The sequence below is a fragment of the Helianthus annuus genome, chromosome 9 (genome assembly GCF_002127325.2).
Source record: "Helianthus annuus cultivar XRQ/B chromosome 9, HanXRQr2.0-SUNRISE, whole genome shotgun sequence".
NCBI classification, from domain to species: Eukaryota; Viridiplantae; Streptophyta; class Magnoliopsida; order Asterales; family Asteraceae; genus Helianthus; species Helianthus annuus.
Genome location: NC_035441.2, coordinates 128,749,674 through 128,821,762, shown reverse-complemented (window position 1 = coordinate 128,821,762; position 72,089 = coordinate 128,749,674). Strand labels below are relative to the sequence as shown.

At 37.5% G+C, this 72,089-nt stretch overlaps 1 protein-coding gene across 4 annotated transcripts; it reads right to left on the bottom strand.

Annotated features, from left to right (window-relative positions):
* Positions 1 to 36,494: 36,494 nt before the first annotated feature.
* Positions 36,495 to 58,699, bottom strand: LOC110937115 (protein ZINC INDUCED FACILITATOR-LIKE 1). 4 transcript variants are annotated; one of them, XM_022179523.2, is made up of 17 exons: positions 58,435 to 58,699; positions 42,793 to 42,833; positions 42,647 to 42,707; positions 40,588 to 40,690; positions 40,390 to 40,492; positions 40,248 to 40,301; positions 40,025 to 40,087; positions 39,857 to 39,906; positions 39,656 to 39,731; positions 39,143 to 39,322; positions 38,795 to 38,882; positions 38,317 to 38,402; positions 37,959 to 38,066; positions 37,409 to 37,453; positions 37,222 to 37,310; positions 37,093 to 37,136; positions 36,495 to 36,780 (listed from the first exon to the last, which is right to left on the bottom strand). In XM_022179523.2, exons 1-17 carry the CDS (start codon positions 58,574 to 58,576, stop codon positions 36,689 to 36,691), a joined length of 1,425 nt encoding a protein of 474 aa, XP_022035215.1. In that variant the 5' UTR covers positions 58,577 to 58,699; the 3' UTR covers positions 36,495 to 36,688. The 4 variants fall into 4 exon arrangements, with proteins under 4 accessions (XP_022035215.1, XP_035833477.1, XP_035833478.1 ...); XM_035977584.1 differs by having other exon boundaries at positions 40,588 to 40,672; XM_035977585.1 differs by having other exon boundaries at positions 42,647 to 42,685; positions 58,435 to 58,590.
* Between the last annotated feature and the right edge of the window lie 13,390 nt (positions 58,700 to 72,089).

Below are 72,089 nucleotides of genomic sequence, written 5' to 3'. Positions count from 1 at the left end.
GTTTAATATTAATAATTATAGATATTATTTTTTTTACCTTACTCCGTTTTTAATGAAACTTAGGTTAAAACGTAGATAAAAATATGCTCGTTCTAAAGACATATTCGTCGTTTTATAAAACGTCATATTTTAAAAGTTATACGAGAAAAACGAGCTCGGATTTCTTGTGGTTTGTGTAAGTGCAATTTTTTTGTTTAAATCCATCTAATGTTTTCGTTTTTTTGGGATGGGTTAAAAGAAAATGATGAATAGATGGGCGAGGTTACGCGGTACTTGGCCTCTCGTTTTTGTAACGGCACTGTAAAAAAATCTATCAGGTTTTGACATTCTTGCAAAGAAAACACATCATTGTAAAATGGGTTTGTTTGTTCTAAATAGTGTAAAAAATTTCGATACGTGTGCTATTGTTTTGTTTAGGGTATTTGTCTAAGTTTTGTGGGGTTGTCCACGTTTACGTTTGGTATATCATATTTTACGTTGTTTGTAAAATGATAGTTTGTGATTTTTTTTGTCTAAGTTTATGTTTGATGTAAATTCCATACTTACACTAGGTTTTAGAGGAAAAGACTGGATGCAAAAATAATTTACGTCAATGTAAAAAATATTTACATTAGTGTAAAAATGGTGTAAAAAATATCTGCACACAAAAATGTTTCTTTACGTACGGTTAGTGTTGTAAGAATCGTTAGGCGCTAGTTGGTCGGTGGGGTACCGACTAACGACTAATCAGGATTAATAGGGATTAAGCGAATCGGGATTTTTAGGTGTAATTTTTAGTTATATATACACACACGCATTTTTATATGTAGTTTTTCTAAGTAGATATGTTTTAACCCCTTGTTGACCCATTTTAAGTAACTGACGATGTGACACCCCGCGAAAACGCTTAACAAAACTAGCTTCCTCAGTGACTGTTTGCTAAATTTCGGGGCGAGATTCCTCTTCAAGTTGGAGATGATGCCACAACTGAGCAGAAACCGCAACAATCCTGATTTCTTACTTCATTTCTCTCACACTTGACGCTTGCCAATTTCGGGACGAAATTTCCTTCAAGTTGGGGATGATGTGACAACCCGAACTTTCAAGGCAAGTAACGCTCCATCTTTTGACCCTTACTCTTTGTTATCTTCCTTAATACGTTAAAACAGTACGCTAATTTAATAACTGAGGTATGACGTAATGGATCGCGCATTAACCTTGGCCCAATATCCTAATAGTGAATGGCAAAGAAAACCGGCCCAACTTGTCCTTATAGGATCATGTGTTTGTAACCGGCCCGACTTGTATATTAACTAAGTCACATATTATCACATAAGTCACATATATACGCTGCTTAATTATATGGTTTACTTGGACTTGAGCCCATAACCGATTAAATAACCCACAACCGGCCCAACATCCTTGTTAACTTGTTAACAGACCCAACACCCTTATTGACTAAGCTAACCGGCCCAACACCCCCATACGTATTATGTTCCAAATAGGATTTGATCTAGTTTAAATCCATAACAAACTCCACCCTTCTCTCTCTCAATATCATACACGGCAGTAGGCTACCCCTTGATATCTCATCCTGTTCGATCAAGACTAACGGTTAGTCAACCCGCATCTATGATAATTATTCCTGTTCTTGCATGATCTCGACTGAATAAACTGTTGGTTGTATTGATTTATATATGTCCGGTATGATCCGTAGGAGGTAATTGGCTGTGTATTGCGAATTCGTTATATGATTACATGTTGTGTGATCTTGCATGATAAACAATGATTAGGGTTCATGCTAGCCTCGATTATGAATGATTGTATAGCAGTAATGCGAGATTAGGGTGCTGGGTAACTTATCAATGAAAAACATGATTGTGGATTGTATTTACTGTTTAGTGGGCCGAGGTTATTGTATAAGAACCGAGGTGTGTCAATAATAAAAAGAAATACATGTTGTGCTGATTGGGCTACAGTCCGAAAACTACTGTGAATTGGATCAGACTTGGCCCAGCATGTTGGTAATGGACTGCTTGCACTGGACCGGGCCATCCTGGTGTGCGCCGGGCCGCATAACAGGCGCTGGTTCATAGTTTTGGGCTCAGGCCCATTCGTGTTCAAAAGGACTAAGTGATTCTGTTATGTGATGATTTTTGTTCATAATAGTCATGTACGTGAAGTTGGTTTTATATGTGCCTGATGATTTAGTTGTTTGATGTAATAATAGTCTCTACGTAATAATGTGCCTGATGATTTAGTTGTTTAATGTAGGGTGTTAATTGGATAATCTTGATTAATTGGTTGACCACAGTGTGTTTATGAAAGCAAGGGATCGAGGTCTTAGTTGTTTTGGGCCGGCCACCAGTATTGGGTAAGGGAGCCCAAGATTTCAATGGGTAAAATCTGGACTCAATTAACACGGGAAGTATATGATTTTGGGCCGTTAATTCGGTTGGGCCGCACCCTAGTGTAATTTTGAATTGATTTAGTTGCAATGAGTGTAATGAACAGGTAATAAACGATGGTCAAATACTTTTGCTGGTACAAATGCATAACAGTATTAAAAGGGGTTGTCGGCCATTAGTCTTTTAATTCAATATTGTTTCGGTAGGTGATATTATTGCTAGATGTGAATGTGTAACCTTACATGACTTACTGTGTGCAAAACATGTGATCTGGATGACTAGGTTATGAGTTATTGTTATGGCATGCATGCGTTACATGTACAGTAAATGTGTTTTGTGTGATCAATGTACACATGAGTTACTCTGAAATGAAAACTGTGGTTCATATGCACGTAAAACTAACTGATATCGTAACCCTTTAGGACGTACTTGATTAGCTGGTAGACTCGTAGATAACCCTACCGAGCAAACCCAAGGTGAGTTCACTGCACTTTTCTCAAGCATGCGTCCCGGTGGTTTGGGACAACTGGTAAACATTTGGAAGGGAAACATTGGGTAAATAACTTAATCGGTTTTGGTTATTGCCTGGAGGGCAATGGGGGTGATTAGTTGATAGCGCTATTAGGTACTAATTATCTGGGTTTCACTATGGTTGTTTAGAGGCACACTCCTCGGTTACGTAAGGGCGGTTCCCCTAGGGTAACTAACTGGACAACATAGTGGGTTGCTAAGAGGCACACTCCTCGGTTACGTAAGGGAGTAGTCCCTAGGGTAACTAACTTGAGCAACATCGTAACGTATCATTGAATCGCATTAACATATAACTGGTAACACAACACGTAAGCAACACTTTGAACTCACCAGCGTAGTCTGACACACTTGTTTGCATGCTTGTAGGTCATTATCGTTTGGAACATGGACTTGCTATCTGGGAGTGCTGGAGTGGTCATGGATCGAGACTCTTGGGTGATTTATAAACGTTACATTGATTTTGAATGTTATCATGAAACTATTACTAAACGAATTAATACATGCTTCCGCTACACAACTTTTGAGAATTGATAACATGTTGACACTTTATAATAGTAGTTAATGTCATGACTTATTTAATATCTATCATTGGTTCAATGTGATTGGTGGCTCGAACTCTGATGCGTAACACGCCTCGCGAGGTTTCCGCAGGTGGAATTTTGGGGGTGTTACAGTTGGTATCAGAGCCACTGGTTATAGTGAACTAGGTTTTAAAACGTTTTGTAAAACCAGACTATAACCGAACAACTTCGAAAATCGATCATGACACTCAGCTCCAGATTGCAAGGTTCGTCTCTCTCTCACTTTATGCATTGCTTGCTTAGTAGTCACACACTCACAGCATACATGAACTGAAACGTTTAACACCATAAGTGACTTGATAGGGTGACACTACTCTTCGACTCATGTAAACCATAGAACTGTGATATCATCTGTTGTGTTGTTTGAACGGGGGAAACTTCGAGCGCAAGCTAAGAGGCACTGAGATAAGCATGCAAATTGCCTTATTATTATGGGTGCACACTTAATAATAACGCGAGGTGCATGCAAGTCCCAGTGAGGCTTAACGAGCGTGGGAAGGGTTCTGCCCTATTGTGTGTAAACTTGGTAGATTGTAGATTTCAATGTGATACTTGACCTGTACCTCATTTCAACTCGTAACCTTTTCCCTCTCACCCCATAGAATCATGAGTGGACGAGGACATGGACGTGGTCACATCGCGATGACCCAAGCTGAGCTGACCAACTTGATCAACACTCGTGTAGCTTCTGTTTTGTTTGACTCTTGTTTCGATTGGAGTTATGTGCCTTAGGGTTCAGTCGTCAGTTAGGACTGACTCCCGCCCCTCTAGTAAAATAAGCATGTAGTAAAATTAGCTGATAGTATATCGATCTTCTCATGTACTTTTTGTTGGTAAGCTTGATCTCATGGGTCAAGTGTTCGACATTGACCCACTTCCCGATATTCTTGTAAGTTTTGACGTAGTCGTTGAGCGAAATTCTCTGTAAAGAGAAAAATCATGCGTATCCCTCTCTCCAGTAGGGAATCCTTATCAGTTTAAGATCACCGTAGTGGTGCCGTTGTTGGCATTGTCACAGTCATGAAAGCCCGGAAGTGTCTATGGAAGGGCTACCCTGCCATACTAGCTCTTGTCACCGATTCGCCACTTTAAGAAAGGAAGATCGAGTGTCTTCCACTTATCCGTGAATTTTCCGACATGCCTTCTGAGAAGTGAGCTGGTTTACTTCCACACCGTTAGGCGGAATTTCAGATTGACCTTATGCAATTTCAGATTAGTTTGAACTTAAACCTAAACGTGTGTTAACCTTATTAAGTATGAACCTTTGTTAAACGTAACTTTTGTTAAACGTTACATGTTAATATATTTGGGGCCACCACACATTAATGATCCAGCCCAGGTTATTTATGCATGCTATCCATTACCCTTCGGCCCACCCATCACCCTTTCATTAGCTTGGCCCAACATTAAACCTTTTTGTATACGTATACTAATTATGTATTGATATTTAATAATCCCTAATTTACCAAAACAAACCCTATCTTTCTCAATCTTGGGCGGTAGCCTTATCTCTCTCGAAACCCCCCCCCCCTGAGGTCGATGACAACATCAAGAGAAGCCAGCCTAGTCGCAACCCTTTCTTGCGTGATTAATGGGTCGCCGTGTGTCGTTTGTCGGGTTAGTGTTCCATCATAGGTAACTACTATTGATTGACGCATGGTATGTGTATTTAATTGTGTTACACATGGTGTATGCGTGATTTGTGTTCTGTTATCGTGTGAGTATGACGCTTGATGAATGAGAACCATAATGTTTAGGGCATAGAACTCAGTAATTATTAAATGTTATTGTGTGACTGGTTTTGGTTAGTAATTCTTGATTCTTGCCTGCAATATTCATCGTTGTATGGTATTGTTCATATGTGATATTGAAGGTGTGATTTTCATATATGATTGATTAATCGTGTGATAATATGTGAATCCTTGTGCATTGATTGAATAGGGTTAGTTGTCGGGGTTAATAATCTGATTTCTTGATCTTGCTTTATATGCATATCATGTTCCGATAACCCTTGCGTGATCTTGTTGTATATGTGCTTTGAAACCACCCACAGCCATGAGGAATTTATAAGATGATCTTATGTGATATGATGACTGATCTAATGTGTCATGCGTATGGAATTGGTGTAACTGGTCTTGTGAGGAACCGGTTAGAATATATGCGAAAGTAAATGGTGATCTTAAGTTTGGTTCGTGAATTATAAGATAGTTGTTTTGATACTGGATGTTATGATCGTATGCTTGGTATAATAAACATAAATCCCTTAGGTTTGCTAAATACTATCACAGCTGCGTCGTAGGATTTTCGAGGGTTTCGCAACTTCAACCTCCTTAGCATAGCGGGGAGCTGTGAATCCCTGAGTAATAAATCGGAAATTACTTCTCGCGCGACCGCAATGTGACGAACCTCCCTGTTGTGCCAGGCCGCCATGCACCACTACTGGAAATTACTTCTAGACAACAAATTTGCTGGCCAAATCCTTCGGATATTTAATGGACCCCTGTTTCGCTCGATTCTTTGTACGAACCTCATTAATTCCCTGTTTCTTTGAGTGGCAACTGATATAACAACACGCTAACCACCATACCGTGATTTCCACTGATCACAAGATTAGCCCCCAGGCGTTGTAAAATATCTATAGATCGAGTTCGTCGGAACTTACTTCAAACCATTGTTTTAGATCAATTTTCGGGACGAAAATTCTTTCAAGTTGGGGATGATGTGACACCCCGCGAAAACGCTTAACAAAACTAGCTTCCTCAGTGACTGTTTGCTAAATTTCGGGGCGAGATTCCTCTTCAAGTTGGAGATGATGCCACAACTGAGCAGAAACCGCAACAATCCTGATTTCTTACTTCATTTCTCTCACACTTGACGCTTGCCAATTTCGGGACGAAATTTCCTTCAAGTTGGGGATGATGTGACAACCCGAACTTTCAAGGCAAGTAACGCTCCATCTTTTGACCCTTACTCTTCGTTATCTTCCTTAATACGTTAAAACAGTACGCTAATTTAATAACTGAGGTATGACGTAATGGATCGCGCATTAACCTTGGCCCAATATCCTAATAGTGAATGGCAAAGAAAACCGGCCCAACTTGTCCTTATAGGATCATGTGTTTGTAACCGGCCCGACTTGTATATTAACTAAGTCACATATTATCACATAAGTCACATATATACGCTGCTTAATTATATGGTTTACTTGGACTTGAGCCCATAACCGATTAAATAACCCACAACCGGCCCAACATCCTTGTTAACTTGTTAACAGACCCAACACCCTTATTGACTAAGCTAACCGGCCCAACACCCCCATACGTATTATGTTCCAAATAGGATTTGATCTAGTTTAAATCCATAACAAACTCCACCCTTCTCTCTCTCAATATCATACACGGCAGTAGGCTACCCCTTGATATCTCATCCTGTTCGATCAAGACTAACGGTTAGTCAACCCGCATCTATGATAATTATTCCTGTTCTTGCATGATCTCGACTGAATAAACTGTTGGTTGTATTGATTTATATATGTCCGGTATGATCCGTAGGAGGTAATTGGCTGTGTATTGCGAATTCGTTATATGATTACATGTTGTGTGATCTTGCATGATAAACAATGATTAGGGTTCATGCTAGCCTCGATTATGAATGATTGTATAGCAGTAATGCGAGATTAGGGTGCTGGGTAACTTATCAATGAAAAACATGATTGTGGATTGTATTTACTGTTTAGTGGGCCGAGGTTATTGTATAAGAACCGAGGTGTGTCAATAATAAAAAGAAATACATGTTGTGCTGATTGGGCTACAGTCCGAAAACTACTGTGAATTGGATCAGACTTGGCCCAGCATGTTGGTAATGGACTGCTTGCACTGGACCGGGCCATCCTGGTGTGCGCCGGGCCGCATAACAGGCGCTGGTTCATAGTTTTGGGCTCAGGCCCATTCGTGTTCAAAAGGACTAAGTGATTCTGTTATGTGATGATTTTTGTTCATAATAGTCATGTACGTGAAGTTGGTTTTATATGTGCCTGATGATTTAGTTGTTTGATGTAATAATAGTCTCTACGTAATAATGTGCCTGATGATTTAGTTGTTTAATGTAGGGTGTTAATTGGATAATCTTGATTAATTGGTTGACCACAGTGTGTTTATGAAAGCAAGGGATCGAGGTCTTAGTTGTTTTGGGCCGGCCACCAGTATTGGGTAAGGGAGCCCAAGATTTCAATGGGTAAAATCTGGACTCAATTAACACGGGAAGTATATGATTTTGGGCCGTTAATTCGGTTGGGCCGCACCCTAGTGTAATTTTGAATTGATTTAGTTGCAATGAGTGTAATGAACAGGTAATAAACGATGGTCAAATACTTTTGCTGGTACAAATGCATAACAGTATTAAAAGGGGTTGTCGGCCATTAGTCTTTTAATTCAATATTGTTTCGGTAGGTGATATTATTGCTAGATGTGAATGTGTAACCTTACATGACTTACTGTGTGCAAAACATGTGATCTGGATGACTAGGTTATGAGTTATTGTTATGGCATGCATGCGTTACATGTACAGTAAATGTGTTTTGTGTGATCAATGTACACATGAGTTACTCTGAAATGAAAACTGTGGTTCATATGCACGTAAAACTAACTGATATCGTAACCCTTTAGGACGTACTTGATTAGCTGGTAGACTCGTAGATAACCCTACCGAGCAAACCCAAGGTGAGTTCACTGCACTTTTCTCAAGCATGCGTCCCGGTGGTTTGGGACAACTGGTAAACATTTGGAAGGGAAACATTGGGTAAATAACTTAATCGGTTTTGGTTATTGCCTGGAGGGCAATGGGGGTGATTAGTTGATAGCGCTATTAGGTACTAATTATCTGGGTTTCACTATGGTTGTTTAGAGGCACACTCCTCGGTTACGTAAGGGCGGTTCCCCTAGGGTAACTAACTGGACAACATAGTGGGTTGCTAAGAGGCACACTCCTCGGTTACGTAAGGGCGTAGTCCCTAGGGTAACTAACTTGAGCAACATCGTAACGTATCATTGAATCGCATTAACATATAACTGGTAACACAACACGTAAGCAACACTTTGAACTCACCAGCGTAGTCTGACACACTTGTTTGCATGCTTGTAGGTCATTATCGTTTGGAACATGGACTTGCTATCTGGGAGTGCTGGAGTGGTCATGGATCGAGACTCTTGGGTGATTTATAAACGTTACATTGATTTTGAATGTTATCATGAAACTATTACTAAACGAATTAATACATGCTTCCGCTACACAACTTTTGAGAATTGATAACATGTTGACACTTTATAATAGTAGTTAATGTCATGACTTATTTAATATCTATCATTGGTTCAATGTGATTGGTGGCTCGAACTCTGATGCGTAACACGCCTCGCGAGGTTTCCGCAGGTGGAATTTTGGGGGTGTTACAGACGAGAATTTATAAGGTTTGGTCGAAATTTGGTCGGGATCTGGCCAAGGCCAGGATAGGACCGCTGTTGACCGCCTAGTGATTACTCGGTGAACCTCCGATTAGTGATTAATCGGCGACTAGTCGGGATTTTTACAACCACGCTTACGGTGAAAAATGTTTTTTACGCTCCGATCGCCGGCCCGAGCTCTTCTAGTTTTACAAACGCTTGTAGAAAATGTTTATTTTACATTTGTAAAATGTTTTTACGTACGGGTGTCGAATGTGAATTTTTTTGCGGATGGTGGAGAATGTAAACGCTTTGTTTTACATACGGTTAAAAGACGTTTTCTTTTAGTTCTTATATATTGTTCAATTTTTAGTTTTTACATATGTGTGAAAAATGTTTTTTTCGTATGTTGTCGAATGTAAAAAATGTTTTTTACGCCCTTGATTGCCGGCCTGAGCTCCTCTAAAAGTCACACATAAATCTATTTTTTACATTCAACACAATGCACCAAAATTTTTCAGACATTCGACACCATCTACAGAAAAAAAATGACATTCAACACCATACGTAAATTTTTTTTTACGTGTGACATTACATTTAGCAGTTAAAAAAACATTCAAATTCAACAATGTGCGTAAAAAAATGTTTGACTAACGATATCGCACGTATTTTTTTTTTACCTTCGACACCATACATAAAAATTGCCTTCGCTTTTAACGTTATTCTTTTACACTTGATGTTTTTATGCCCCGGAAACGGAGTTGTATTCACATTTTTTTACATGGAAGCTTTTTTCGCATTTTTTTACATGCTAATCTGAAATTGTAAAAGTCGAGCTTTCTTAAAACATCACACGTATTACATTCGACCAAATTGTTTCCCCGTAGCCTACTTCCTGATTTATAATGGTGTAAATTTTATTTACATACACGTAAATACAGTTTTGTACACATTTTTCGTTTTGACATTTTTTCTATGTGGAGATTTTTTATTAGTACGTTGGAAATACGAACAAGAATGATGATTAAGAAATGGAGATAAAGTTCGTCGGATTTGTTATTTGTTTTTTGCATCAAAAATTAATTTACACGTATGAAGATATTTTTATAGGGTATGTAAATTTGTAGATTTGAATGATGCTAGTTTTGTTTAATTTGACCCCGATTTCGACAATTTATCGATATTTTGGTCTAATATTTATGATAATTAAATCGAGCCGTTAAAACATCGCAAAAGAGACTTTTTAAAGATTTTTATAATTAAAATACCTATAAATTAATTGTTAGACCATTCGAGACCGTCGGTACTTGAGTTTATTAGTTTTAGGTTTACTTTGTAAGAGTTAGAAAGTTGCAGGGGTTGAAAGTGCAATTATTGTAGATTAGAATAGTGGAGGCGTATTTGTATATCTAGCGTATTTATTAAATACGCTGGACAGTCAGTTTGTATATATATGAAAGTATGAAGCTCTTAGCCTCCAAGTTTCTTTCTTGGACTAAGGCATTTTGTGTTCATCTTGTGTTTGTGCTCTAATTATTGTTCTTGAATCCGAATATCCAGGATCTTTATTGATTACAACATTGTGGGATTACAAATCAACACTAGTTGACTAGATCTTGGTCAAGAATCTTCACCTTCATCTTGTTTTCTTACTTTTTACCATTCAAACACCTAATCAATATGTATTTAGGTGTTGTCAATCACTATCATTGTGATTCGAATCTTGCGACTGACAATTTGGTATCAGAGCCTTTGTGCTCTTGATTGACTGAGTTTTGTTAAGATTTTCAAGTTTTGAAGGTTTTTCAAAGGTTTTTCAAAGTTTTCAAGTTTTTAAAAATTCTTGAACTTAAATGGCTTGATCTGGTGTGTTTAATGATTAGGTTGTTGTTAATCAGCGTTTAGGTAAACATTTGGGTCATTTTGATGCTTGAGAGACAAGTATGACGTTTGGTGTTGTTTAGGTATACATATGACATGCTTATGTTAGCTAGGGTTTGTAGTTCTGCAATGAGTATGATGTTGAACATGATAAATCTGTTATAAACGACTATTAACCTTCCGTGAATCATGTTTTTGTGTCTCGGGTTCACTAGTTAATCGTTTGCGGGATCAGGTAACGAAAACGATAAGCTGTTCAACAGTTACAGCCGGCTTTAATTGGCTGTAACCGGGACATAACATAACGAAAACTGGAATTTCTTGAGTCTAAAGTGTGGCATTTTGAAATACAGTTCTAGTGGCACTGGAATCTTAATTTTTGTACATTGTTTGATATTTTAAATAAATTATTTCGTTTCAGCAATTAAAGCTTCATTTTTCTGTAGATTTTGTGTGTTGTGTTTTACATCATATCTCGCTGAATATTTGGATTTTGAACATGCAATTTTTACAGTAGATAGTCTTAGGTGTCCATACAAATCTCCAATTGGAATCGGGTTAATTGGGTAATTGAGGATTTTTAAATAAATTTTTCTGTAAACTGTAGTCAGTGTAACACCCCGAAAACGGGTTTGGTAATCAAACTCAGTTAATGCTAAAATACGAGTAAAATACCGTTAGCGGTAAAGGTAACCCGGTAAATATTAGGATTTAAAATAAATAAACCTAATATTCAATAAAACGAGAGTAAATGCTTTTAAGGAAATAAAGTTTATAAGAAGCCTGAATTAACGGGACTTAAAATAAACTGAGTCATAATTCCCCGAACCCACTAAGTTAACTAGGAATATTTAACCTAGTTAATAAGTGGGAGTAGTGGTAGAAATAGTTAGATTGTGGCCTACTTAATAACTAACCAAATATGAGGGACCAAACTGAGATATATTGAAAATGGTTTTAATAAAAAAAAAAAGAATAACACAAGAAAGTGTGTGTGTGCGTGCGTAGGATGGCCAGGAGAAAGCTCCCATGGAGCTCTAGCCCTAAATCCAACAAATCTCTCAAATTGAAGCTCAAATCAAACCCAAATCGTCTGCATGTTTACAAATTCGTGATCACCTAGTCATGGGGATTACAAGTGTAAGTGCAGTTCCTACCGGGTAACTGTCGCTTATCAGTTCTGGTAAACCAAAGCAGAAGTCCAAGTTAAAGTCAACCATAACGAAGAATTCAAGACCACATGAAGACCATGTATTGATCAAGGGGGAGTTGTTAATGCACTTTGGGTGAAAAGTGCATGCCTTCCAATTGTTAGGGTCTTTATTGTACATGTCTTGAAAGTTAGTCCAAGGTTTATCCTTGGACAACTTGTCCAAGTTTTAGGAGAACTTTTGTCTGAGTTTTATGTTTAGGGCAAAAGTCAGAGTTTTTGGTGTAGAATTGGTTTGTCCGAGGTTTAGTCCCTAGCCTATATATATGTGTGTATTGTGTAGATTAGGGCAACTCTTGTAGCTGGGTGCACCTCTCCCACTCGTTCATCCTCCTGGTGTGAATTCTAGAGAGAGAGACTATGTGTTAGTGAGAGAAAGCTAGGGTTTAGATCTTTATGATCTAAACCAGCTTCTAGATGATGTATACTCCTTTGGTTTTTGTAATCTGTGATGACTGATTCATCAATAAAGAGATTCATCTTCTACATATTTCTATCTTGTTCTTCATATTTTGTTCTTCATGTCTTGAATCAAGTGCAATGTTTCATGTTCGTCATTGATCCGGTGCTTTCACAGTGGTATCAGAGCATGGTTACCGATTCAGAATGGTCTAACCGCCTTTTGAATCATCATTGCTCTTGATTTGATGTTTGTTTCCGCCAAACATCTTGAAGACTTGAAGATTTTGGAGAAAAGTTGAAGAAAATGAAGTTGTTCGTGGTTGTTTTGTTCTCCAAGTTGTTGCAGATATGAAGTTTGATCCAAAAATTGCTCTGTCCGAGTTTTTCTTAGTGTTAAACTTGTCTGAGTTTTTAAAACTCTGTGTTTGTTGTTTCCGAGGTTTTGGTGAACTAGTGTGAAGTCACACTAGGGAGAAAGTTCGGAGACTGATCTTCCCATGTCCGAGTTTTATACTTTTCTTCTGTCCGAGCCTTGAAGATTTTGTATATGGGTCCGAGTATTGAAGCATAAGTATGTTTCCGAGTTTTACAGTGTGTCTCCGAATTTTGTATAACATTTCCGCGTTTTGGTGATAGTCCTTTTGTTCCTAGTATTATGTCCGACTTTTTTAATCTGTCAAGCAATCTTCCCGAGTTTCATCTTCGGATGAAAGCAAATTTCTTGGTTAGTCCAAGTTCGAACTTTACTTGGTTAGTCCGAGTTTCAAACTCTAAGGCTTTGTCCGACTTTTAATCTTCACTATTTTCGCTGAGTTTAAGTCCTCAGCGATTAATTGTGTCCGAATTTCATTTTATAAAATGTCGAGTTTGCACAGTTTCCACTTATTCCGAGTTTTAAACGAAATATTCAACTCCGAGTTCAAACAGCTTTTCAAAGGTTCCGAGTTTTGGAATTCTCTTTTCAGTTCCGAGTTTTTCAGTTGCTCTATTCTGAGTTTTAAGTTGTTAGTTAGTTCCGAGGTTTTTCGGCTTTAAACAATTCAAGCTTTAATCTTCCGAATTTTAAGTGTGAATAGTGTTCCGAGTTATTCTTTAAGTGAAAGATGTCCGAAACTCGATTGCTAAATTGACTCCGAGTTCCACTGTTCCGAAGATTAAGCAATAAACTGTGATTCCGATCTTTGCAAGAGTTCCGAGTTTTGAAGGTCTGTATATATGTTCTCCGAGTTTTAAAGGTAAACTATAGTTCTGAGTTTTGAACTAGTCCGAGTTTTTCTTTGGAAATTGTATTGTCCGAGTTTTACAGTCGGGGTTGCTCCAAGTTTTTGAAAAGGGTTCAGAGTTTTTGCGTGTCCGAGTTTTGACATACATCAGATATCGAGTCCGAGTTTCATATTTAATTGGTCTGAGCTTCGCAATTACTGTCCGAGTTTTTTAAGAACAGGATACTCTCCGAGTTTTTTAAACAAGATACTCTCCGAGTTTTTTGTTTAATGTTCCTGTTCATCATGTAACTGTTATTATTCCGATGCTTAACATGTAATTGTTTTTTCCGAGTTTTACAGCTGTGAAACTTGTGTACGCGTTTTTAAAAGGCTCCTGTCACTTTGCTTGTCGAAACCGAGTTTTTAATAAGTGAGTTTTTGATCTAGAAGCAGTCATTCCGAGTTTTGTTTGTGGAAACCGAGTTTTTAGTCTGTCCGAGTATTGAATTCAACTGATGTCCGAGTTTTTAAGTATGTGTTTCAGTCCGAGTTTAAAACACTTGATAGTAATCATGAACTGGTTCGAGTTTGTTTCCTTTATTTAATTCCGAGTTTTGTTTCTTTGTTCAGATTCCGACTTTTTATATAGTTTAGTCCGAGTTTGTTAGATATTCAATTGTCCGATATTTAATTAGAAGTTTCCGAGGTTTATCTATTCCGAGGTTTATCTTTTCCGAGGTTTATCTTTTCCGAGGTTTATCTTTTCCGAGGTTTATATTTTAAAAGACTTGCAAAGTCTTTATCTATTCCGAGGTAAACAGCTACAGACGACACAAAATATTCTTCCTCTAGTTTAACGCTCGTGCCCTAGATCAATCTCTACATCTCTGTCGATTCAATTTCACCTACAGTGAGTGTCTATAGTGAGTGTCCAAGGGGCAAACAGTCAAGAATGTTTTTTTTTTAAAGTTTTCGGTTGTTTGTGCTACACGGTGGTTGACGGTTCGGTTTAAAGGCGTTATCTGCCGTTGCGCATAGTGGTGGCCGGACTTGCCTAATCGGCGCGGCTAGCGTAAGTGGCGGATCATGGTGTTCTGTGGTTCAAAACAGAAGGTGGTTGACGAAGATGGTGGCAACAAGTGGATGACAATGGTTGTTCACAGATTGTATGGTGGCGGCTGAGATAAGCATGCATGGGCTAGGGTTTGCTAGTTGCTTAACGATGGGCCTAATGATTGGGTTATCTTTGCTGAGCTGCACACATTGTTATTCCTTGGGCCCCATTTGTTTTATCTATCTTCAGGTATTACCACGTATGATGTCGAATGTGTATGGGACATTGGGTCAGTATGAGGAGGTGTCGGATGTGAGACTTAATATGAGACAACAAAATGTGAAGAAAACACCGGGGTGCAGTTGGATCGAGTTTGGAGACGGGTGCATGTTTTCGGGACGGGTGATCGGGCCCATCCCGATGAAGATTCGATTTATAGGTGAGCTTAATTCATTGTACAAGAGCATGGGTCTATGCCACATGACTTGAGCTAAGCCATTTGATTTCATTAAATTGATGTTTTATGTAACATTATAATTCGCATATGAATTGATTACTCAACATGGTAAGTCCATGTTACGGTTTTGGTCAAAAAAAAAAAAAATTGCATTTATGGGTTTTTCGGATTTCTTTGCTTGTTCTGAATTTCTTTGTACTCTAAGTACTATTCCGATGATCTGATTCGAGGTTTCAAGAGCTTTCGGGTTTTACAAGTTCCGAATTTTCTAGAATTCCGGGTTACCTGGGGTACCGGATTTTTAACTAAGTTTAGAAGCTTGTGTAGTTCGGAAGTTTCGAGGTGTGCATGTTCCGAGTTTTTCTAGTTATTCCGGGTTACCTGGGGTACCGGATAACTAACTAAGAGTCAGAATTATGTGTAGTTTGGAAACTTGAAGTCGGTTTCGGATAATCGAAAAGTTTTATGGTACTTATGTTGTCCGGATCAAGTGAGGAGGTGAAGAGAATAAGATTTGCTTGGATTTTTGTATTGTTTACAAAGAAAAAGGGGGAGTAAAAATTTTGGAAATCCTGTTTTTCTTTGTAAACCAAAAGCTCGTAGTGCTACATCGAAACAAGTTCATGTTCACTATCTTTGAGATTAACTTAGTGTTAATCTTACCGGTGGCGAAGTGTAACATGAAGCAAGTTAGAGCTAGTGTATGATTGAGTTTTGTCAAGTTTGTTCGAGGTTTAATCAAGTGTTGACGTGATGAAGCAAATTGTTCGTTTGACAACTAGTTGAAGGTCATGCCTTTATCGTATGCCGGTTAGAGTAGAGAAGATTAGTCTTCTTGGTACCTCTTCCAAGTTGGTGACTGATCGGATTCTCGAAATAGGGGTTCTTGCATTGAGGGGGAGATCTGAGACAAAAGTCATCGGGTAATTGTTGAATTTGTGAAGATACGAGATTGGATCTTGAAGATTCGAGATGAAATGATGTCAGACACTCGGTTGAAGACCTTGATCAAGATGGTGGATGTACTTTTACAAAGTTCAGTTTGTTATTAACTTATCGAACTAAGCTTCATGTCTTTGTGAAGTTTGAAGTGTTCAAGGTTGGGCATTGGAAATCCAATGTTTCTTTCTGCTACCGGTTAGGTTTGAAGATTAATGTATCGAGCGATATTCCTACATGTGGTTGTAGGTCGGTTTCGCGTTAATTTGATTCGGGAGTAGTTTGAGGGGGAGGATCTACAGTGTTTGATGTTGGATTCTTCGGGTTTCTCAAAGCGGCCTTAAGAGATCGTCAGCAAGTCTTTAATTAGAAGGGTTGAAGATCGCTGTGCTCTACCTAAAAGATCAAGTCTCAGCCAAAGTTGAAAGCTGACATGATATCTTCAATTAAAGGGGAGTCTCTAAGTGCAGTATCCGGTGATTGAAGATTATCGATGCCACACAGAACTGATGCAACAGTTAAGGGGGAGACTGTAAGTGCAGTTCCTGCCGGGTAACTGTCGCTTATCAGTTCTGGTCAACCAAAGCAGAAGTCCAAGTTAAAGTCAACCATAACGAAGAATTCAAGACCACATGAAGACCATGTATTGATCAAGGGGGAGTTGTTAATGCACTTTGGGTGAAAAGTGCATGCCTTCCAATTGTTAGGGTCTTTATTGTATATGTCTTGAAAGTTAGTCCAAGGTTTATCCTTGGACAACTTGTCCAAGTTTTAGGAGAACTTTTGTCTGAGTTTTATGTTTAGGGCAAAAGTCAGAGTTTTTGGTGTAGAATTGGTTTGTCCGAGGTTTAGTCCCTAGCCTATATATATGTGTGTATTGTGTAGATTAGGGCAACTCTTGTAGCTGGGTGCACCTCTCCCACTCGTTCATCCTCCTGGTGTGAATTCTAGAGAGAGAGACTATGTGTTAGTGAGAGAAAGCTAGGGTTTAGATCTTTGTGATCTAAACCAGCTTCTAGATGATGTATACTCCTTTGGTTTTTGTAATCTGTGATAACTGATTCATCAATAAAGAGATTCATCTTCTACATATTTCTATCTTGTTATTCATATTTTGTTCTTCATGTCTTGAATCAAGTGCAATGTTTCATGTTCGTCATTGATCCGGTGCTTTCATAACAAAGTGTGTGTGTGCGTGCGTAGGATGGCCAGGAGAAAGCTCCCATGGAGCTCTAGCCCTAAATCCAACAAATCTCTCAAATTGAAGCTCAAATCAAACCCAAATCGTCTGCATGTTTACAAATTCGTGATCACCTAGTCATGGGGATTACAAGGTATGTTGAATTTTATGATTTGGTGATACTTTGAGATTACGATGAACAATCATAATCAAAATTCTGGAATGAATGTTGAATCTATGAGTGTTATTGTGATTATATCTTGGTTTAGAAACAAACCCTAGTAGAAAATTTGATGAATTGTTGTCAAAACTACGGATTTGGTAATTACCCTATTATGTGCTAAGTGGATTTTATGTTAATATGATGAACACTCAGATTAGAATGTGAGATTGATAAGTATTGAGGTTATGATATAAGTTCTAGATATAATTCATGAACACTAGACTTTGAGGTTTGAAAGTGTTGATGTTAACCATGGTAAAGATAACTAGTTATGAACTAGTTAGTAAATATGTAAAATTATGCACACTAGGTGTTTGTTAAAATGCCTAAATGAAAACTGAAATGTTGAAATTTCAAGTGAAACGCGCATTTGAATGATATGACAAATTATGTGTAATATGAAGCGATAGGGGTTCTAAACATCATGTTGATTTAGATTAACTATATAAATCATGTGATCAAAAGTAGTTAACTTTTGATAAGTTGAACTAACAAATGATGAAGTCAAATAGTAGTTTTTGACATAGAAAATACGTAAGGTGGAATAGTCGTGATTGTTAATGACTGATCTAACCACCTTGTGAATAATGATGATAGTTTGACGCTTAACGAGCTAGGTGGAGGCTTGGGAAAGAAGCGGGTCAAACGGATCGAATGCGCGGAAAAAGAGCAAAATCGGATGCAAGGTAAGTAAGGCTTACACCCCCTTTTTTTAGAATACCTACTTGTGTGTATTAAAAAGGAATAAAGGAAAACTAGTAATTGAAATATGATGTTCCGACGTAAATAATATAGGTCGGAATAAGTGAAAATGGTGAGAAACCATAAACGGGTTAAAGAGGTAAAATGGTAAACCGGACACAAGTTGTAACGGGTCAACTAAATAAGAAACGACCTATAAGTAATATGAACTCAAGGGGTAAACCGGAGTAGGTTAAAGGAGTGAGACGGTAATTAAATACCATCTCGTAGTGATAAATGGTCATTTCGATTAACCGGGTCAAATGGTGTTGATAACACCATTTGATAACACTATTTGACAGTAATAACTAATGACCGCTTGTTGAGTTTTGTAATCACAGGAAATAACATATGGTTCGCGCTACTATTAACTAGTGATTAATAGCGAAAGGTATTTAAACGGGTCAATCCTATGACTCGAGTCAGGTACGCACAAAAAGGTTTATAGTTAAGAGTGAGTTTTTGGTCAAGTAATTAGTAAGTTGTTCATAGTAAAAACGAGGAACTAGAAGATTAACCAAAAAGCCCTTGATGGGTGAACCAGGTAAACGACCCCTAGAAGTTGTTTAGGAACTTGTATATTGATTTTTGAAATCCTTAGATTCATGTAAAAGTCCTAGGTAAAAGTAATTACGGGTCGAATGCCTAAAAATAGTCAATTGCGAAAAAGGACTAGCCGAAGGGTAAACATTTGGGATTTTGGGTTCCTTATGTTGAATCCACCACAGAAATAGTTTTGGTGGAAGATAAGTAGTTAATTAGCAAGAAAAGTCGAGGTGCGAAAAGAAAATAGCGAGTTTGATGTTTAGATGCTTAAAAGTCCGTTAAACGGGTCAAAATAGACTAAGGAGTAAACTGTGGTTAGATGCTTAGATAGATACAAATGAATCGATGAATGTAAACACCTACGTAAACTCTATGATGGAAGCAAAAACGTTAAGGTTTGACAAGCCCGAGATGAGTAAAATGATAGGAATTACTATTTTTCTAGAGCATGTAGTGAGATAATAATGCCAAACGGGTCGAATAATCACCTAAAGGATTTATGAGCCAATAGTGGATAAATCAGATTTTTATGCAAACCAAGGTGATTAACGGGTCCATAATTTAATTACGGTCGCGTAGGAAAAAGAATCGTGTAAAACAGATAAGTAGAATGAAAGTTATGGCACTTTAAAGTTTGATTTTCGATTAATAACCATAGCTGGCAAATTTGCAGGTTTGCAGGTTTCAGTAATAAACCCAATGGAAATTGGGTTCCCCCGCGACACGCGACGGGATCCAGGATTTGGGGCGCGACACGCGACGATCGTCGCGACACGCGAAAGGACAAAGGACTCCCCCCGCGTATCGCAGGAGGCACGATTCAGAAAATTTTGTTTTATTTTTATTTGTTTGATAAAGGGACTTAATAAAACTAGTTATATTAGTATCAAAACTAACATTGGTGTTGGTTTTGATTACAGGTAAACTTTAGTAAGCTTACGGATGAAGATCAAGCTCGTTGAAGGACCGAACACAATCAAGATACAAGCTTCCGCACGGCGTTTCGTTGTCATTTTAAACGACAAACTTATTTATTCTATGTTGTAAACTTTATGTTGCAAAAGATTAAAATTACTCGTATTTTCTACGGATCCTTAATCGTAATTACATGTTTATTTTCGTTATATATATACGAAAACCTTTAAAATAATAACAAGGGTGTTACAGTCAGGAAATGAGGAATCTGGGCACCACAGAGTAAAAGTTTTTTCTAAATTTTTAGACAAAGAATTAGACCGTAAAAACTTAACACAAGGACAAACCCACTTATTGTACGCTTATAAAGTGTCGAACTTGCTACTTTTAGGGTCCGAACATGCTTAATGATTGTATAAATGGTGTATAGCACGTCATAGGTTATATTGTGAACATGTGTTTGAAAACCACATGGTAAAATATTTGTGACAAGTTGTACGCATGTTATTTGTTAGATACGTGTAGGACTTGCATGAAATTACATAAGCAACCCCTAATATTCTTGGTAACCATAATAGGACGTGGTTGACCATCCTAGATTGTGTACTTTTAATCTGCGAGCTAAGCTAAGGTGAGTTCACACATTTACCAAAAACATGCATTCCCGGGTATTGGGAACCACACTATCCCTGGATTGGGATCGGCCTAGTATTCCTGGATTGGAATACTACTAAATAAATACTGTAATTTATATTTCATGTCTTTAACGAACAAAACGGACTCTATCGGAAAGTCCCCACGCATTATACCGATTAGTTTACGGGTTTGGCAAATGGAGTATTAGTTGATAGCGCTATTAGGGTCGACAAACCTCACACCATGCTGGGAGCCGGGCGTGAACTATTTGACCTTGACACCTTATCAATGATGATAGACATTGATATGGGGCACAATAACTACAACAATGAAGTTTTCGGTACTACACAGTTTAGTAGCTGGGTTAGCTACCCATGACATGTCTTATAAAACTAAAGTATTTAAAGGAACTTGTTTTTGTAATAACACTGAAAACAGTGAACTCGCCAACTTTATGTTGACACGCTATTTCATGTCTTGCAGGTCGTTAGGTACAGCTATGGACAGACGTTGCAATCGGCTGGAGTGTGTGGTTCGTAAAGCCTTATGTTTCGTACATTTATTAAACTAGTGGTTTTAAGTTTTTGGTGGGTTTACTTTATTTTCCCACTGCTAACTTAAACTGTGTTTTTGGACTTTTAAACATTGATCACTAATCGTGTTGATTGTGATGATTTTACAACTTAAATAATTGGTTTAACTTGATTAGTGGCTGGATCCTGGTCAATCGCACGCCTCTCGGTAAAACCCCGCATGTGGAATTTGAGGGTGTGACTGATTGGTATCAGAGCCATTGGTTATAGTGAACTAGGTTTAAGATATAAATTAACTTTTTTTTATGAAAACCTGACTATAACAGTTCTTTGTTGGAAACCACAACGACAACACACTCCAGATTGTAAGGTTCCTCATTCGTGTGTGAACTAAGATGTGTAAACATGATATGCCCAGGTAAGAATGAATTCCTGTAACTCTAACTCGAAACCACAACATGCTAGGGGCAAGGAGCTAGTCGTTTCTAATTCACCCACACGAGTTTCCGATCTTACCCTTGGACTAGAGTAAAACGACATGAGAAGCGTTTACTTGAGATACCTACTTATGAGGAGCCTGCTATGGGTCCTAGAAAGAAGCCACGATAGCAAAACACCGAAGGAGAGTCATTAGAGATTCAAGTGTTATTAGAGAGACAGGCTGTTATGGCATAGCAGCACAATAACTTGGTCACCTACACGACGCAACTGCAGACACTAGTGCTTGGAATGCGAAATAGTCTGCAACACGCTTAAGCGTAAATCCAAGAGTTAAAAGTAAAACACGAAGCATCTAACAAAGTTGAGGATTAAGACTCAGAGGAAGAACTAGGGGAAGATCCGGAGGAGGAGCCGGATGTTGGCAACAGTGAAGGATCTGTTATATCTTCTGCCGGTGATGAGGACTAACGACATCATTTACTCCATTTTTGTTTATGCATTTCTTTTTTCTTTAACGTAGATGGGGAGGCTAGTTTCCCCGTCCGACTGATGAAATTGAGTTTTAATATTTGACTGGGGAATGTTATTGTGTTCACGCAATATATTTGGGTTGGTTATTGAAATATCGAATGTTTTAGTTATGCCTACATTGTTCTATTTCTTGTATCTAGTACGAAAATTACACGCAGTGTATATTTTCTCATGGCGGTACTAACAACCATATCGCAATCTCCAGCGATAAAAAGGCTACCCCCATTACCCTGTTATTTGGTTAATTCTTAGTCTAACTTGATTTACACCTTAGCATATCCAACTTTGCAGATGGATTTCCCAAAATTGTTTGATGTTCTCAGGGATATTGGATGACAGAGATACAAATTAGTCAACCCACAGATGAACGCGATGATTTAAACCTTTACCTTACCCCCTTGTATTGCAAGAGTCGTTATTCCATGAGAGTTTTTCTTGTTATACGGATCTTTTCACTAGCCTTTGTACTGGCCGATGTTTATTGTTTAATGCGATATCTAAACTGTGTTTTTGGACTTTTAAACATTTATTAAACTACTGGTTTTTAGTTTTTGATGGGTTTACTTTATTTTCCCGTTGCTAACTTAAACTGTGTTTTCGGACTTTTAAACGTTGATCACTAATCGTGTTGATTGTGATGATTTTACAACTTAAATAATTGGTTCAACATGATTAGTGGCTGGATCCTGGTCAGTCGCACGCCTCGTGGTAAAACCCCGCATGTGGACTTTGAGGGTGTGACAAATGATGACAGTGTGGAGGGCGGTGGCAGTTAAGGGATGGTTTTGGCGATGGTAATCAGGTAGAGGAAGAGAGGTAGAGAGTAATAGAAGGGGAGGGGATGTTGAAATCGCAACGGTCACCAAATGTTTGGGGTGGGTGGTGGCTACGTCATGGCGGTTGTAGTGGTGGTTGAGTGATGGCGGTGGCTGGGTGGTGGGAACAAGAAGTTAGAAAGAAAGAGAGAGTGTGTGTGTGTGTTAAGAGAGAGAAAGAGAATGAGTATTTAAATAATTAGTAAAATTACCAATACACCCTGATGTAAGATTAAATTTCAATTATTTCAATTGACTTAGGGATATCTAATACAATATAAAGGAAGATGTTTGTAATTTACTCATGATATGCAGAGCAAACTCCACTTTTTGAGTTTAAAGAGCAAGCTTGGCTCAATATATATATTTGAACTTAGTAAGATAAAATGTTAGTTAATTCTATTTCAATACTTCATAGATTCTCATAAATATCAAGAGGAAAATTGGTTTTTAATAAAACAACCTTTGTCCCGTTGGTAAATAATAATCTTTCCTACGTAATTGGTATACAATAATCCTACCTATCAACATGTTGGTACTCAATGAACTTCCGTTAATTTTTTTTAAGTGAAGTTAATTTTTAAGTTTTATTTATTACACAAACAGTCCCTGTAGTTGTAATTTACTAGTTTTAACTATTTTATAAAACAAAAAAACCTCAAGGGACTGTAATTTACTAGTTTTAAAATAGTTAAAACTAGTAAATTACAACTACAGGGACTGCTGGTGTAATAAATAAAACTTAAAAACTAACTTCAGTTAAAAAAAATTAACGGAAGTTCATTGAGTACCAACATGTTGATAGGTAGGATTATTGTATACCAATTACGTAGGTAAGATTGTTATTTACCAACGGGACAAAGGTTGGTTTATTAAAAACCAAGTTTCCATATCAAGAGCAAAGTCCAAGTTATTTACAAACAAAACTTTTTTTGAGTAAAAATAAAAATAGTGACTTCCTAACATTCCTATCAATTCAAAAGCTTTCACATTGGATCCATTATCTATATTCATATAACTACATTAAAAATTACTACATTTTTTCTCTCTTCTACTCACAATCACGTTTAAAACTACTAAAAAATTATAAGTGGTGAACAGTGTTTCACATATATTTACAGATAAATAGTTAAATTCTTATATTTTCTATCTCCTCTACTCAAAACCACTTAAAACTACCCACAATCATTCCTTACCTCACTCACATAAATATAAGGGTTATATTGTGAATGACGTAACCATTTTTATTCTAACCCTAATATATGTGTTAAAGAAAATCCTAAGAAACTTTTTAAAGTTATGAGAAAAAAAGTCATTCTAGCTAATCATAGAATTAAAGATTTATTTATTTATTATATTTTTAGTCAAGAGATTTTAAGTAAAGTTATGAGAAAAAAAAGTCATTCTAGCCTATGTGTTTTTGGTAGTTATCCTTCTAAATAGATTAAATGGATGCTTTCATCCCAGATTTTCCGCGATCAATCATTGGTTCGCAGACCAAATAACGAAAAGGTTGTCGTTTACGAAATGAACCCCACAAACATAACGCCGAATGTGATATGTTGTGTGAACTCGTTTGCTTCTGGTATGCCAGTCGAAAGGGATTTTTTTAACGGAGTTGAAAAAGGATTTGAGCTAGGAATTAGGGTCGATTGAAAAAACTAAAATTTAAATTACACATCACCAAAAAGCCAATTTTAAAAATATTTATTTTGTTGTTTCCTTTTCACTTAACTAATTTAAACATCACCAAAAAGCCAATTTAAAAATATTTATTTTGTTGTTTCCTTTCCACTTAACTAATTTAAATTAGAAAAAGCCAATTTTAAAATATTTATTTAGTTGTTTTCTTTTCACTTGCTTTTGTTGACTGACTACTAGGGCAATCAAAACACTTGGTATTGATTGGTACAAAAATATCATTTAATCAAAGGTTTTGTTGACTAATGCAGCAATCAAAACACTTGGTATTGATTGGTACTATAAATATCATTCAATCAAGGAATGGACATGATTTAATAATTCACTTGGCGATATAGTATCATTTAATCAAAGGTATCAAAGCGCCTCCGGTCTAGCGGTATCAACGTGACCTTTTTTTTTTTTTTCAATCGGTGAGGGTTATATCCAGGTGTTGGACAAATAGTTACATTTTAGTAGTAGAATTAGAGAGTGTGTGAGTTGACATTCTGAAAAGAATTAATCAAATGCATTGCTGGATCGATTAAAACAAGATTTTGATTTCACGTTTACGTTTATGAAAACCACTTTTTATATATATGTTACTATGATTTGATCAATGCTTTTAGGAGTTAGCTTCAAGTTTCTTTCAAGGTCTCTTGTGTTTTTTCATTTGTATGCAAATTATCGGTTCAGATCCTATTCTACACATCTTCAAGTTCTCCATAAAAATACGACTGTTACTAACCTGACATAGACGATTAATTTAGGATTATTGGTGTAATAGAGTATTAGCAAATATTTTCATTAAAAAAATAATTAAAAAACAGAGCTAAGTGGATGGACTAGGATCTCACAAATTTAAAGGGATTAATGGTAGATATACATAATATAAAGTGTTTGTGTTATGCATACTTTTTTTCTTTGATCAGTTCTTTCAAGATAACTGATTTGATGATGTAAATACCGTCTTTATTTTTGTGTATTACATCTTTTTTTCTTTGACAACATAGTTACAAACATCATATTCTTATCATTTAAATTTTGTAATTTGCTATGATACAACAAGGTCAGAAAATTAAAGACGAGTATATAACCAAATAAAAACATGAACAATATACTTACCAACACATAACGTCACGACCCATATAAAAACGAGTTGTTTGAGAGGTAGCCCGATTTGTGTTTGTTTATATTGATCCACTTTACAACCCGGACAATTCTCGTGAATTTTTTTCTCCAAAAGCCCGTCTTTCAGTTCATCGCGACTCGTCATCCTTTGGATTTAAACTTAACACTAATCCCTACTTTTTTCTATCAAGAAAATCTCCAGGTTCAATACGAAATCGATTTGGATTGTATCCTTTCTTCACTCAGTTGAAAAGGAGTGGATGAGAAGACTTTATGAGATGAAAGACAAGAAAAGAGAGCTCCAAAATAATTTAATATATACTAAAAGAAAATTACAAGAATGGTCCATGAATTCTTATTAGGTTTTCAACTTTTGTCTTTAAAAAATAACATTTAATGTCCTTATATTGAGTGATCAACTAGTGATCAAGGGTTTTTCCTCGTACAAATCTTTGTGTTTCATCTACATTTCAAGTTTTGCAATCATTGTATTGATACAAGCGTTCTACCTCACAAACAGATTTAGTTACATTATCATTAGATTGATTTTTGACCGAAACAATTTGGCGTCCACCGTGGGGCAAATGGTGCTTCAATTCTAAAAATTCCAACCTGTTTTTACCAATACCATAACCCTATGGCCTCTCAAGGAGAGTCTATTTCAACTGCTACGCCAACGAAAACTCGGTCCCTAAGCTCCATGTCATTACCTCCTATTCCCCCACAGTTCCAAAAGAATAACGAGGTTGCTCAAAAGAAGCCAACTTCTCTTTTCCAAGGATCTAAGCCTTCTGCTACTTCCTCTTCTATAAATACTGAAAATGATATTTATGATTTGTATTCGCAGACGAAGAGCTACATGGATCAGCAAAACAAAACAAACAAGAAGATCCTTCGTGAAATCGAAGACATCAAGAAGCAAAAGAAACTGGTGGAGGATCAATCTCCTTTGATGCCCAGGGTGCTAGATTTTGTCACTCCAGCATCAACAACTCAACAGTCCAGGGGATCCTCATTTCAACCACAAGGATTCTTTATCCTTCAACAAGGATCTATGGGGATGTCCTAACCTCAAGGATCCTCCTTCCGTCCGGAAGGATCTGTGGAAATATCCAACCTCAAGGATCCTACTTCCTTCAATAAGGATCATCTGCTCGACCTGAAGGATCCTTAAATCATCAAGCAAGATCCTCAACACAGACCATCCTTGGACCCAATGCCTTTCATGGTCAAGGATCCTCAGGAAGGAAATCGTTGAGAACTTCTGAAATCTACGAAGGAGACTTCATCCCATGCTGACCATTGCTTCTTATAACAACCGAGATGTCTTATCCTAAATTCACTTCTGGAATACCACATTCGAATCAACAAGGAGGTAACAGTTTCAATAATATATCCTTAGATACTAATTATGGCTATGTGCAGGATACATGAATCAATCAGGCCATGGCCAGGGAACTGCAGAAACTTAAGGATATGATATCCAGCATTCTAGGAGTAGTCAAACGTATTCCTAAAATCCCAGATGGGAGTTATAGGATATATCTCTTTGCTCCATCTACTTGTGATGCAGAGATACCCAAACGCTTTTAAACCCCCAATATGAAGCTATACAATGGCACAACCGATCCTGAGGAACATGTAGCCTAGTATAGAGAGAGGATGGAGATAAACCCCATCCCTGATAGACTCAAAGAAGCTTGCTTATGCAAGGGTTTTGGATCCACACTTATAGGATCTACACTTAAATAACTGCTAAGTTTTCCTACTTACTCTATTACTTCCTTTTCACAATTAGTTAATCTTTTTAATAATCAGTTTTCTTGTTCTAGAACTTTCGAATGGTTAACTAATGATTTGTATAGAATTGCCCAGGCTCATGATGAATCCCTTAGGGATTATGTCACTAAATTTGGGAGAGAATCCTTGGAAATCCCAAACCTTGATATTGCAACTGTTGTAGAAGCATTCAAGATGGGATTACAAAAGGATTCTCCATTTGATGATGATCCAGTGATGACTCCATGCAAAAACTTAGATGAAGTCAGGAATAGAACCTTGAGGTTCATTAGACTGGAGGATGATAAAAGGATCCAAGATAGACTCAATGCTTCTACAAAATATGATCACTACGATAAGAAGCCATGACCCTCTTTCAAAAATAACAGATCTAAACCCTACTCGAGATCAGATAACCTAAATGTCCATGCAGTGGAACAAAATGAGGACGGAGAAGAGTATCCTAAGATATTTGAATATTGTTTCTCTGTTGATACTAGTGGATTAATGCTTGCCATGCAGAATTTAGGTGAGAAAGCAAGATGGTTGAGGAAGAATGACAAGTCAACCTCCTTCAAAGACAAATCCAAATGGTGTGTGTATCATGAAGATTTCGGCCACCTAACTGATGAATGCATTGCATTAAGAAGGGAGATAGGCTACCTCCTCAGCAAGGGTCACTTAAAGGAGCTGCTAGGCAGGAAGAAATCAAGGATCTAGGGTCCTGAAAATGCACCAGAAAGAGCTGCTCCACCTCCACCAGACGCTCAAGTGATCAATTTCATTTCTATAGGATCCGATATCTGTGGCACTTCCTTCTCAGCAGCAAAAAGACATGCTAAGGAGACCAAGTTAGAAAGTGGTGACAAACCTATCAGAACCTCCACCTTGACATATCAAAGAATTATATCATTTGATGAAAGTGATCGAGTCAATATCCGGGATCCTCATCATGACAGTTTGGTTATTACATTGTTTATTGCTAATCATTTTGTTTGCAGGATTCTTATGGACGGAGGAAGTTATATGAACATTGTTCTGCTTAATGTCCTCAAGAAGATGAACATTGTACCAAGATTCTCAGTCCTGGTCAGGTTCAATGGTGAAACCAAGAACACGCTGGGGCACATCAAACTTCCAATATACATAGAGGGAGTTAATTCTATTAAAAAAATTGTTTTATCGATAGTTTATCGTGTTGCAATGTAATTCTTGGCAGGCCTTGGATACATGAGATGAAGGCTGTCCCATCAACCTATCATCAATGTGTGAAGCTACCAGCCCCTTGGGGAATGGTGAAGATAGACAGTGATTAGCAAGAGGCTAAGAACTACTACACTTCATCGATGAAACTGACTTCAAAACCAAGGACAACATAGCAATTACAAAAGCCTCCAAGGGACGTCATGGAGGCAAGGGAACATGATATCAAAGAAGTAACTTTGGAACCTAGGGATCCTGACATCAAGGTGTTCGTAGGATCAGGGATCCTTGACAACATAGAACAAGATCTGATGTCCTTCCTTAGAAGAAGAAAGTCTACCTTTGCATGGAAACATGAAGATATGACATGCATTTCTAAAGATAGTACTACACATAAATTGGGTATAGATAAATCTTTCAGGCCTATCCATCAAAAGAGAAGGAAATTTGTACCTGAGAGAAATGTTATCATCCAAGAAGAGTTAGACAAACTTCTAAAGGCAGGTATGATTAGAGAGGTAAAATATCCAAGATGGTTAGCCAATGTAGTGGTAGTACAAAAGAAAAATGGAAAGTGGAGGGTATGTGTCGAGTTTACTGATTTAAATAAGGCATGTCCCAAGGATCCTTTCCCACTTCTACACATTGACTCCATGGTGGATGCAACAACCGGTCATGAGTTGCTTACCTTTATGGATGCTTCATCTGGATTTCAACAAATTCAGATGGAACCATCTGATCAGGAGGATACTGCATTCATGACCCCTATTGGTATCTATTGTTATATTGCTATGCCCTTTGGACTAAGAAATATAGGTGCAACATATCAAATATTGGTGAACATGATGTTTAAATACCAACTTGGTGATCCCATGGAAGTCTACATAGACGATACGGTAGTCAAATCAATGAAGGCAGAGGATCACCTCAAGGATCTTGAAGTAGCATTCAATATCCTTGACCAATACAATATGAAACTCAATCCTTCAAAGTGCCACTTTGGTGTTCAAGCTGGAAAATTTCTTGGATAAATAGTGACCAATAGAGGGATAGAAGCTAGTCCTGAACAAATTAAGGCCATTATAAACTTAAAGTCCCCAACAAATACAAAGGATGTCCAAAGATTGACAGGGAGAATTGAAGCGTTAAATAGGTTCATCTCCAAGTCTTCAGAGAAATGCAAAGACTTCTATGACATATTGAGGAAAAACAAAAAGTTTGAATGGACCGAAAAGCATGAAGCTGCATTTAAAGCTCTTAAGTATTATTTATCCTCAACACTGCCGTTGATGAAGCCAGTGGATGGTGAACCCTTATCCCTATATCTAGCCGTCTCAGGTAATGTAGTAAGTGCCGTGTTGGTTAAGGATCGTGAAGGACAGCAACATCATGCCTGTTATGTAAATAAGAGTCTTCTTGATGCTGAAGCCACATATTCTCACCTAGAAAAGTTTTGCTTTAATTATGGCTTCAACTAAATTAAGACATTATTTTGAGACTTATACTATTATTGTCAAAACTAACTTTCCAATTAACAATGTTCCTAGAAAACCCAAGATGTCAGGTAGGATGGCTAAGTGGGCAGTGAAACTCAGTGCCTATGACATAAGATATGAGCCCAAAACCGCCATTAAATCACAAGCACTTGCTGACTTTGTGCCAAATTTTAGTGATGACTTGCAGAAAGAGGCTGAACTTGAAGTCCAACAACTTGAAGAAACCAAGGATCCCCTGGATAATCTTCACTGATGGAGCATCAAACATTAAAGGAACGTGATTAGGCATAATACTAAAATCACCACAGGGGACATAATTGTGACAACTCGAGTTTCCAAGATTTCATTCTTCGCATTTATTGCACGTTCACTGTTTGTCTAGTTGTTTACTTGCACAATTGGTTGCTTTGTAACTGTATACGTTTTGGATTTGATAAGGTTTATGAATGATTTGACAAATACTTAAATGTGGTGATGAAACTTTAAATTGTATATCTTGTGCATGTAATATGTGATAGATATTTCTTAAGGGTGCTTAGTTCTAATAGTGAAATTCTAATCATTCTTAACCCTAATCCCTTTCACTAATCATCACCCAAATATCAAAACACGTACTTTCACATTCTCTAATCCTCTCTGTAATCATCTTCTTAATCATTGGCAAGCTCTCAATCATCACTCTTGATTTCCACTCCTTATCTAGAATCAATCCAAGGTAATTGTTTAATGATTGTTTGTTGTTATCAATTCTTGATTTTTGTGATTCATGTAAACCCTAATTCTTCACATACTAGTTCTGTGGCTACTGATTGAATCCTGATTATTGTGAAATGATGTTGATTAGTTGTGTTATCGTACGCCTGACAATTAGATGCATGATATGTTAGAATCGTGTGATTTTGATTTGATTACTGCACTGCAAGTATGAAATTAGGGTTTTCATGATCGTAAGAACGTAACTGTTACATTGTTCATTTTATGTTTCTGTGCGCGACAAGGATTTTGAGTCCGAACTTTATTAAGTAAGCAAGTGTCTGACCTTTTGAATACATAAAAGGGTCCGAATTTCTTTCAACACACACAAAGCCTCCGACTTTTTAATATAACAAGAGAGTCCGACCTTTTAATATGAAATAGGGGAGTCCGACTTTGTGAGGGCAAAGGGGGATCCGACTTTTAGAATAAAACAAAGGTCCGACCTTTTAAAGACATAAGGAGTCCGAGTTTCTTATAAGGACTCAAGGTCCGAGATTTACAAAGGACACAAGGTCCGAGTTTTGCACACACATCACACAGGTCCGAGTTTTAGATGGGGCTCACTTATCCGAGTTTTAAGGAGTTGTTGGTCCGAATTTCTCTTATGATGTGTGGCCCGAGCTTTAAGTTCACAAAAGGACCAAGTTTCATGCTACAATTATGTCCGACTTTTGTGGTTAGATATGTCCGATTTCTTTTAATGATATAAGGAGGGGGGTCCGAATTTATGATACAAGCATGATGGGTCCGAGTTTCATGTTGAGTAGATGTTTGTCTGAGTTTTTAACTTGGAAGCATTGTCCGAATTTTAGTTATATCACTTGATCCGAATTTAGTTATACATGATCCGAATTCTTTGTGCTTGATGATTCTTGTCCGACCTTGTGATATACTTGTCCGACTTTCTTTGACGTGTTTTGTCTAAATGTGTTAACCCTGTTACGTGTGTTAACGCTACTATACATGCTAGTTCTGTTAATTCTGATTAACGTTGTAACACGGTTAAACTTACTAAGACTGTTGATGAGTAACTGAGTTAAAACAAACAGAGAAAGCCTTGAATGTAAAGCTTGAGTTGCATGATTGTGATTAGCTGCTTATGTGATACATGATGTTAACTGTCAAACGCTTTGTGATATAGATTACCTACGTATCATTACGAACATGAACTAATACACGTGCACACTATAGGACTTGACTGATTAGTTGTGAGTGCATAGTTAGCATACCGAGCAAACCAAGGTGAGTTCACACAGCCAAGGCATGGGATTCCCGGGTTGGGAATTGGGTTGGAAGATTTGAATTGGATAATTACTCGTACTTACGCTATTGCTAGACTATATACCATCGTCCTCAGGTTAGTCAGGACACTTACGTAAAACCTACGTAAACTAGTATCTACCACTGTCTCCCGGGTCGGGAGGACACTTACGTAAAACCTACGTAAACTCATACCTACTACTGTCTTCCGGGTCGGAAGGACACTTACGTAAAACCTACGTAAACCCCACGCGTACCACTGTCCTCGGGGAAGGGCACTCAGTAAAACCTACGTGACCTTGTACGTATTCCTGTTCTCGGATTAAGAAGAACACACATGGTTACAATAGTCTAGTAAGGATAAACATGGGAAGCCCCCACTAGTAACAAATATAATCATGGGAAACCCCCACTATTAGTACATACATACATGGGAAGCCCCTACTAAATGAACATATGATTTTGCTATTTCGAACTTACTTTCTGTGAACTCGCTCAACTAGTTGTTGACTCTCTACTGCATGCCTTGCAGGACCTTAGGTACATATGGAGCTTGCACAGGGAGGAGCAGGTCGTTGTGGAGCATGGATCGTGGATGCCATGTTAAACTTTATAACACTTGAACTTATTACATACATTGGGTTTTCATATTATGCTTCCACTACTAATATTACGTTTGGTTTGAACATCAGTTGTATTGAGTTGGATTTTTATGAACTACTTTAATTATTATATGCTATGTTCAATATGATTGGTGGCTTGATCCTGGTCAGTCACGCTCCCAAGCGGTGATACTCCGCGTGTGGATTTTGGGGGTGTGACAGATTGGTATCAGAGCCATTGGTTATAGAGAACTTGGTTTCAATATGGGAAAAACGTTTTTATTAAAACGTTTTTATTAAAACAAAATTCAACTAAAAAAAACTTTTAGTTAACCATCAAAAAACTTCATTCAAACATTATATAAAAACTATTTCTATATTCTTTAATCCTAGAAACATTTTTCAAAATATAATATTTAAAGTTTAAATAAAGTAATAGGATTTTTGAATATGTTATTTAAAGTTTAAACCCAAACCGGTTCCAGCGGCGGTTCTGTAAACAAACCTGTCGGTTATAACCGGAACCGAACCGAGAACCGTTTATTCCCAAATTTAAGAACCGGAACCGGACCCAAAATGCAACAATACAGTTCGGATCTAGCGGTTCCGGTTCGGTTCCCCGGTTCTGACGGTTCGGAACCGTAAATTGCTCAGCACTAACCATAAGTACCAAAATCATCAGCCCGAGCTTCACCAACAATACGTGGACCATCAATCCGGGCTGAATTGGGTGTTAATAGTTGTTTATGTCTATGCAGGAAATAAAAAGGAGGGGCAATAAAGGCTTCATCCCCAAAACAGAGGATCCATCCACCTTTATCACCCTCCAAATTGTTCAAAGGATCAGGAATCCTTAACCTAAAGACTATTGTTCAAAGTTATTACAGACCAAATGTTCATAAAAAAACACCAACAAAAAGCATTAAAAAGTGGGCTCAGGCCTAGGCATCAACATTCTCATCGCCCACTGTTGCAGCATCACCACCACCGGTTCCACCATCAACCTCCTTGGCTCCACTCGTCCCAGCCTCGGCTGCCTTCTCCGCTGCAGGCTCCAGCTCTTCATCTCCACCAAGCTTTAACAAGGTCTGTTCCCAAGAAGCCAGATCCCAAGCGGACCTGTTGAAGTTAGGATCACTGGCCTCCCTTGCCATCTTGATCCTTTCCTGCAGCACTGTCCAAGCAGCACATATCTTCACCTCATCCGTGGCCACCATAACAGCATCCTGAAGACCCACCTATGAGAAGAGTAGCTGCTCCTCAAGACCCTTCTTCTCTTTCTCCAGCTTAGAGAGGGCCTTATCCTTGGCAACAACGATGGACCTCATGCCAACAAGATTCTCTTCGAGCTCAGCTATCTTCTTCTTCTCATAATGGGCCTTCACACGAGCAAAGCCCTGTATACAACAGAACAGAAATCAGGATACAAGATTCTTGAAAACAAGTAATATTACAACCTCAGGATAAAGGATCCTTACCTCAGTCAAGGAGTCATGGAGTTGCTTCTCCACTTCGAAGGAATCTCCCTTGGGCTCAGCAGGCTTCTTCCTCTTAGACCCAGCTTTGGCCCTGGTGGTCATTGCCCGAGGCTCCTGGAAGCTTAGGCTCTTGGAGGGCTCCTTCTTGGGAGTCCAGGGGGAAAAGGATGCAAGGCTTTGGACTTCGGGGTCGGTGAACTTGTAGATTTCTAATGAAGGACTCACCAGCAAGTTCTGGGATTTGATTTCATCATCCTTATCGGGGCTTACTCCGGGAGAGGATCGAGTACCTATTTTAGCCATAGATTCGGAGAAGAAACAAAAAATAGAGAAGAAAATAGAGAAGAAGGGATAGAAGGATACCTGAATGATAATCACCAAAGTGAAGATATATGCCAGATTTCTTGATCTTTAAAAGAAAAAGGAGTTATCTAGTTCCTAAATATCACAATGATGTTATAGTCTGCCAAGTCCCATCGCTAGCTCATAACTGCTAGTTTGAAATTAATGGCAATATGACAGTTGTGATCAATTATCACATCTGCCATATTGGGGGCAATTGTTAGGGCCTAGGTTTTAGATGTTATGGATCTCATATCCTGAGGCATATTCTGGATAAATTATCCTTAATGTGTAATACGGGACCTCAGAGAATCAAGGATCCTTGATGTTTACTACGGTCACTAACGATTGTTCTCGACATTTTCTTATGTTTATACACAGGTGAACTAAGTGGTGGACTAAGTCAAAGCAGGAATCTCGCTGAGAATTCGTTACAAGGTTGCACGTGCTTATTCCACAACGGTTATGGGAAGAGGACGTGGGTCTAGTATGATTATTGCACTTTACTGTTATCTTTATTTTCAAAGGGGTTGATCAAGTCATATATATACAAATATACACACATATGTACACAAACAAAACACACTCAACATCCACAACTTAACACTCTCGGCAAACACACATTCATCATTGTATCAAGCTTGATCAATTTCCGAAGTTGTATTTGATTTTATTAGCTAATATACTTAGTGGTTGATAGTTTTCACCACCCGAGGTTTTTATGCCGACGATCTACTAGTGATCAAGGGTTTTCCTCATATAAATCCTTGTGTTTCATCAACATTTCAAGTTTTGCAATCATTTTATTCATACAAACACTCTATCTCAGAAACATATTTGATTGCATTATCCTTAGATTGATTTTTGAACAAAACGTTAGGTAACATATACTCATCCCTAATTAATATCAGTACTAGGTAACGTCTAATGATTTAAATATGATTATAAAAATATCATCTTTTTTCTCAAAATATAAAAAACATCATACCTTTATTATTTTTTATTTTATAGTAAATAAAATAAGTTAATTAGTTATAACCTTGTATAGAAATAAATATAATTAAAATATTATATAAAACGTATCAACTCATAATGTTCTTATTTTAAGTAATACAAACTTTTATAACTCACTAATGTGATTTATTTAAACGAAAACGATTTTTTTGTGTTCAACCATAAAATTCTAGAACCTCAATACAAAATTACCATAATTTGGTATGGTACTATGGTACGCGATTAGGTTTAATTTTCTACATTCTTTGCATGAGGTTTTCTTTGACCTGATATGGTCCTTGATTACCAAACCATGATTTCCCATCTATACTAAATAGACTATGTTAGAAACCCGTGTTAACTAATTCATGTATTAAAGTGTAAACAATAAGTACATAATTCAAGTTTTTTCTTTCGAGTTAAAAATTATAATCACAATAACGATTCAACTTTCTAGTCGAATTGCTACATACCTATAACCCCGATGTAAACCTACAACTTTTTTGTTGGCTGGAGTGTTTTTAACTTTTAAGGGTAAAAGAAATGGTGACTACCTTAATATAGAATTAAAATCATATTTTTATATCTTACACAAGGAAGATAATATATGTGTGTGGTTCATTGTGGAATACTAAAAAAGTGGGGAATAGTGGAAAATCGACTCAAACGAACTCCGATTGGACTCATTCCAACGGCGTTGGAACCGGCTCGTCGAACCCTAATTAGGATCTCTTAACCCTAAACCCTAAATCATAACCCTTAAACCCTAACGGGAGAACGAGCTCTATCTTGCTGCAAACGCCTATGGCGGTTTGGGTCATCGTCCAGGCCGAAAAAACGCTTATTTCTATTAGTTTTTTCGATTTTTATGTTTTTTCAAGTATTTTGGGCATTTTGTTTTTGGGCTTGTGTTTGGCCCGTTGTCTTTTTTAGGCCCATTTCGAATTTCTGTCTCTATTTATGTATTGCCCTAGTCATTTGAACAATCAGACTTGAATTTTGAGAAAACTGATTTTCACTTCAAATTCTGTGCCCTTTGGGTTGAATTTTGGGGTTGGGGAAGAACTACACGGGTATTCGCAGAATCAACGGGTTTGATCTTCATTATCGTACCATGCACTACATCAAATACATGCCCAAAAACTAGACAAAATCAATACAACAATAAGCTAAAGGCCCTTTCAATGTTACAAGCAACTTGTATTAACATTAGTGTATGTCCATGAATGAATTGCGACCGACCGAGGGACTACAGTTTTATTACACAAAAACGAAAGGATCTTAACTCGTACGGGTCGAGTGACTTGAGCCCTCCCATGTCCCAACTAGTAATGGTTTGTAATCAAAAACGGTTTGAACGTCAACAGAACTCCAATTGCCTCAATCACATTCAAGAGCAAAAATACAATTTGGTCGCCTGCAGTTAAGCAAACCCTTAAATCTAACGAATATCGGGATTTTACATACAACATTCTCTTACAAGTTGTAAAGAGGTTTTTTTTCTACATATGGATGACAAACTGGGGGTCAGATGGGCTGGAGTTTACAAAAGCACAAAAGCTTGTTTAAATATCCATTTTTCTAATTTGATGATTATTAATGTGTACAACACACTTAACAGTTAGATTGTTACAATATAATCTAAGTTTTTCTTTATTAAATGATTTTCAGCACATTTTGACACATTTGACCCGTTTGTATGATATATCAACTGAGTGAGAGCATGTACCTGGAAGGAATGCTGCATTAAGTCTCTTCTGAGACCATGATAAACTGCAGAAAAAGACAGAAATAAGATTTCATGAGATGTGACTCAAAAATTGATTTTTTTTTTAAATTTAAAAAAATGAGCACTCACAGTGCACCCCCGCATGCAGGACCAACTGCTTTACAAATTGACATAAAAGTCATGGCAATACCATTGGCTGCACCTCTTTGGCGTTGTTCCTGTCATCCATGTACAATTGATTTAACATAAAAGTTAATCTATATGCTTGAACAATGTTGAAAAGTAAATTAAAAACTTTAGAAACCATGAATATTACCACAGCTTTATTTTGCAGCATTAAGGTCCCAGTTGTGATGGACACCTGGTTAAAATAAGAAACTGTATCATCTTATAACGAAGATAAAAGTTAATATTCAGATCTGTAAATTTTGAAAGATCGATTCATACAATGTACCTTTTGGTACAAGCTTCAAAAAATTGGTGATAATAATGTGTAAGCCAGCTTCCATAGACGCTTAAAACGGTTTTGGTAGAACAAATTTTTAACGATTTTGTGAATTCCATAAATATATAAAAAAATTACATATGATTGCAGAATTTGTAACCCAGTTTTTTAATGAATCAAAATTCATGTGGTTGAGCGGTTTCCGTTTTACACAAATTTATTGAGTTTTACAAATTTGAACTGTTATCTATACAATATAGCTCTATCATCACATTTTCAAATTAAATGGCTAAAATTACCTCGTCAACCTATTTATGAGATCAAAAGTGAACCTCACAATTACATCTTAAGTGAAGCAATCAATGGTAGTTAATCGAGTAAATTAGATAAAGGAAACAATATTAAACGCCAAAAAACTTACCGTGAAAATATTAATCACAATCGAAACACAACTTAATGTGAAGAAGAGCATGAAGCCAGATAGCATCGCTATGTACGGATAACTTGCGAGTAGAGGTATAGACAAAACCTACACGAGAAATAGTTGTGTTAACCGAATCATCAGATTCTTATTAACTCCTTTATGATATTTGGGTACCTTGACATTAAATGGTACAACAATTATCAAAGATAAAAGAAGAATCTCCTTAAAAATGCAGAAAAGCAAATGAAAATTACAATTTCGCTAACCAAAAATTTTGTTCCAAAGTCAAAGGGAAGACAAGCAATAGATAGTAGAGGAATTGGTAGACAAAAAATGAGTCAAAAGAAAGACTTACTCCTGACATGCGAACTACCATTATGGGCCCAAATATTCTCTCTGCCATTGGATATAATGCGGTTTGAAAAAAGAGAAGGCTCACCCCTACAACAAGTCATATCGATTAGTGGATATCAAAAGCGTAAAAAATGTTTTTAACTTACACTTAAGCTGTCAAATTGTGCCCGAAATAGCTTGCTATTGCAAACTAAGGTACTTTCTTTGGCATTTTTAGAAAAAAATAATGATTGTGTTGTAGTAACAAGTCAAGTTATGATGGTTTCAAAAGTCAATACATATAACTTCAGCAATTGGCAAATAAGAAACGCTAGCGTGTAATGAAGTTTTGACATTTTGAGAACAAACAGATATTCAAGTTCATCATCATAATGGTGTCCTAAATTTAGTATAAAAAAACAAATTATGAAATTCCCCCAACACCTTCACATGTTAACTTATGTATTGCATATTGTTTTGTCCAACTCTAAAGAGTTCACCTGTGATAGATAGGACTGTGCCAACATCCTCAGTAGTATAACTAAGTCCCCCCAAACTCCTCGGGCTAACAGCCCATAATGAGAAAATCTGTGAATGATTAAAATCAACACCATTTTAGAACTTATAAACTTATACAAATGTATAGTAGAATCGCCATTTAAAAGCATGGTAAAATATATGAACAAAAATGTTCAGACATATGCAACAAATTCTTTGTTTTTAGACTGACTGGTTTTCGAAGACATGTTACTTGACTATACATCACCAAGTAAAAACATGGATTTTTCAAAAGAAAAGTAGATATTGCTCATTTATGATTTGAAACTAAATCAGATTTTCAAATCTACCTCCGAGTAAGCCATATCCTCGAGAGCAAAAACACAATAGACAATGATAGAAGACATTAAAGGCCAGTTCTTAAAGAGGCTTATCAAATTAGAATCTTTTTTCGCATTTGTATTTTCTTCGGCATCAGGTACATATGAAGTAGACTCCACCTCAGTTTTTTTGTGAAAGTGCAACGTTTCCTGCAGTTTTAGAAAAAATATACAAAAACAATTCATGTTAAGAACATGAAATTAAACAAGATGCAAGTACCCAAAAATAAAGAGAGGTCAAATGACAAACACCCTACATGATTCTTATGATATCTTAATATTCAGTTTCTTGTTAAGTCCATGGTTTTTCGGGCATTAGTTACAGCTCTGAGTTAGACACTCGTTCTTTTTACAGAAAAAACTAACATTTTATCCTCAACAATTTCGTTAAATCAAAATCATTCATGTTTTTTCTTTGCGATCTCATATCAAGATACACATTAATGGAATTATTAAGGAAATGTTAATTGCATGAAACTGTACCGGAAGCCAAATTGCACCAAAGGTCACAAAAAGTGCAAAAGTAGAGATGGTAAGGCAAGGCAGTAAGTAAGGAAATCTGCATCACAAATCACAGTTGCAAAATCTTAGATATTGCATAACTATAATAAAAATAATATTTGCAAAAATGAAGATAATATCACCAATGTGGAAAAATAAAGAAGTTAAAAAGGGTAATACTACCTCCCTAATAAAGAATCTGAAGATACTAGACTTGGAAATTTCTCTGCAGGCTTGATTTCAAAAGATGCACAAAATTGAAAGGAAATAGTAAAATATTCGATAAAAACAAAGCAAGTCTACTGTTTCCTTTCAAATATAGCATATCAACATAGAGTTGGAGATATAAACCTGTGCAAGGAAACCTCCCAAAGCTGGACCAATGATCATTCCTATCCCCCAAGATGTACTAATCTGAATTAGATCACTCAGTTTATAAATTTCTAGGTGAGAAAACTATGCAAAAAATAATAATGAAGTATGATAAACAATAACTACTATCTAAAAATGCAACAACTTGAAGCTAATGCCATATATAGGAAATCATATAAAGGAAAAGGGCCTGATTGCTAACTGATGTCAATCCTAAAGCTTGATATTCCTCACGGAAAAGTTCACATGCATATGCCTGTTTATAAGAAACCAATCAGCAGACCGAGAATCAAAATTAATAACAGATTAAATGAGTATTGAATAAGATGCTAGATAAGGATTACCCTTATAGGTCCAAGTAGTCCATTTAAAGAGCCAAGAAGAAACCTTGTAGTGATAGCCATCCAATAGTTGACACTAAAACCGAAAAGTGTGTTGAAAATAACCCTGAAGAAGATGAAAGTTACAAGCTCTAAGAGAAAAAGATACACAAATATTCACCAAGTAATAGGAAAAAAATAATTATTAAAGTAGTTACGAACACAGTTGAGGTTCCAATAAGAATAACTGGTTTACGACCATATCGATCAGCACATAGTCCCCATAAGACAGATGTGAGTGCTCTCCCTATCATATATGCAGACCCTTCAAAAATGATTAGCATATGAGATATACTTTTAGTAGATGATCAATCAACGAATGCAGTTATTCATTCATGAAAGGTAGGTAGGGTTGTTCATGTATCTGGTTCATTCATCGGAACACTATCTTACACATAAACACACACACATATATAAAACCATGTACAAGTTTTTATAGCTCACCACGTTCAAGTAGGTCGTGCAAGTCAAGAGCAGGCGCATGAGTTTTGTGTAACTCCAAAACTTTTCATCTTTACATTTATATTTATATTGATATAATCTGTAACACTTATACGCATTAAGCTATTGTATATCATGCTTAATTGTTTTTTTTGCTTAATGGTATTGTACAATGGTGTACAAATACTCTACTGAGCTTTATATTACCCATTATCCAATACCATAATTTGTAACATTTTTAGGCAGAGAGGTGTTATACGTTTTGAGAGTTTTTCAAAAACAAACTGACTTTTTTACTTTTAACCCAAAACTATATGATTCTTTACTTTTAACCCAAAACTAAGCAGCCTCTCTATTCCTACGGCAGAGGTAAGGCTGTCTACATCTACCTTCCTTAGACCATACCTTAGCTTTGCTATTGGTGAGATTTACTGAGTATGATGATGATTTTTAACCCCAAAACTGTTCATCTTTACTTTTATATAGATATAATTTGTAACAGTTGTATGCATTAAGCTATTGTACATCATGCTTAATTGTTTTTTTTTTGCTTAATGGTATTGTACAATAGCATACTAACACTCTACTACGCTTATATTACCTAATACTAATTTGTAACATTTTTAGGTATAGAGGCGTTATACCTTATGCTTTGTGAGTTTTTCAAAAAAAATTGATTTTTTTACTTTTAACCTAGAACTATTTGATTCTTTACTTTTAACCCAAAACTATTTGATTTTTTTACTTTAACCCCAAAACTTTTTATCTTTTGCAATTTAAACTCACAACTTTTTTACTTTTAACTTTGGTCCTCTATACTTTTCATTTTTTTGGAAAATTTCTGTTTTACGTTCCGTTCTAAATTTTGTGAGTTAACACGGCACAATGTGCGTGTGTGGTTAAACGTTTTTTAGTCGTCTATTTTTTCCCGTTTGACATGTTTATCATAACGCGCGGGTCCTATATCGACTTAGTTACTCTTGTATTGTTTACGTTTCGGTTAAATTTCTTCGCATTAACACACCGCAACTTCAGTGTTGCTGGTCGCCGACAGTAGTGTGGCATTGGTGTTCGCCCCCGCCGCAACGCATGGGTGGTTAATACTAGTTATCAGGGCCGTATCCGAAAAATCCTTGAAAAATTTTGGGCCCGAAGCGAGTAAATAAAACGGGTCCTATAAGATGAAGTCAATAACTCAATTATGTCCAAAATGTGATCTCTTCATTAGTTTTTGTATAATCAAAAATTAAAAAAAAACAATTAAATAATTATTAATTAAAAATTGTTTCGTTTTTAGATTTATGTAACTTAAATAATAAACAAAACAAAAAATAAAAAAACAAACAAAAATACCAGAGCAGATTATTCTTGAGACTCGAACGTGCGTTGATAACACACCTGCAAGCCTTTTTAAAGCAAACTGAAGGCCACCGCACCAACTAATAGTATGTAAACAATTTCGAAACAATATGTATACAAACACTTAATATTAATATTTTATTTAAAAAAAGTTTTGGACCTCGAGGGAGTTTGGGCTTTGAGCGGTCGCCAACCCTGCACTCCCTCCAGGCCGAGCCTGCTAGTTATATTATTATACTAAAACATACAAAGAAAAAAGGAATGTCGGGGTCTCATAGGTTTTCCCTCGTCTTACCCTGCTCTAGACCCTGCTTTACGAGTGGGATATTATTGAGTACGTTTGTTTGTCAAGTAAAAATATAACATAAACGCTTTCAAAACACAGATACAAACAACACCACAGTGAGCAAAATTTGCTTACCTACAAAACCAGCATAGTAGCTAATGTCTTCCACTTTCTCTGCAATTTTAAAATCCCTCATCTACATTACAATCAAGATAAAGAATTCCAAACGTTATAATATGGAAAACGGAAAACAAAGTATATACATAATTTAACATACTAACCATGAAATAAAGAAATGGAAAGAGGGACGTTATTGGTAGCGCTGAGAATAATAAAAGGATGCATGTCAGGTATGTGACATCATGATAAATATATTACAAGCTCCACAAGTTGCAAGAAGTTGTTTTGGTTTAAGATAGAAAAAATTTCTATATTTTTAAGAACATGTATAACAGTAAAACATATCTTCTACAATTCTTAGTAGGTATTGTACGTACATCATGTATAACTGTATAAGCCATAACTAAATGGCAAACAGGTACGTATAAAAATTATGTTTTCAATCTTTTGAACCAATCTTTATTGATGCAAGCAGAATAGTATACACAAAAAAGGTATCATCTAGTTGGTGCAAATATGTGATGTTATAATTATGTTTTAATTTTCAAGAAATGTATCTCACAAATAAGGAGAATTACAGGTGACAGTGGTGGTGTGGTGGAGGTGATGGTGGATGGTGGTGTTGTGTGGTGTAATGGATGGTGGTAGGTGTTGCTTTTGAAAATTAACTAGATGTAAGCCTCCGCCGTGTTGCGGCTGGGGCTTACTGTGACAACTCGAGTTTCCGACTTTCACTTTCGCATTTATTGCACGTTGACTTTGACTGTTTGGTTGTTTGACTTGTTTGACTTGTAACGGTACGTATTGTATTATGATGAAACGTATTGTGATTGTTACATATATGTGATGGTTGATATAACATGAGAATTATTATAAAACACTTAAACTACCAACTCGTGAACGAACCCCGACGAAACAGAAAATTGATTCGCCAAAGAACGTCACGACGAAACAAGACCTGTTTCGTCAACCCAATCTCGACGAAAGGGGAGGGTTTCGCCGAGCCCGATTCGCCGTGGCCCAGTAATGGCCCAACACGTTATATTGAGTATTTATCTCATGTCACGGGTTATTTGTTACAATCTTTGCAAACACAAAACCCTAGAACTCTCCTGCATTTGACGACATCTCTGTGTACCCCCAAGCTCTTGTGAACGATCAAACCTTCGTACCATCCACCTCGGTTAGTTGTGTGCTTGTTTAAGCGATTACTTGATTCTTTGGTTTCTTTATACATGTTTGTGTATGCTTGATTTCTGAACGGATGTGTGTACATGGGTAGAATAATCTTGATTCGTTAGGCATGATAGGTTACGTGATTTTATGTGAAACATGATGATTGATTTGGGGATCCTAATAAACTGATCAGAATGATATGATTATGTGATGGGTGGAATTAGATTTAGTGATGCTCATGTCGGTTTAATGTTTGTTAATCTGGTTGATGTAATACGGATCAAATACGTGTTAACTGTCACGAATCTACTTATGTTTTGGTAACTTGCAAATCATGTATTGACTAGTTGATGATTATACACTGAACGTTTCCTGTATGATTTCTACCTGTTGCGACGGCTGATTAGGGTTTCCAGTAAACTGTAACTGATTAATTGACGTAACTGATACTGGTTCACGAAACGGAATTTACGGCGAAACAGAAGGGGTGTTTCGCCAAGAGTAATTGACGAAACAGGACTGTGTTTTGCCAAAGGATTGAACGACGAAACAGTATGTGTTTCGCCAAGGATGTGAACGACGAAAGCAAAGTGTTTCGTCAAAGGGGCTCACGGCGAAACAAAGGGTGTTTCGCCGATCTGGATAACCTGCACAGTAACTTAACTATTCTGTTAAACTTAACTGAGTTAACTAATGAATGACTGTTAGATACTATGCATGACTTGTACGATGTTGTTGGTGATATGTACTACTTGGTGAACATTGATTTGTGTTACTACGTGAACCTCATGAATGCAAACTGATTATGTATACGTGCATACCTTAGGACGTGATTGATTAACTGTGGGCACATACTTAGCATACCGAGCAAACCAAGGTGAGTTCACACTCCTACCAAGGCATGGGATTCCCGGGGTTGGGAATGGGTTGGAATATTGGAATTGACAATTACTCGTACTTACGCTATTGCTAGACTATCTACCATCGTCCTCAGTTAGGCAGGGCACTTACGTAAAACCTACGTAAACTAGTACTTACCACTGTCCTCAGGATTCGAGGGACACTTACGTAAAACCTACGTAAACTCATACACTGTCTTCCGGGTCAGGAAGGACACTTACGTAAATCCTACGTAAACCCCCGCATACCACTGTCCTCGGTAAAGAAGGATACGTAAAGCCTACGTAAACCCCGTACGTACTCCTGTTCTCGGGTTAAGAAGAACACTCATGGTTACGAATAGTCTAGTGTATATAAACATGGGAAGCCCCCACTAATTGAACGTACAACTGATTAGTTAACATCGCATGGTTATGCAACGAACTTACTTACTGTGAACTCGCTCAACTAGTTGTTGACTTTCTGTTACATGCCTTGCAGGACCATAGGTACATTTGGGAGCTTGCACAGGGAGGAGTTGGTCGTTATGGGCACGGATTGTGATTGTTTCATTAAACACTTTATGACATTTCATACTTTACTTATGTTGGGTTTTATTTATACGCTTCCGCTAAACAGTGATGACAAACTTATATTTTGAACACCTTTCATATTGGTGGTTGAATGACATTACTTTTACTTATTAATTACATGTTCAATATGATTGGTGGCTTGATCCTGGTCATGTCACGCTCCCAAGCGGTGATACTCCGCAGGTGGATTTTGGGGGTGTGACAGATTGGTATCAGAGCCATTGGTTATAGAGAACTTGGTTTTAATATGGGGAAAGCATTTTTATTAAAACCAGACTATAACCAGAACAGTGCTCTCAACGATCCACAACGACACCTCGCTCCACGTGCAAGACTCAACATCCTAGGTAATATGGTTTATGTTTATTGCCTACATGCTAGAATTACATAGAACTTTGCTCATGGTATGCCTAGATTACATTGCCTACTATTCATTATTACTTGAGAACACTTGTGTGCTTACTCTCTTCTGTCATCGCACTATTCGCGAACCTCTCTCACTTATGTTACATTTGCTATGAAGATCATGGCCAGACGTATTAACTTGACTCAAGCCCAGTTGACGGCTCTCATCAACGAACAAGTTGCCGCGGCACTTGCAGCTGCACAAGCAGGTAGTATATCCTGCAGTTGTGACTCACACTAGGATCTTTAGATCCTACATTCCTAAACCAACACTTGTGTTTAACCTTGTCCTATTCATACACAATAGGTCAACACGCACAGCAACCTATTTTCACTTTCAAGAATTTCATGGATTGTCGTCCAAGCACGTTCAGTGGCACGGAGGGAGCAGTTGGACTCCTCCATTGGTTTGAAAAGCTCGAGTCGGTGTTTGAGATGTGTGAATGCCCTGAGGCTCGCAGGGTGAGGTACGCCACTGGTACTCTGGAAGGAATCGCGCTGACTTGGTGGAATGCGCAAGTCCAACTTTTAGGATTGGCAGCTGCTAACGCCACTCCTTGGAATGATTTCAAGGAGCTAATTAAACGAGAATACTGCACACGTGATGACATCCACAAGTTGGAAGTGGAGCTCTACCATCTGAAAATGACAGGGTCGGAAATTGAAGCTTATACGAAACGGTCAAACGAGCTGGCCATCTTGTGTCCAACTATGGTGGACCCTCCAGTCAAGCGCATTGAGTTGTTCCTCAAGGGGTTAGCACCTGAAATTCAAAGCCATGTGACATCGGCTAACCTTAATAATATCCAGGATATCCAGCGTCTTGCTCATCACCTCACGGATCAGGCAGTGGAACAAAACAGGCTACCTAAGCGCATCAGCACTACTGCTACCGTTACCACTTCTGCTACTCCTGCTACTCCCAGTGACAACAAGAGAAAATGGGATGGGGATTCCAGTAAGGGTTCAGCTATAGTTCAGTCTCAGGTTCAGCAGCAAAAGATTGACCACTACCAGAGTCCCAGTCAGCAGTCTTCTGGTAGTCGCGGGCAGAGAGTTTATCGCGAAAATCACCCCAGGCGCAACAACTGTAACAGACACCACAGTGGCCAGTGCAACAAGGGTCGTTGTCAGAGGTGTCTCAAGATGGGTCATGAGGCCAAGGATTGTAGGAGCCCACGGCCTGTAACTCAGAATCAGCAGCAACAGCAAGCACAACAGAATCCGCAACAGGGCAACAAGGGATGCTTTCATTGTGGCGCGGAATGTCACTTCAAAAGACACTGCCCCCAGTTAAACCGAAACCATAACAACAACAATAACCAAGGCAACAGAAACAACAACGGTGGGAACAACAATGGCAACGAAGCTAGGGGACGTGCATTTGTGTTGGGGCAGGGAGAAGCAAGGAATGATCCCAACGTGGTAATGGGTAAGTTCCTTCTTGACGACTTTTATGTTACTGTATTGTTTGATTCGGGTGCGGATACAAGTTATATGTCTCTAAAAGTTAGCCAAATGTTAAAACGTGCACCAACTCCCTTAAACACCAAACATGTCGTAGAGTTAGCTAACGGTAAAAGTCTAGAGGCCACACACATAGTTCAGGATTATAATCTTATCCTCGCTGGTCAAACTTTCTCTATCGATCTTATCCCTATAGTTCTGGGTAGTTTCGACATCGTTATTGGCATGGATTGGTTATCCCAACATCACGCAGAGATCCTGTGTAAGGAGAAGATCATTCGTATTCCCCGTTCTGGTAAAGAACCTCTCGAAGTTCAAGGCGACAAGAGTGGTGCCGTGGTTGGCATCATCTCCTTTCTGAAGGCTCAGAAGTGTTTGCGAAAGGGTCACACTGCCATTTTGGCACTTGTTACTGATGCATCAGCGAAAGAGAAGAGATTAAAGGATATTCCAGTTGTACGCGACTTTCCTCAGGTGTTTCCTGAAGATTTACCTGGGCTACCGCCTCATCGCCAGGTCGAATTCCAGATTGAACTAGCTCCAGGAGCAGCACCAATAGCTCGCGCACCGTATCGTTTAGCTCCAACTGAACTGGAAGAACTATCTAAACAACTGCAAGAACTCTTGGATAAGGGTTTTATTCGTCCTAGCTCTTCGCCTTGGGGAGCTCCAGTACTATTTGTGAAGAAGAAAGATGGAACTTTCAGGATGTGCATAGATTACCGCGAACTAAACAAAGTGACAGTGAAGAACCGCTACCCTCTGCCACGTATTGATGACTTATTCGACCAGTTACAAGGGTCGAGCTACTACTCCAAGATTGACCTGAGGTCAGGTTACCATCAGCTGAGAGTCCGGGATGAGGACGTCTCTAAGATAGCATTCAGAACTCGCTACGGCCACTACGAGTTTCTAGTCATGCCATTCGGGCTAACGAACGCGCCTGCCGTTTTCATGGATCTTATGAACAGGGTGTGCAAGCCTTATTTAGACAAGTTTGTGATTGTTTTCATCGACAACATTCTGATCTACTCCAAGAGTCAGGAGGAACACGAGCAGCATTTGCGGCTTATTTTGGAACTTCTTCGATCAGAACAACTGTACGCCAAGTTTTCAAAATGCGACTTCTGGCTTCGTGAAGTTCACTTTCTAGGCCACGTGGTAAACAAGGATGGGATCCATGTTGATCCATCCAAGGTAGATTCGATCAGGAACTGGCCTGCACCGCGTACACCAACGGAAATACGCCAATTCTTGGGTTTGGCGGGTTATTACAGACGGTTCATCAAAGACTTCTCAAAGATCGCACAGCCGCTTACATTACTGACACAGAAAGGCGTTACCTATCGTTGGGGTAATACACAAGAAACGGCTTTTCAACACCTAAAGGATAGGCTCTGCAGCGCACCTATTCTCTCATTGCCAGAGGGCACAGACGATTTTGTGGTCTACTGCGACGCGTCGATTCAGGGTCTTGGTTGTGTATTGATGCAAAGGGATAAAGTCATTGCCTACGCTTCGCGGCAACTTAAAGTTCATGAACGGAACTACACTACGCACAATTTAGAATTGGGAGCTGTTGTTTTCGCGCTTAAGATGTGGCGACACTACCTGTACGGTACCAAGTGCACTATTTACACCGATCACAGGAGTCTCGAGCATATCTTCAAGTAGAAGGAATTAAACATGCGGCAACATCGATGGGTTGAACTACTGAATGACTACGAATGCGCCATCAAGTACCATCCGGGCAAAGCCAATGTCGTGGCTGATGCCCTCAGTCGTAAAGATACTACACCTAGACGTGTACGAGCATTGCAGCTCACTATTCAATCCAGTCTTCCTGTACAGATACGAGATGCTCAGATAGAAGCATTGAAACCAGAAAACGTAAGGGCTGAAGCCTTACGTGGCTCAAGGCAACGATTAGAACAGAAGGAAGACGGCGCCTACTATGTAACGGGGCGTATTTAGGTCCCACTATATGGCGGTCTACGAGAACTTGTGATGGATGAAACGCACAAGTCTCGCTACTCGGTACATCCAGGGTCGGATAAAATGTACCACGATCTCAGAACAACGTATTGGTGGCCAAGCATGAAAGCCCTCATCGCAACTTACATCGGCAAGTGTTTGACTTGTGCGAGAGTCAAAGTCGAGTATCAGAAACCTTTAGGCCTACTTCAGCAACCCAAGATACCGCAATGGAAATGGGAAGAAATTTCCATGGATTTTGTTACAGGCCTACCTAGATCCCAGCGTGGGAACGATACTATTTGGGTGATTGTGGATCGACTCACAAAGTCTGCACACTTCTTGGCAATCAAGGAAACGGACAAGTACTCCACATTAGCAGACATCTATTTGAAGGAAGTGGTCTCGAGGCACGGGGTGCCCATCTCCATCATTTCGGATCGTGATGCATGATTCACATCAGAACTATGGCAAGCAACGCACAAGGCTTTTGGCTCGCGGCTAGACATGAGCACATCATATCACCCTCAGACGGACGGGCAGTCTGAGCGCACGATTCAAACCTTAGAAGACATGCTTCGGGCATGTGTTATTGATTTCGGCAACAGCTGGGAAAAGCATCTCCCTCTAGTGGAGTTCTCGTACAATAACAGTTACCACACCAGCATTCAGGCCGCTCCATTCGAGGCATTGTACGGACGTAAATGCCGGTCACCTCTCTGTTGGGCAGAGGTGGGGGATAGTCAAATCACAGGTCCAGAAATGGTAGTTGATGCTACTGAACGAATCGCACAGATACAGCAACGCATGGCGGCGGCTCGTGACCGTCAGAAAAGTTACGCAGATAAGCGCAGGAAACCACTCGAGTTCCAAGTTGGGGATCGAGTGCTAGTCAAAGTCTCACCCTGGAAGGGTGTGGTTCATTTTGGAAAACGAGGCAAACTTAACCCGCGGTATGTCGGACCATTCGAAATCACAGAAAGAATAGGCAAAGTGGCCTACAGACTGAACCTACCAACAGAACTCGGGGCAGTTCACAATGTCTTTCACGTGTCAAATCTGAAGAAGTGCCTGTCAGATGAGACCCTCATAGTTCCTTTGAAGGAACTCACTATCGACGAGCGGTTGCAGTTCGTCGAGGAACCTGTTGAAATCACGGACCGGGATGTCAAGGTCCTCAAGAACACCAGAATACCCCTTGTACGAGTTCGTTGGAACTCCCGTCGTGGCCCAGAGTATACCTGGGAACGAGAAGATCAAATGGAACTCAAGTATCCCCAGTTATTCGGAAACCATGCAACCACTACTGAGGCTGAAGCTACTATAGAATTTCGGGACGAAATTCCAAATCAACGGGGGGATGATGTGACACCCCAGGAAAACCAGTGAACGATGTACTTACCTAGCTTCCTCAGTGACCGCATGCTAAATTTCGGGACGGAATTTCTTTCAAGTTAGGGATAATGTGACAACTCGAGTTTCCGACTTTCACTTTCGCATTTATTGCACGTTGACTTTGACTGTTTGGTTGTTTGACTTGTTTGACTTGTAACGGTACATATTGTGTTTGACTTGTAACGGTACATATTGTATTATGATGAAATGTATTGTGATTGTTACATATATGTGATGGTTGATATAACATGAGAATTATTATAAAACACTTAAACTACCAACTCGTGAACGAACCCCAACGAAACAGAAAATTGATTCGCCAAAGAACGTCACGACGAAACAAGACCTGTTTCGTCAACCCAATCTCGACGAAAGGGGAGGGTTTCGCCGAGCCCGATTCGCCGTGGCCCAGTAACGGCCCAACACGTTATATCGAGTATTTATCTCATGTCACGGGTTATTTGTTACAATCTTTGCAAACACAAAACCCTAGAACTCTCCTGCATTTGACGACAGCTCTGTGTACCCCCAAGCTCTTGTGAACGATCAAACCTTCGTACCATCCACCTCGGTTAGTTGTGTGCTTGTTTAAGCGATTACTTGATTCTTTGGTTTCTTTATACATGTTTGTGTATGCTTGATTTCTGAACGAATGTGTGTACATGGGTAGAATAATCTTGATTCGTTAGGCATGATAGGTTACGTGATTTTATGTGAAACATGATGATTGATTTGGGGATCCTAATAAACTGATCAGAATGATATGATTATGTGATGGGTGGAATTAGATTTAGTGATGCTCATGTCGGTTTAATGTTTGTTAATCTGGTTGATGTAATACGGATCAAATACGTGTTAACTGTCACGAATCTACTTATGTTTTAGTAACTTGAAAATCATGTATTGACTAGTTGATGATTATACACTGAACGTTTCCTGTATGATTGCTACCTGTTGCGACGGCTGATTAGGGTTTCCAGTAAACTGTAACTGATTAATTGACGTAACTGATACTGGTTCACGAAACGGAATTTACGGCGAAACAGAAGGGGTGTTTCGCCAAGAGTAATTGACGAAACAGGACTGTGTTTTGCCAAAGGATTGAACGACGAAACAGTATGTGTTTCGCCAAGGATGTGAACGACGAAAGCAAAGTGTTTCGTCAAAGGGGCTCACAGCGAAACAAAGGGTGTTTCGCCGATCTGGATAACCTGCACAGTAACTTAACTATTCTGTTAAACTTAACTGAGTTAACTAATGAATGACTGTTAGATACTATGCATGACTTGTACGATGTTGTTGGTGATATGTACTACTTGGTGAACATTGATTTGTGTTACTACGTGAACCTCATGAATGCAAACTGATTATGTATACGTGCATACCTTAGGACGTGATTGATTAACTGTGGGCACATACTTAGCATACCGAGCAAACCAAGGTGAGTTCACACTCCTACCAAGGCATGGGATTCACGGGGTTGGGAATGGGTTGGAATATTGGAATTGAACAATTACTCGTACCTACGCTATTGCTAGACTATCTACCATCGTCCTCAGTTAGGCAGGGCACTTACGTAAAACCTACGTAAACTAGTACTTACCACTGTCCTCAGGATTCGAGGGACACTTACGTAAAACCTACGTAAACTCATACTTACCACTGTCTTCCGGGTCAGGAAGGACACTTACGTAAATCCTACGTAAACCCCCGCGTACCACTGTCCTCGGGTAAATAAGGACATTTACGTAAAGCCTACGTAAACCTCGTACGTACTCATGTTCTCGGGTTAAGAAGAACGCTCATGGTTACGAATAGTCTAGTGTATATAAACATGGGAAGCCCCCACTAATTGAACGTACAACTGATTAGTTAACATCGCATGGTTATGCAACGAACTTACTTACTGTGAACTCGCTCAACTAGTTGTTGACTTTCTGTTACATGCCTTGCAGGACCATAGGTACATTTGGGAGCTTGCAAAGGGAGGAGCTGGTCGTTGTGGGCACGGATCATGATTGTTTCGTTAAAAACTTTATGACATTTCATACTTTACTTATGTTGGGTTTTATTTATACGCTTCCGCTAAACAGTGATGACACACTTATATTTTGAACACCTTTCATATTGGTGGTTGAATGACATTACTTTTACTTATTAATTACATGTTCACTATGATTGGTGGCTTGATCCTGGTCATGTCACGCTCCAAAGCGGTGATACTCCGCAGGTGGATTTTGAGGGTGTGACACTTACAAATTCAGCCGGCATGGGTTAGTTAATAATTAAGGGGCTGTTTATTTACCTCTTAAGAAGGGTCTGAATGGTTGAGGCCTTTTACAGGTTCAACACTAATGATTGATACTATTTGTTTCGTGAGTAAATGTCTCAATGTTTCAGACATTTGCATCTGAATGGTTCAGACATTTGCATCTGAATTATTAATTATTATACTGAGTCTCAATGGTTAAGACCTCTAATCTGAATTGGTCAGACATTTGTCTTTGAACGGTTAAGCATTATACTGTCTCTTAATAATTTAGACCTCATATTGCTTAAGCATTTACTAGTTCAGACCTCTTACTGATTCATCACTTAACCATTCAAAAGTTACCAAACAGCCCCTAAACATTATACATGAGCTCCATGTTACGGCCGGTGTATTCGATACCGGTACCCACTTTTCTCATTTTTCAGTACCGGTACTGAACGGGTACCATGCTCATCCCTACCAAATAATGTTACCAATTAATAGTATATAAATAAATAAATACTATAGTACATTGTTTTATCATAAAACAATGTCCAACTTTATAAACTAGAAATACAAGTTTTAATGCCTAACAATCTTACCAATTAATAGTATCTATATAAATAAATACTATAGTACATAGTTTTATCATAAAGCAATGTCCAACTTTATAAGCTAAAAATAAAAGTTTTAATGCCTAACAATGTTACCAATTAATAGTATATAAATGGATGCATGCAACTTATTAATATAAACAAAACAATTTTTTAATAGTGAGGGTCTAATAGAGAAAAAAACATGTTGTACAAGTGAAGAATGCATGAAAAAAAGATAAAGCACATGTTACAACATTGTGAAGCCTACACCTATTACAAATTGATAATAATAATAATAATAATAATAATAATAATAATAATAATAATAATAATAATAATTCACCTATTTTCAAATTGTCAAAAGGACGCAAACTGAAGCGGATTGGAAATCCCAGGGGCTCAAGTATACATTTTTTTTTAAATAAGAACTCGAGTTCATTTAATATGTATTTAATGTTATTGTAAGGGCACGTGGGTGAATTTACAAAATTAATTAACTTATTGTATTCCCCTAAATTAGCTAACAAAATTAAACTCATTACCCATTATCAAATTATATTTTTCTTTCAAAACAACTTAATTCATGGCGAGAGACATTTTTCAATATGTGTAGGAAAAAATTCAATACGTGTAAGATAAAGCGTATGATAAGTTACAATATGTGTAGATTAAACTTCGAAATGTATATGATAAAGTGTTTTTGTTTAGAGTGAATTCCTTTTTGAGTCCCTGTCTTTTAGTGGTTTTAACCATCCGAGTTCAAATAGAAAAATTAATTACTAGAGTATGAGTACGTGAAGTTACTAACGTCGTTAACCAAATCTGTTAACTATAAGGATATTTCAGTACAGGTACAAGTGCCTCATGTACAAGTTATAATTTCACCTATTATTATTATTATTATTATTATTATTATTATTATTATTATTATTATTATTATTATTATTATTATTATTAAGGGTTATTGGATTTTAATAATCCTAAGTATTACCTGTTGCCGATAATAATCCCAACTTTAAAATTCCCTCCAACGATCCCAACTTATAAACGTTTAGCCCCCATTGATATAATCCTAAGTTTCACATGTTGGCTGATAATAGATTCAAGTGCACCTGCAAACTCTTTAATTAATTTAAGTGCACCTATGTTAGAAAATAATCAATGGTGGCCAAATTCTTACAAGTTAGGATCGTTGGATAATATTTTTAAAATTGAGATTATTATCGGCCAATAGGTAAAATTTAGGATTATTAAAATCCAAGAACCCTTATTATTATTATTATTATTATTATTATTATTATTATTATTATTAATATTATTATTATTATAATTATTATAAGTGTATATATACATACACAAAAAGATCTAATCTCTCTTTTCCTCATCCAAAGACCATTATCAACACCACCAATTACAACAAACACTCCACCACCACCACCACCATCCCCATCACACCTCTATCGCCAAACAATTATCTGCAGACCAACGTACACAACCCCACTCATTTGTCTTCCCCATACCAACCCATCGTACACACAATCACCATCCCCATCCAAGGCCGTCCTAGAGGGGGTGAGGGGTGGGTGATGACACAAGGGCCAAACCCTTCGAGGTTCCAAATCATTTTAGTTTTGTATAGAATTTACGTTGTATAAGCTAGAATATATATGCACTGAATCGATAGATGACACAAACAAGCTCTTGTTAGGGTGGTTATTGCCTTGCTTAAACAACAAGAAGACGCGGCTTCTAATCCTGGCGTCTTCAAATTCTCTATTTGGCTTCATTTTTTGGTTTTTTTGTTAACTACATATGACATTTAATGTCTAATTTTGTCAACTACATATTTCCCTTTAATTAATAAATTACTACTTAAACTTAGCTAAAAATGACTATTTAAATTACTTTCACATAAATTTTAGTGATTAAATAATTGAGGGGTTTATAATACATGAAAATTTGCGAACATGGCCCAAAATTTTCATCTCGCACAAGGCCAATTTTTTTTTTTTTTTTTTGTGATTTTCGGAGACGGTCCTGTCCCCATCGAACTTCCACTAACACTGCACAACCATTTGCAAACCAAGTTTTTTTTTGAATGACGTACGGTTAGGATGTCGATAATTGGGTTAGTAGTTAATATGTTAGTATCACCAAGTTAGTATCACCCGTCCCGAAACCCGTCCGGTTTCTAGCGGGTAAATACCCATCGGGTATCGGGTATACCCGCGGGTTTCGGGTAAACCCGTTAATTTAAAAAGAATACTAGTTGGGTATACTCATCTCAAAACCCATTGGGTATCTATAGGGTAACTACTAACCGGTTACATTTTGTATTTTTATTATAAAAATATATATCAAATAACTACAATGTATACGGAATAGAATACATATATATATATATGTAAAAAATGGATGTATCATATATATACATATTAATAATATAAAAGAAATTATATCGGGTATACAATTGGATAAACGGGTACACTTTATCGGGTAATTGGGTCGGGTAAACGGGTATATCACTAAATCCCAAACCCGTCCCAAACCCTCGAAAAAAATAAAAACTATTCCCAAACCCGTCCCAAACCCGATTAATCGACCCCAAACCCGTCCCAAATGTGTCGGGTTTCGGGTTTACCCATCGGGTTCGGGTTTGATTGCCGTCCCTAAATCATAGAATTTAAGATTTATTTATTTTTATTTATTATAAAGAGGTTGTTTTTTTTAGTAAAATTATACCTAAATATGCATAAAAAATATCTTAGTGATATCTTGGAGGTGAAATAAGGTTTATGAGTTATGACCATTAGGTCATGGATTCGATTCCTACAATGGGGGTTTTTCCCAGATTTATTGGATTTCCTTATGAATTGGTGTATAAGCATTATCAGTGGCGAAGCTTGACCTGAATGACCGGGGGGGGGGGGTCGAAAACGTATAAACCAAAAAATTTCTATAGAACCGGTGGTCGAAAACGTATATACCCAAAAATTTCTATACAAAAATACATATATAACACTAGTGAGCGAAAAGTTCGGGGGGTCGGGCGCCCCTCCCTGTCCCTTCTATACTTCGCCAGTGAGCATTATTGCCTAGTAGAGATGGATATGATCGAGGAGTTCCGCTAGTGATATGATAATGTCCGTCAATAATCCAAATTTAGTGTTAAAAAAATTGGTAGATATCTTTTTTTAATCTCTTTCTAAATATGAGAAATGGATCCTTCTACGACCGCTCATTGGTTTGAAGAATCTATTCAATAGAAAAAAACGAAGAACAGAAAAGTAAGACCATCGAAAAAGGTGTCTTGTGAACTCGTTTGCTTTTCGTATCCAAATGAAAAAGGATTTGAGAGCTAATCGATTAAAAATCCAATTTTAAATTACGCAATCACCAAATAGCCAATTTTCAAATATTTATTTTTGTTGTTTACTTTTCTCATGTTTTGGTTGACTACTGTAGCAATAATGTATTTAAATTTTAAAATAGAGTGAATTGTAAGTTTTGTTCTTTATTTTTAGGCCACTTTGCAGGCGGTGTCCTTTATGTTTAAAGTTGACGAGTTTTGTCCTTTATGTATTAAAATCAAGCACGTTTTACCCTTTGGGCCTAACCCAGTCAGTTTTCCTAGTTAAAGTTGATCACGTGCATGTCATGTGAGGGGTAGTTGTGTCATTTAAAGTTAAGGGGCATAATATCAGGCCCCTTAAAGATAAAGGACAAAACTTGCAATTCACTCTTTAAAATATTTGTTTTGTTGTTTTCTTTTCTCATGCTTTGGTTGACTAATGTAGCAATAACGTAATCAAGGAATGAATATCATTTAATAATTTTGGTTGGTAATATCGTATTATTTAATTTAGGGGCTGTTTGGTAGCCTCTTAATGACCATTCAGATACTATCTCTTAATGGTTTAAAACCTCTGAATGAATAAAAGGTAACCTCAAGTCTGAATGGTTAAGAGGTAACCTCTGAATGGTAAATCATCACATGTCACATTCTTCTACCTTCTCATTGGTAAAATTATTAATAGTTCCACTAAAAGCTAGCCTCTTAATGACCATTCAGAGGCTAACAAACAGCCCCTTAATCAAACATTAAAGGGTCTTTAGACTAGTGGTACCAAGGTGTTAATAAGGATTTAGATTTTAAATTGGTAAATGTTAAATCCTTGTGGTGGACAAATAGAAGCTTAGTGGTAAAACTAAAGCGTATGTGAGTTATCGTCCAAGAAAAAAATAACACCTAATTGAAGCCATTGATGGGATAGGTTAAATCAAGATTTTGATTTCATGTTTACATTTATGAAAAAACCTACATTTTATATATATGTAACTATGATTTTGATCAATACTTTTACAAGTTAGCTTCAAGTTAGTACTTGTGCAGAATTCATTTTTGGAAGGTTTTCATTTGTGTGTAATTGATCGGTTCAGATCCTAATCTACACATCTTCAAGTTCTCGCCAATGATCTCTAGATCAAGTGGTGAAAGGATTGCATTTCTCTTGAGAGATGCAGGTTCAACTCTCACTTGATGCAGAGTGAGTCACTGGTGGACAATGATAGAAGACCCAGGGAAACTTGGGTTGGATCCTTGAGTCAAACGGGTTTTACTGGTAATTTCACTGTCATGCCTGTGGGTGGGTTACTCTCAGAGTTGGTGGTGGACTCGGGTTACTCTCGGAGTACTCCGTTTGTCCAGTGGGTGCCCCAAGAGTGCTCGGGATTGATTCTGTTGGTCGTTAAAAAAAACACATCTTCAAGTTCTCAACAAAAATATGGTTGTTGCTAACAAAGCTAAAGGGGATGGACTGGGATCTCCCAAAGTTAGAGGGATTTATGGTAGATATACATAATATAAAGTGTTTGTGGTATGTATAATTTGATGATGCAATTACCATCATTTTTTTTTTGTATTACATCTTGTTCTTTGTTAACATAGTTACGAACATCATATGCTTATTATGTAAATTTTGTAATGTGTTTATTTGTTATAACACAAGAACAAGGTCAGAAAATTAGAGACGAGTAAATAACCAAATTAAAACATGAATTACTTACCAACACATAACATCAGGACCCATATAAAAATGAGTTGTTTGAGAGGTAGCCCGGTTTGTATTCGTTTTTGTCGATCCACTTTACAACCTGGACAGTTCTCGTGCTCCAAAAGCCGGTCTTTCAGCTGATCGTGACTCGTCATTCTTTGGATTTAAACTTAACGTAATTCCTATTTTTTTCCTGATAGAAAATCTTCAGATTTAAGAGATTGTTTGTTATTCTTTCACTCAGTTGAAAAGAAGTGCAGGAGAAAGAGTTTGTGAGATCTAAGACGACGAAAGAGAGCTCCAAAATAAGTTTAATAATGTACTAAAGAAAATTACAACAATGGTCCATGGTTTCTTTTTAGGTTTCCAACTTTTCCCCTTAAAAAGTAACATATGATAAAAGGTGTTTGAGGTAGTTGCTGACTGGAATCTTTATTGGTTTGGGTTTTGGCTTCTTTGAGTTTGAACTTCAAGAGGCAAAGTTTAAAAAAAATCTTTTCTGTAGGGCAGTGAAATTGAAAAAACATCATTTTTTCTAAAATTTATACCACTGTCGAAGCGTCAAAGGGTAGCGGGGGTTACCCATTGTCTCAAGCTATATCCGCCTCTGGTTTGAAAATTTTTTCGGTCCACACCAAATCAAATCAAATTTAAAACTAGCAAAACGAATCGAAAAGTGAATTCGAATTCGGTTTTGTCTCGGATTCAAATTAAAGAACACGAATTTAGCACAAAAGTACCCAAAAAAAAGTCAAAATGTAATTTGGGTTCCGTGGTTTAGGTATAAGTCGAAATGGATCAAGATTTGGGATAAATGGGATTGGGCTAAAATGTAATTTGGGATGTTGGTTTTAACCGAGTTAACTTTCTTTGAACTGAAAATTGATTACCTGATTTGGTTTGCTTTAAAATCGCATCGAAACCGATTATGTAATTCGGTTCAAATATTTAACAACCTGGTTTGTGATCATGTAATGATGGTTAATATTACGGATGAGATCATTAACAGTATCGAGAATACGGTTCCCCAATTTAAAGAGAAGTGGATACCGAGTACCGTAACGATAGCACCCTAAAACGGATACCACTACTGAGTACCATACCGATAGCCCCCTAAAACGGATACCACTACTGGTACCGATGTCACACCCTGACTTTTGCGGAAGCATATGATGTGTGACTGGTTTAATAACATTGCATTCAATCATAATAAACAACTACATAATCAAAACGATGTTCATCCATTCATAAAATTTGAGTATTACAAACCTCGGTTACCTACTTCTAGAAACAACACCCGCGCCCAAGATCCAGCCTGTCACCTAAAATACATGTAATTTTGGAAAACATCAACAAAAGTTGAGCGAGTTCATGCGTCTTGTTTGAGTACTTGTAAACCTTTGAGAGACTCCTTTGAAAACAGGTATGAAAAGCGTGTATGAACATACCAAATAAATGTTTTACAAGGACATTAAGGCATGCGAGGACATAGGGAGCACTCGTAATGAGTAGGCGTATACCCTTGTCGATTTTCCCTCGACTATGTCGATTTCCTCGACTATGTCAATTTATATTGACTATGTCAATTTCCCTTGACTATGTCAATTTCCCTTGACTATCTCAATTTCCCTCGACTGCGACATCGAAGCACTCAAGTGGTCACAAGTACCATGAGTGGGGCTCGGCCGTACCCGCTAGATCTAACCTTCGTCCCTAATCATGAATTAATGGCATTTCAATATTAAGTCTATGCTCACATGATTTATAGTGCATTTCATAGGCATTTCATCCGTTTAAGCATTCGTAACATATATTCCACCCCCGAGAGTTATAAAACCAAAAACAGTTAAGAGAAAAAAGGGGAGCATGAACTCACAGTTTTGCGTCTTCAGTACTCGTAACCGAAATCTCCTCAGTAAACACGACTCCCTACAATGTACTAGGGTCTATTAGCCTAACGGGCCATGCCTTGGCTTAGAGTTTAACGTTTTTGAGTTACGTTACTTTTGCTCCCAATATTATTCCAAGTTATAATTTCTTGTTAAAATAGTAATCATTTTAACTTTAAATTATATTTACTTTTGGAATAATTGTTAAACAATATTTTTGTAACAATACTTCTCAAGTATTTATTTTCGTATTTCCTTCCTAAGGATGGGGGTATTCTCATACATGTGTATTCGTATTCTCATATTTGTAGTTCCGAAATAATATATTTTTAAGTCTAAATTAGAAAATATATTTAAACTTATTTTGTCTAAAAATATTGTATTTCAAGAAAATATATATTTTTCTTAAAATTTATATATCTTCTAAATATACTAAGAAAATATATTATTACTTCCAAAAATAATATATTTTCTCCTTGTCGAAAATATGATATACTTTGTAATAATAAGAATCATACTTTCATTTTTCGTATCCAAAATAATATTTACCAAAAATATCCTTATAACGGTATTTTCCGGAATATTTTGTAAGTTACGTTCTTGTGTTCGGTTTCACAATATTTAAGTGTGTAACTTATATATTTATTTCTTGTGATTTTTGGTAATATTTTGGATTGTAAATTTCTTGATATTTTGTTAAGTTATATTACTTTAATTCCTAAAATAACATAAATATTACACCAAGTATACAAATAATCACACACAATGTTATAAATGTAAATATATATTCTAATTACATATTTATCCATTTTTATTTATAAAAACCAACTTCCAATACTTGTATTTTGGTAGCAAAGTCTATGGCAAAGTTTATACTGAAACCATAGTTAAAACACACTTGTAAATATTTGTTTAGAAAATATTTTTCTAAGTGTTTATATTTTTAGAAAATTTTGCCATACTTTCCCCTAAAAATGGAGGTGTCCATGCTATCAAAGCATATCATTTTCTTTTCAAAAATCATTACAAACAATCAACAATCAATCTACACTTACCAAGTTCTAAAACAAAGCTATCTACATAATGATCATGAACTTGAGTTTTCATAAAAACTTGTAGTAACTTGGTAGTGTGTTTAGTGGGTTTAGTTACCCTTTAAAGTGTGTTTATTTCTTTAAAAAATCTCATTCTTGAAAGAATTAGGTGTTTACAACTTACTAGATGATTTTTCTAAAAATCATTCTTTTGTATTTTTCTTGCAAACAATGTATTCTTATACTTGTTTTACTACTAGAAACAAGGTTATTTTCTTTAAAAACTATGTTCATGTAAATCTTGTGATTTAACTTGGTTTCTTTGGAAAACTATTTTTTTGAAATCATCCATGTTTATGTCTAGTAACATGTTACATACTACATCATTCACAAAAATCATTTTCATCTTTCAAGTTCATGAAAACAATAAGCATGATGATCTTGGTCTTTCACAAGATCATCACCTTAACTTACTAGATCATGTGTTTAAACACAATCTAGTAGGTTTCTTTTGGTGTCTAACATTACTAACATAAATCATCAATCATCAAGAAGCAAATCATCACTAAACAACAAGTATTCATATGTTTATAAGCTTATGTTAAAGATTCATGATCAAGTTCTTTAGTGTTCATCAAGATTAACAATGTGTATCATCTTTTATTCATCAAAATATGAAGTAACAAAGGGTTATGAGGGCCTTACTACTAGCACAAGGCTAGGGAAGAACACAAGAGGTTGAAGATGACAAATGTGGAGGATAATAGCAAATGATGAAGGTCCTTCAAGATCCAAGACCACCAAGCTTCATAAGATACCTTCTTACACCTTTGTGAGTATATGGAATAGATGGAAGATTGAATGAAAGTGGTGGTGGTGGTGTGCTTGTTTGCGGCCGAGAATGGCAAGGGGGAGAGGAGAAAGATGGATGGTGTGTGAGATGATGAGTTATTGTTCCACTTATAAACATCTTGTAGCTTTGTCCATTGGTTAAAATGTCCCCCAAGTACATAACATAATCTTTAAGTAATCTAAGGAAGATCAAGAAGGATTTTGCAAGATCAAGGGAAGATTATGGTGGGGGCCACATGGTGACCGTCCCAACCAAAGGGGGGGGGGTATTAGTTGTGATTAAATGGTAAGTTAGAGATCTAGTTAAAAGTTAAGTATAATGTTTAGTGCTTGTGTGTTACATGTGTTATATAGTGTGTTAGGGTGTTCGGGTATCATAACTAGCTCAGAAACATTAAAACAACGTTTCTTGTATAATTTTGGTGTTTCGGGTAGTGTCCAGTTGTTCGGTTGGATACCGGTTCGTTAAAGTGTCAAGCTATACCGTTTAGTGTTCTTTATGTACCCTTTTGTGACACTTTTAATTCCCGACACCTAGGAAAGCGTTCAGGACCATTTAGTCATATTTTTACATGAAACTAGCTTGTTAGAAAGCTGATTTTTGCTGAATTATGCAGAATTCTGCACTACAGGTGAGTTTTAGGCACTTCCCAGCACTTAAACTATTACTTAGGAATGCAGTTTTGTGGTCCTTACTTCCCTACACACTATACTAGTGTAGAACTTGGTTTCCGGCTCATACTGGGTCCCAAAACATTGTCTGTCTACGTACTGAACTCCCGTCAGGGCTTTTTGTTTGTCTGATAATGGTGTCAATTCTGTTCTGTGCATTATTAGAACTATATCGTGTTGCATGTAGTAATGATAAAAGTTTTGCAACATGAAATGCCATTGTATGTATATAACAGTAATCGGAAATTCATTTGTCTTGTAAACTAGATCATGCACAGTTACTAAAGCACAGGTTACTGTTCAATTAGTGTACGTAATGTATGGAAAAGTGACAGTTGTCATAGACTCCCCCCGTTAAAAGAATTTTGTCCCGAAATTCAAGCGATGCCATCGGTCGCAGGGGAGTTGTGAATTAAATGTCACTTAGGTTTAAAATCTCTCTTCATGTTCCCATGTAACTCTTGGTCATGATATGAATTCTAACGTACTCAAGTAAATCAACTATGTCTTCTCCATGTTTTGTGGACTCTTTGTCCGCATCCTTAACAGGTTCTATAGTAAATTGGAGTTTGTCGTTGACGTGAATCTTGTTTCTGGGAACAACGACTGTTCCTTGAGTCAGACTCCTCTAAAGACTAGACAAAATGTGTCGCGATCACTACTGATCTTTTCTGGAAGTTTCAGCTTGTGATCAATGATCCCAATCCCTACCAGGATCTCGAAAGGCCTAATATACCGGGGATCCAACCTTTCACGTTTTCCAAATCGCACCACGCCTTCTCAAGGCGAGGCTCCCATTGAAGCCATACTTCTTATCTCAAATTCCTACGATCTCCACCGCTCGTCGGTGCAATCTTTCCGTTTCCCACGGGTTGTCTTGATATGATCACATATCTAAACGATCTTGCCTCTAGTTTTTCCTGAACCAACTCGGGCCTATAGATTGTTTATCTCCGGTCTCCGTTTAACACAACGGGGATCGACTCATTGTGTTCTATCTAAAGCTTCACACGAAGCGGTTTAAACAGCGGTGTGATAAATACTGTTGTAGGAAAACTCCACTAAGGGCAAGAGAGTGTTCCAACTTTTCATCAAGGTTTATCACACAAGCACGTAACATGTTCATACCGTCTGCATCGTTCAGTAGCTCAGTCCATCTTCGTTAATATATAAGTTCTTACGATCAACGGTGTGTTGCAACCCTCGTGATCAGTAAAGGTCGTGCAACGTTTTCTTACAGGTAATGACATCAAGTTTGCGGCGCGCAATTACTGTATCTAGATCAAGGTTTCTTCTCATGATCCCTTAATCAACGTGACGCGTATGCAATGTCGTGGTCTCGTTGCATCGACGCGCAATCGAGACTTTGTCGAGAAGCGTCACATAATTGCAACTCTAACTCCTTAGCTCTTTATTGCAGGGTTGGCATGAATCTCATTCTTATCCACCATGTATCCTAAAGTTCTTACCTTGCGAATTCGAAATCCGCCCTTCGACATCTTAGCACATAACTGTTCTTTCTCTAAGAGTCGCAAGGTAAATTGCAGATGTTGTTCACGACCTTCCTTGGTCGTTGGGCATATAAGAATGTAGTCAATAAATATAATCATGATCTATCCAGGTATGGCTTACACATTCGATTCATGAGGTCCATGAATACTGTCGATGCATGTGTTAAGCCAAATGGTATGACAAGGAACTCGTAACGCTCGAAGCGAGTCCTAAAGGTCATTTTAGGGATATTTCCTTCTTGTATTCACAGTTGAGGACATCCTGTCCTCAAGTTGATCCTTGAGTGGTAACTATAACCTGACGATTGGCCTGTTCATGTCATCAATCCTTGGCAAAGGATACCAATCCTTGATATCCAATTCTTTGGAATTTATGCAAAATGGAAACTGTCACCTTTCTCCTTGTGTCCTTAACTAAGGACGTCATGTCCTTAATTTCCCTCTATTCAGCAGCTCTTGCAGTTATAACGGAGGCTCATGCTTCGCGGACGAAGCTAGTCGGTAAGGCGTCATTCGGCACTGGTGCTGCTCCTAGCACTAGGTTCATCCTAAACTCCCCTTGTTGCTGTGGAGGTATTCCTGACAAGTCTTCAGGAAAGGCTTCTGGGAATTCCTCTACCACGGGGTTGTCTTCTAGCTCCAGCTCCTAGGCCTCCTTATCGGCAACATGGGCTAGGAAGGCTATGCAGTCTACTTGGAGGCGCTTCTGTGTCCCATCGACCGATGAGAGATTTCGCAGACCCACGGTCTTATGGGCCTAATACCCTTGCACTTATCGCAAGAAGGTTGTGTACTTTAAGTGTTTCATCATTCGCAAGAGGGGCGCGACTGATTTTCCTTATAATGAACGACTTCAGCTCTATTCTTGGATATTCAATCCATGCTGACTATCATATCATGCCTTCCCAAGTCAATGGTAACAGAAAGTTCCGGCCCTCTGAGTCCCCAAAATATAATCCTTAATTGCTTCGTCTGCTTTAACTAACCTTCTATATGCCTATTTCTAAAGAATACGGGACGTCTATTCTACTCGAAACTAGGCCAAGCAGTTTCTTAGGTTCTACGCATGCAAGGTTAAAGTTGGTGCCAGTGTTAATCAAAAATAGATGCATAAGGTTGGTTAATAGGGAACGTACCCGTAACCACATCTGGATCCTGGCGTGCTTCACGAGCTCCGATCGTGAAGACCCTTCCTTACTTGGTTCTTCCTAGGGCAATCTTTCCTAAAATGCCCTACTTCACCACACCTGTAGCAGCCTAGAATTTTCCCATTATCTCTTCCGTCTGGATCCTTCGCCCAACAGGCATCCTTGCTGTGCCCTTCCTTTCCACACTTTCCGCACTTAGGCCTCAGACATCGACCTTCATGGTAAAAATTGCATTACTCGCACCTCGGCTTAGTCCCCAAGTAAACCTTACCACCAGCCTTATTAGTGGCTCCATAAGCTTTCCTGCCACAGTTGACTTGGGTGCCTACCTTTAGGTTTGAAGACTTCCTCTTCTTGTAACCTGATGACTCCACATGAGTCTCTTTCTTGTTATCCTCAGATTCCGAAAATTTTCCCATGCGTAGAGCTTCTTCAGTAAGAGTGACACTCAAATCGATAACCTCTGCGATGGTTGGGGGCTTTGAGGTAGTAACCATACTCCTAATTTGAGGTGCAAGTCCCCAAATGAATCGCTCAATCCTATTGAATTCCGGCTTGACTAAGTAGGGGACGACCCTAGACAGGTCGTGAAATCGCTGGACGTAATCAGAAATCTTCGGCCCGTCCATTTTCAAATTCCAGAACTCCACCACAAGCTTCTGGATTTCAGCCCTAGAACAGTATTTCTTCTCCATCATTTCCTTGAGCTCGTCTTAGCTTAGTGCATGAGCAGCATCTGCACCAAGGGTCTGAACCTAAAGGTTCCACCAGGAGAGTGCGCCATCCAAAAACAACCCTGAGATAAAGGTAACACTCTGCTGGGGCGAACAGTTACTCATTCTTAGAACGGAGTCAGTCTTTTCTGCCCAACGGACAAATGCAATGGCACATCCCGTGCCATCAAAATTCAATGGCTTGCAGTCCAGGAACTGTTTATAGGTGCAGCCAGTTGGAGGGTTATTCCCGGAAGTGCCACCGCTGCGTTCAGAGCGGAGGGCTTCATGCTGCGCTATGGCTTAGGAAATGCGCTCATTGAGTTCGGCCTTAGTCAACGTAATGGTGTCCGTGTCACGTCTGGGCGGCATTTCCGTCTGTCAAAATGGTAGGGAGTAGGTTAGACAACATTCCATAATTGTCTACGGGGTACATATTACCACAAGCAAACATGTATTCACCCAATATCACATGCATATATACTCAACAATGTACGAGTGAGGAAACAATTACTGAGTTCTCATAATATGAAGGTAGTAGTGATTTTCCTTCTACGTTAGCTTTCTTTGGTCTTTAGCTTCACAAGACGGGTATACTTTCCCAAAGATGGGGGTTGTTCACGTAGGGGTGATAGAGAGTGTAACGTCACTGAATCTTTCCGAATGTTATCCATCTTCACTTGCTTAAATATCGGTTCTCAAATGTCTCGTACACGGGTAGAAGTGTCAGACACGAAGTAGGTAAAGACAGGTTTCCTACTTTGTAAAGTGCTAAAGCAATGGCCTGGGCATTGTTCTATCAGATAAAGGTGTGAACACTTAGAGTTTATTTTTGTGTAGTGATCACTTGGCCCGCAGAGTCCACTAGGATTTCCATGCACTACAAGTCGTTATTACGTGGGCCCCCGTAATAATAAATTATCTTGCACGGTTACCCCAACTTTCCCTCGTCCAAGCAGATGATCAACCAAAGAGGGGACACTACTGTCCATATTCCTCTGACATGGAAAAGACCATTGCGGTGGTCCACGCGTTAACACTCGTTATCGTTATGCGCGAATAGGCACGATGATTAAACGAAATAGGAATAAGGAGAATTCCTAGTAGTTGGAGGGGCACCTTCAAGATGAATACTTCATCTTCCTTGTCTGGTCAGGAGTGTCGTCAATCTCGCTTCACAAAAGCCGCATGGATCTCGTCCTGCTGATTAAGAAGTTGTTCAAGGTTGCCGCCTCTGCCTCGCCGTCACTACCGTAGTCAGGCACCTTCACGATCGAGAGGGAAGAGCAGCCATCTCCTACGGAAGCAAGCTTAGAATCTTGTTTGGTAATCACTCCAGCCATGAGCTTTGCAATGAACGTGAGGCCGATAGCTTCATCGTGCGAGTAAGAACAATAATAGGATTCTGAGTTGAAGGTATATTATTCACGTCAATAATTATTCCATACACGTATTCGTATGTATATATCAATAAACAAATATGTTACTTAGCATAAACGGGCAATTCGATGCATCATATCACATAAAACTCTCGTTTATCCTTTGGGGGTCATTTCGTCTTTGGCAAGTCTAACTCGTGTAGACTATGCCTTAGTTGACGCTTACGTGAATGCAATGAAAAACCCTTTTTTTTTTTGTAAAAATGTTTTTGTGAGAGAGTTCTAGTGATTGTAGTCTAGACTCGAGAAGGAATCCTAGTTCACTACAATCGAAGCTCTGATACCAAACTGTCACACCCTGACTTTTGTGGAAGCGTATGATGTGTGACTGGTTTAATATCATTGCATTCAATCTTAATAAACAACTACATGATCAAAACGATGTTCATCCATTCATAAAATTTGAGTATTACAAACCTCGGTTATTTAAGTTTTAAAACACAACCTTCGACTAGGTTACAAACCAACAAAAGTGGATGACATCTAAACTTGAAGTTTGCTTCTAGAAACAACACCCGCGCCCAAGATCCAGCCTGTCACCTGAAATACATGTAATTTTGGAAAACATCAACAAAAGTTGAGCGAGTTCATGCGTTTTGTTTGAGTACTTGTAAACCTTTGAGAGACTCCTTTGAAAACAGGTATGAAAAGCATGTATGAACATACCAAATAAATGTTTTACAAGGACATTAAGGCATGTGAGGACATAGGGAGCACTCGTAATAAGTAGGCGTATACCCTTGTCGATATTCCCTCGACTATGTAGATTTCCTCGACTATGTCAATTTCCCTTGACTATGTCAATTTCCCTTGACTATGTCAATTTCCCTCGACTGGGACACCGAAGCAATTAAGTGGTCACAAGTACCATGAGTGGGGATCAGCCGTACCCGCTAGATCTAACCTTCGTCCCTAATTACGAGTTAATGGCATTTCAATATTAAGTCTATGCTCACATGAGCTAATAGTGCATTTCATTACCGTTTAAGCATTCGTAACATGTATTCCACCCCCGAGAGTTATAAAACCAAAAACAGTTAAGAGAAAAAAGGGGAGCATGAACTCACAGTTTTGCGTCTTCAGTACTCGTAACCCAAATCTCCTCAGCAAACACGACGCCTTACAATGTACTAGGGTCTATTAGACTAACAGGCCGTGCCTTGGCTTAGAGTTTAACTTTTTAGAGTTACGTTCCTTTTGCTCCCAATATTATTCCAAGTTATAATTTCTTGTTAAAATAGTAATCATTTTAACTTTAAATTATATTTACTTTTGGAATAATTGTTAAACAATATTTTTGTAACAATACTTCTCAAGTATTTATTTTCGTATTTCCTTCCCAAGGATGGGGGTATTCTCATACATGTGTATTCGTATTCTCGTATTTGTAGTTCCGAAATAATATATTTTTAAGTCTAACTTAGAAAATATATTTAAACTTATTTTGTCCAAAAATATTGTATTTCAAGAAAATATATATTTTTCTCAAAAATCATATATCTTCTAAATATACTAAGAAAATATATTTTTACTTCCAAAAATAATATATTTTCTCCTTGTCGAAAATATGATATACTTTGTAATAATAAGAATCATACTTTCATTTTTCGTATCCAAAATAATATTTACAAAAAATATCTTTATAACGGTATTTTCCGAAATATTTTGTAAGTTACGTTCTTGTGTTCGGTTTCACAATATTTAAGTGTGTAACTTATATATTTATTCCTTGTGATTTTTGGTAATATTTTGGATTGTAAATTTCTTGATATTTTGTTAAGTTATATTACTTTAATTCCTAAAATAACATAACTATTACACCAAATATACAAATAATCACACACAATGTGTTAAAAATGTAAATATATATTCTAAATACATATTTATCCATTTTTATTTATAAAAACCAACCTGCAATAATTGTATTTTTGTAGCAAAGTCTATGGCAAAGTTAATATTGAAAACCATAGTTAAAACACACTTGTAAATATTTGTTTAGAAAATATTTTTCTAAGTGTTTATATTTTTAGAAAATTTTGTCATAGTTTCCCCTAAAAATGGAGGTGTCCATGCTATCAAAAGATATCATTTTCTTTTCAAAAATCATTATAAACAATCAACAATCAATCTACACTTACCAAGTGCTAAAACAAAGCTATCTACATAATGATCATGAACTTGAGTTTTCATAAAAACTTGTAGTAACTTGGTAGTGTGTTTAGTGGGTTTAGTTACCCTTTAAAGTGTGTTTATTTCTTTAAAAATCTCATTCTTGAAAGATTTAGGTGTTTACAACTTACTAGATGATTTTTCCAAAAATCATTCTTTTGTATTTTTCTTGCAAACAATGTATTCTTATACTTGTTTTACTACTAGAAACATGGTTATTTTCTTTAAAAACTATGTTTATGTAAATCTTGTGAGTTAACTTGGTTTCTTTGGAAAACTATTTTTTTGAAATCATCCATGTTTATGTCTAGTAACATGTTACATACTACATCATTCACAAAAATCATTTTCATCTTTCAAGTTCATGAAAACAATAAGCATGATGATCTTGGTCTTTCACAAGATCATCACCTTAACTTACTAGATCATGTGTTTAATCACAATCTAGTAGGTTTCTTATGGTGTCTAACATTACTAACATAAATCATCAATCATCAAGAAGCAAATCATCACTAAACAACAAGTATTCATATGTTTATAAGCTTATGTTAAAGATTCATGATCAAGTTCTTTAGTGTTCATCAAGATTAACAATGTGTATCATCTTTTATTCATCAAAATATGAAGTAACAAAGGGTTATGAGGGCCTTACTACTAGCACAAGGCTAGGGAAGAACACAAGATGTTGAAGATGACAAATGTGGAGGATAATAGCAAATGATGAAGGTCCTTCAAGATCCAAGACCACCAAGCTTCATAAGACACCTTCTTACACCTTTGTGAGTATATGGAATAGATGGAAGATTGAATGAAAGTGGTGGTGGTGGTGGTGTGCTTGTTTGCGGCCGATAATGGTAAGGGGGAGAGGAGAAAGATGGATGGTGTGTGAGATGATGAGTACTTGTTCCAATTATAACCATCTTGTAGCTTTGTCCATTGGTTAAAATGTCCCTCAAGTACATAACATAATCTTTAAGTAATCTAAGGAAGATCAAGAAGGATTTTGCAAGATCAAAAGAAGATTATGGTGGGGGCCACATGGTGACCGTCCCAACCAAAGGGGGGGGGGGTATTAGTTGTGATTAAATGGTAAGTTAGAGATCTAGTTAAAAGTTAAGTATAATGTTAGTGCTTATGTGTAACATGTGTTATATAGTGTGTTAGGGTGTTCGGGTATCATAACTAGCTCAGAAACATTAAAATAATGTTTCTAGTATAATTTTGGTGTTTCGGGTAGTGTCAGGTTGTTCGGTTAGACACCGGTTCGTGAAAGTGTCAAACTATACCGTTTAGTGTTCTTTATGTACCCTTTTGTGACACTTTTAATTCCCGACACTTAGGAAAGCGATCAGGACCATTTAGTCATATTTTTACATGAAACTAGCTTGTTAAAAAGCTGATTTTTGCTGAATTATGCAGAATTCTGCACTTCAGGTGAGTTTTAGGCACTTCCCGGCACTTAAACTATTATTTAGGAATGCAGTTTTGTGGTCCTTACTTCCCTACACACTATACTAGTGTAAAACTTGGTTTCCGGCTCATACTGGGTCTCAAAACATTGTTTGTCTACGTACTGAACTCCTGTCAGTGCTTTTTAGTTTGTCTGATAATGGTGCCAATTCTGTTCTGTGCATTATTAGAACTATATCGTGTTGCATGTAGTAATGATAAAAGTTTTGCAACATGAAATGCCATTGTATGTATATAACAGTAATCGGAAATTCATTTGTCTTGTAAACTAGATTATGCACAGTTATTAAAGCACATGTTACCGTTCAATTTGTGTTCGAAATGTACGAAAAAGTGACAGTTGTCACAACCGATATACTGTGGTCGGTACCGGTTTGATATGTTATTGATATAGTATCGATACTAGGTAACATATCCTCATCCCTAATTAATATAGGTTTGTCTAATGATTTAAATAAGATTATAATATCATTTTTTTATCAAAACATAAAAAATATCAAAGCTTTATTACCACATATAAATAAGCAACATTTTGTTGCTTTTGATGTTGTACTATAGGTATTGGGAGTGTTTCAAAAAAATTTTGATTTTTCATTTTCAACCCCAAGGTTTTTATCTTTTTATTTTTATTCCTTTAAGTTTATAACTTTTAACTCAAGGTTTTTTATTATTTTCAGTTTAATTCCAACACTTTTTTATTTTCAACTTTGATCCCCTATAATTTTCATCTTTTGCGAGTTTTGCCTTTTACGTTTCGTTTAAAATTTCGCG

Coding starts and splice junctions, on each gene's coding strand:
- LOC110937115 (XM_022179523.2), bottom strand. CDS start 58,576: ATGACGAGTCACGATCAGCTGAAAGACCGGCTTTTGGAGCACGAGAAC. Junction 40,493..40,587: donor CTTATTGGAACCTCAACTGT/GTTCGTAACTAC, acceptor CATCTTCTTCAG/GGTTATTTTCAACACACTTT. Junction 40,088..40,247: donor AAGCTTTAGGATTGACATCA/GTTAGCAATCAG, acceptor GATCTAATTCAG/ATTAGTACATCTTGGGGGAT.